This window comes from Anolis sagrei, chromosome 4 (assembly GCF_037176765.1).
Source record: "Anolis sagrei isolate rAnoSag1 chromosome 4, rAnoSag1.mat, whole genome shotgun sequence".
In the NCBI taxonomy this organism is placed as follows: domain Eukaryota; kingdom Metazoa; phylum Chordata; class Lepidosauria; order Squamata; family Dactyloidae; genus Anolis; species Anolis sagrei.
This window is the reverse complement of record NC_090024.1, coordinates 37648736-37718087: the sequence shown is the minus strand read 5'-3', so window position 1 is coordinate 37718087 and position 69352 is coordinate 37648736. Positions and strand designations below refer to the sequence as shown.

Here is a 69352-nt window from a genome sequence, read left to right as displayed (position 1 = left end):
AATTTTGCTGATGTAGCATACTTTTTGCAAAAATTTCTACAATGATGAGTGTTAAAATCTAGTCTGTTTCTTCAGTGCCTTCCTTCCATTACATTTCTAACCTGTCTACTCAGGTGTAGTCAGTTACTCTGACAAGCTACCTTATCACAAAGGGCTAAAATCGCAGCATATGCTGGCTTAGCCAGGCCACCCACATAGTCTGCTGGCTCCCATCAAACAATGCCAGGCAGGCTCCATGGGTGAAGTAGGGCAGAACCAGCATATGCTGCCACCATGGCCACACAGAAAGTTTCCCATGTTGCCATAGGAAACCATAAGGGGAAGCCACATGACTAATGCTTCCTGCCATGGGATTGCCCTTTACTGGAGCCGGGCAATGCAAGCCGTGGGGTACCAGGTTCCCCACACCCCCGATGATGCTGAGCGACTTTGACAGCCATGTGACAAGGTTGATAGCATACAAAAGGATTCAACCGAAGAATCTATTTCGTACCTTTGCCCTTGCTTCAGTCTCTTCTCCTTTGACATCCTAGGATCAGCCCATCAGACTGGCATAGATATAACTAGTCACACAATAAACTCCACATGTGTGCCAATCAAAATTAGCACAGCCACATGTTCATTAAAAGTATATAAGCTATATGCACCTTAGCACATTCAGCATAAATGCATTCGTGGAAGAAATGTATGTTCAAATATATGTTTTACTAGCCGTTCCCTGCCACGCGTTGCTGTGGCCCAGTCTGTGTATATGTGTTTTGTGTGTGCCTGTGTGTATATATGTGTGTGTTTATATATATATATATGTGTGTGTGTGTACATATTTGTGTTTATGTGTATATATGTGTGTTTGCGTATATATGTGGTTTTGCGCATGCATTGTAATGTATTTTTTATTGTGGGGCTTTTAAAGTTTCTTCTGCGGTGTTTTTCATTGTTTTTATGAGTGATGGTCACTCGTTGGTCTGATAGGTGTATTGCATTGAAATTTGGTGTCAATTTGTCCAGTGGTTTCTGAGTTATGTTAATCCCACAAACGAACATTACATTTTTATTTATATAGATACTAGCTATCCCTGGACACGCTTTACTGTGGCCTCAGTCTGATTGCTTCCTTCTCTACCTCTTTCCTTCCTTATCCCTCCTTTTTTCTGTTCCTTTCTTCTTTCTCTTCTTCCTTCCTTCTCTACTTCTTTCTTTCCTTCCTTTCTTCTCTCCTTCCTTCTCTCTTTCCCTCCCTCCTTCTGTCCATCCTTTCCTATGTCTCTTTCCTTCCTTCAGTCTTTCTCTCTTTCCTCTGTGTTTTTCAGTGTTTTTATGAGTGATGGTCACTCATTGGTCCGTTAGGCATCTTCTGGCCAAATTTCATGTCATTTCGTCCAGTGGTTTTTGAGTTATGTTAATCCCATAAACGAACATTACATATTTATTTATATAGATGGGAATATCAGTCATGTCATTGTGTTCTCTATAGTGAGACACATGTTTTTCCATGCAACATACTGCACACTCCTTGATGGACTGAGTGTTTGATCTCATTCAGACTGTTTAAAAAAAAAGGAAGCTTTACTTGACTTGTAGTGATTAATTCATATCAAGATCCTTGTAACACTGAGCCCTTAATTAATCTTGAAACCTATGCAAGATATTGTTTAAAAATAGCAAAATAACGCATTGATACTTATAATCAAAATAAGAAATCAGATAATTCTGAGGATATGATGGCTTGCAAAAGAGATACTGGTTGAATTTTTCAAATATTCAAGTTTTATGATTGTTTTTATGCAGCATGGCAAAGATGTTTTCCCTCCTGTGAATTTTTTGAGTAATATATATACATACACAAACACACACACATGCTGAGTACAAATAGATTAAAAAGTGATAAATCATGGTAAAAAAGAAAGACCTTTTTCAAGAAAATGTATTTGCAATTCAACTGATCATATAAAAGCATAAATTTTAAAAATGTTTATATAATTGTATGTGCTATAGTTTCACCATTCATTGCAATTACATTCCTGAATACTGTAAGAAAGTTCAGGATGCGTTGTTCTTGTGAAGGGAGCACAATGAATCTAATGTTTACACCGATGTCACTCTCATAACAACCTCTCCAGAGCTGTTGTCATCTGATGAGTCCTCCTGAGGTCTCATTCTACTGAAAAGATGTAACAAAACATAACCACATTGAAATCTTGGTGAGGTTAACTGCGTTGGATGAACTAAACTTCTGTTTCTAAATGCATTTAGGGGTAACCACAAAGCCCTCCTGTGAATTCTTGTACATCTTCGTTCTCTGCTGGATGTACAGTGTGATAATCCAGTTAGGCACACCAGAGAATTATTGGCATATCCATTAGAAAATGTGACACAACTATAAATCTAGTGTCCTTGAATAGTGATAAGTAATGAGAACTCAATGAACACCACAGTCCTCCTTTTGTACTTAAGCAACTTAGAATAAGCCAAAGAAATGTCAGTTCCATGTACTACACATCATAGCAATATGCAATACTTGCACACATACACATACAAACCTAGCTAATCAATTGCAGTTACAGAATGTAGTTGCAAGAATAATGTTTTCAGGTTAAATGCTAAAACTATATTGATGCTTCCTATTACAGTTTCCAGTTATGTCCTATGAGAAAAGAGAGGTTCTCCAGTGGACATACCGAAGTGTCACTTCTTGCAAACAATGAAGAAATTATATACTCTTTCATGAGACACAAGCCTTTTGTGTGGAATAGTACCTCTCCATTAAAAAAGATCTACACTAAAAAGAGAGCATTGTCATCATATCTTTTTTAGGGCAACAGAGATGTGTGGATGGTCTTCAGTCGCTAGAGCACCTCTAAATTTATGGCTAAACAAATGCTGCTGGTCCAGGCATCAAGGCATGAAAGTTGTTGACTTGTTGCCCAACAATTTGTGTAAGTTCTATAATTGAAACACTGAGTTCAGGCAGCTGTAGGAAAAGGTACATGGATGTAAGTTCAGACAGAATACTTTCCATGCTTGTGGTCTTAAAATATGGCTGCACAGATATTAAGCAATCCCTGGATCTGTCTAAGTCACAGTTTTGGGAAATAGAGGACAAAGAGAATGCTCATAAAATATTAGCTTGTACAGCTGGAGAAGATGGCCTATTGAGCAAGAAACATGCCAGAGGGTGATCAGTAAAGGATCAGGAGCATGGATTTAATGTGACTGCCTCCAAAATAAATGTTCTTCTGAACCTGGTGCCAATGGTAATGAATACATATTGCATAGTCACTACACCTACTTGTTCCATGTGTGCAGATAGGTATCTCTTTAAATGCACAATGGTGTTGGTGGGGAGTGGAATGAGCAAAACCTTGACCTCCAATTACCTATCACACCAAATTGTTTTTGTAAGGGAATTTAGTCCCTTACACTATTTACACTTACACATGTGTGTTAAATCCACTCCTAAGTTTAGATGCCTAGATGGTATCTGTGGCATGATGCACCTTTCACCAATTTAGGTTTATATGCCAAGTGCTACTCACCACAGCGTAGAAATTGCCTGTTCCATAATACGCCTTTCATACAGTGGTGTGGTGTGTATTTCTAGGTCCATGTTACTTAGGAGGACACAGGTTACGATATATCTCTATTTTCCCCCCTCTCTATGCTTGTGTTTTATGTGTCCTAGAAAAATGTAGGGGTTACTGTATCAGACATCAGCTGGACAGACCTGAGACTGCATAACAAAGCAATACAGACAGTCTCTAAAGATCGTAAGTCCACAGCTCAGCACTTCTTCCCATTGTTTCTTTCTTCAGGTGCAAAGCTTTTTCTGAGACCTATTCTTCGACATTTTCTCTGCTTTTCAGAATATGAACATTTTTGTAAAGCGAATGCATTTCAATTTCCATTCAGGATCAAACCAACCCAAATAAGTTGCATTGTAAATATAAGGGTGAACATACTTCAGTTTACTCTTGTTATTAAAAAGCATTTAATTTAATTTAATTGAAACCAGACATTGCTAACTGATGCTAAACTGTCGATGAAGGTCAGAACAGATATCTTCAATGCTCCAGTTCTACCGGCAATGTTATACGCATCTAAAACATGGGCAACAACAAAGTAAGAGGAGGAAAAGCTGGTGGTGACTCAAAGAGCAATGGAAAGAAGGATGTGTGATGTGACAATAAAGAGATAAAGTCAGCAACAAAGAGCTGTGTCAAAGAACTGGGGTATGCAATGTGGTCAATGAGATCTATGATGCAAAAAGAAGATGGACAGGGCATATAGCACGAACAAAAGACAACTGATGGTCATGGAGACTAACGAACTGGATACCAAGAATATCAGAGCTACGTGTTGAAGTGTTTTATAGCTTAGGATCTTTAAGTATTATCTAATCTCTGCAGGAAACTGCAAGTTAAAACCTTCAGAGTTTAATTTCTGCATATAAACTTTTGAAGAATTGTTGTTTGGTTTCTGACAGAAAAAAGCTTTTTAAAAATAGTACATCAACTGTTGAAAAATATTCTGTGCAATGTTTGCCTTGCATCTACACCATAGATGTGGAATTATCAAATAACTTGCACTTGCAGGAAATTCATTACTAGAAAAATAGAGATCTTGTTGAAAACTTGGTAAACTCAAGATAGACTAAACCTCTGATTTACCAGTCTAATAAATGTATCTAAAAGGGGCACATAGCTACTTTATCATCTTTGTTGGAATACATTTTTCTCTCGAAATCATTAATAAATATATCCATATCGATCTATATCGATCGATGCTTAAGCATATGGAGATTTTAAATAAAAAATTGGCAATGTGTAAATGGCCAACCTATCTCAGACAAATGGTAATTTTCAGTTCAAATAGAGCTACAAAGTGTTGCATGTATTCTTAGGAGAATGCCCTACATGATCCCTTTTGGGCATTTACTACAAACATTTATGTAACCATGTTCTAAGTAGTTCCTATTGCTGTTTCTAAAAAACAATAATGGATGCATAAAATCCCTGCTGGGAGAGAGGTGAAAATGCTTAGAGAACAAATCTAAGGATGTTGTCAATTTTTCAGCAGCAGGCAAGAGAAGTACATCATGTGGAATAAGATGAGAGCAAGTAGGTCTTGGGGGCAAACTAGTTGTTTCAAAACAGCATGTTCCTGGAAAGGTCACCAAGTGCCTCCAGGAGGACAAGTGAACCTCGGTTGGAGGTGAAAGTTATGTTCTCCTAAGGGATAATTTATCAAAAGGCCATGAGTTCCTAAGGGATAATTTTAAGAGGAGGGATTTCATGGGTAGCCTTTGTACTTCATATGGGAAGTTAAGAACAACTGTCCAAGAAGAGCACAATGTTTTAGATATTTGTGTGTGGGTGTGCAAGTATGAGGTAACTGTTTAATAAGGAATATGGATTAGGAGAGAAGACAATAAGAAACCAACTCTTGAAATTAATTGTAGGTGGTCACCACTGGTAGGAGGAGTTAATGCATGCACAGCTGATGACATATGATTAAATATTATAGAGTTGAATGGAAACCCAAAGTTCCAGCCTCTTGCTATGCAGGAGTCATTTCTCAAGGTGCTAACCCTGAGAAATGGCCATTCAGTGAAAACTACAGTGAAAGAGATATGCTACCATTTAAAATATTTCATTACATTGTTTTGTGGTTCAAAAACATAATTTTTGCAAGAGTTAGAATGCTACCAGGTGGGTCCTCTCTAGATTTTTTTTGGTTTCTTTTACTGACAGTTAGTGGGTAAATTTTCTTTTTATTAATGCCTTTAATAAATGCTTAGCAGAGCTTGGGATATTTTCTTTTTTGAATGGTAAGTCCCAGAATCTCTCAGCCAGAATGGCTAGTGATTTATTTCTCCATCAGCCTCTTTATCAATTGACCTCATTTCCTTCTTCTCTAATCTCACCTTTTTTGATTTGTGAGGTGGCAAATGTTCTAGATCATTCAAGATTCCCATCCAAATGTAGCTTTCAAGGTCAACATGAGACAAAAACTCTGTACCTTGGTAGAGAGGAGATGCCAGTCTTCTGGAATTTCAAAGCAGACACGTCCAGGGTTTATAAAAGCAAACAGATTAAGTCAGATTGTCATTCTTGGATTCTTCTGAGCCAGTCTTGCCAGCGCATATAAATGTAGATAGCTCATCTCAGATTTTCATTCAGTTCGAGATTTGGATTTCAACACACATGTCATGCATATGAATACCTATGACAAATCACCTACTTACAGAGATTAGTTACTTTCAGTGTGTCGAATCTGGAAGCTGTGCCTTAAATAGATGAAAGATTTGTGTTGCATAAACCGCAGATGTACGTATTAACCAATTGTGTGAGTACACAAGAGACAGATGGATGTTCTCTCTTATAATGATATATTTTTTAGCCTAAATAATCTTAGGGTGAAAAATGAATTCACTTTGCCTCCTCAAACATCTCATTTAAGTGGTCATCATCATAGTCACAGATAGATAATTTTACATATGGTGGGAGGAAAATGATTGTACTACATAAGTGACAAAGTAATGCATAAGCAACTGTGTACTATACTGATAGTCTACTTCTATATGTGTGAGATTGCATCAGATTTTTTTCTATTTATTTTCAAGCAAAAACATTCACCAGTTCCTACATTAGCTATAGGTTGAATTAGATGATTACAACTGTTTAACTGTGTGAAAAATGGCAGAATGGCAAATACATCTCCCTGTTTCTGGAAAGGACAGCAATAACCACCATCGTGTTTTGTTCATAGCTTTGGCAGCACTTCCAACATAGATCTGGCTCTTGTGGGGTTTTCCATCCATACCTATCGTGTTTTCCATATTGTGGCATGTCACACAGTGAAATGAAAGGGATATCAGATTCTGGCTTATTGGCTGCAACATGCCACCTAGATCTTGACATCCCTCAATCAAAGAAGAGTGTGACATGTTTTCAACTGTACTGAGAAGTGTGTTACATGTCAAAGGCCACCAAATGTTGGATTAATTCCATTCCCACCTCACACACACTTTGAGCAATCGACTTCTATTCATAAAAGTTTCATACCTTTTTTACAAATAAAAATCACAGGCACCTTCCTTCTTTTTGGACAGGTAGCTTACAATAATCCGCAGCCACCACATTCAGACAATAATTAATGCTGCAATCTTCAATAAATTGATCAGCACTCTTACTGCCTTTAACTTATGGTAACCATAAGAATGAGATCCTAACAATCTGCTCATGTCTTGCAGACTCAGGGCCATGGTTTCCTTGATTTAGTCTATCTATCTCAGTGGTTCCCAACCAGTGGTCCACAAGAACTAAAATATGGTCCACAAAACATTAAAAAATTTAAACCTTTATTCATTTTAATGAATCCATTGCTATGCGAGCAGCTCCAGCGAGTAGGATATTAGGCAAGCGTGGGTGGCCGAAGGGAGGGCAAGTGGTAGATGTCACATATCACATACTCATGCCACCCAGCATCAGTCAGTCGCACCCATTCTGTTGTGTTATTCAGCTATATCAGTGATTCTGTTTTGCTGTTTAGTGATTTGACAGCTGCAGTAGTTTTACTGACCATAGAATCATAGAATCAAAGAGTTGGAAGAGACCTCATGGGCCATCCAGTCCAACCCTCTGCCAAGAAGCAGGAATATTGCATTCAAATCACCCCTGACAGATGGCCATCCAGCCTCTGTTTAAAAGCTTCCAAAGAAGGAGCCTCCACCACACTCTGGGGCAGAGAGTTCCACTGCTGAACGGCTCTCACAGTCAGGAAGTTCTTCCTCATGTTCAGATGGAATCACCTCTCTTGTAGTTTGAAGCCATTGTTCCGCGTCCTAGTCTCCAGGGAAGCAGAAAACAAGCTTGCTCCCTCCTCCCTGTGGCTTCCTCTCACATATTTATACATGGCTATCATATTCCCTCTCAGCCTTCTCTTCTTCAGGCTAAACATGCCCAGCTCGTTAAGCCGCTCCTCATAGGGCTTGTTCTCCAGACCTTTTATCATTTTAGCCGCTCTCCTCTGGACACATTCCAGCTTGTCAATATCTCTCTTAATATTCATATTATTTTTGTCTTATTTAATGATTATTGAATTTTACATTAAAATTCAAGGAATCGCCTTGTGCTATCCTATGCTCTTCTCCACAACTAGTCTATGCGAACAAATAAGTATCTTCCTTGCCACGTCCTCTGCCTCTCCCACGTCCTCTCCTATGACTTCTTCCAGCAACTGCTTCCCTTTTCTTGGATTTGGCTTTTGGTTCAACACCCACCAAAAGGGTGTCCAGTGGCAAGCTGTCTGGAAGAATGAAATATTAATGTATTAGAGGCAATACTCTAATGATTAGAGTATTGCCTCTAATACTCAAAGTTTCCAACTGGATAGCTTCTTTGTTTTTCAGAGTCATTTTCACAGTTTTCAGATGAGTATTCATACTAGCATCCACTCCTGTGATGGTTCCATGAACCTGGGTCGCATTCTTTAGTTCAATAGTTACAGTTTAATTCCTTGCTCGCTTAAGCTTTTTTGGCCTATAGTTTTGCCACCATGAAGCTCGTGAGATTTCTTATGAAACTAAGTCATGAAACTGTGACTAGCTTTGCGGTTTCTGAGACAAAGGACTTCATCAGACAGAGCTGGGGAAAGTAGGGGAAATAGTATTTTTTGTGTGTAGAATTGTCTTCTTTGCATTGGATTCTGTCTTTAAAGAAGACAGAGAATTTATGTACTTACCCATATCACAGAAGATTGCCTCCACCCACTTCTAGCTCAACCATCCATAGAGGAAACCCAAGGCATCGCTCTTAAGACAGACACCACTTCTGTGAGTTCCTTTATCTTCTCTCTCAATCTCCTTCCTCTAGAGGAGACCCAAGGCACTGTTATAACTTCCTGTAGCTGGTATTTTAAAAAAGGAACAAAAAAGTTTTTAAATTATCAATTGCACAATTTTGAAAGCCTAGATTACTGTGAAGGAGAGAATGCAGCCAAAGCAATGTGGCAATATCTTACAATTGTGCTATTCCTTAGGATTGCATTAAAAAAACTATTCCAGGCTCATGCAGAAAGATTTTGTAAAAAAAGTGAAGCATAGGAGACTGCCTATAGGAATGCCCATTTATCCACATAACAGAAAAGATCCAACACAGGCAAATTTGACAGATCCTATCCCATGTGTTTTTAAGCACTTTCTCACATTTCCATGTGCATCAGGAGCTCAGAAGATGATTTTCTCTACTCTTCTGACACAGTCCACTAACAAAACACCACGGGTGACAGCCAGAGGTCTGTCTGCATCTTATCATGGGTACTTTGTATATGAACTGTTTTGGAAGAGTGCAGAAATGGGGAAAATTGTGATTAAGTCCAAAATCAGAGCTCATGTGTGGAAAAAAAACAGTTTACGTTTTGGTGGGTGAAGACTTTAGAGGTTCTCAAAGTGAGGTTATCTCACTTTTATTTTACACTCTGTCCATCCTCAGTTCATGGAGATAGAGAAGGATGGGATAGAAATGTTTTAAATAAATTTAAATAAATAATATAGTGCAATTCATTTTATCCCAGCTGCCACAATCTCTCTGAATTATTTTTAATGGGTATTTATTTCCTCCTAGATAAAAAGAAACATGTTATCCTAATTCATCCTAGGGGACTGGCCTAAGGCATTATTTCATTATGTCAGGGCCTTTTCTGCTTAATGTGTTTGCTTTGCCTGTCTCAAAGGCTCCATATGCAAGGTGTAAATTTAAGTGAGGTTAAATTGGCATCATTCTCTCTCATTCCATAATCAGATCCATCCAGAAGAGCCTTTCCCCAGCTTCAAATCCACCAGAAAGCATTCTTTATTATATGAAGTGATGATTAGAGCTGGCTCTTCTGCTTGCATCTCTCATTGAAATGACAGCTGTGCAGAATCCCCTTTTGGATGGATAATGGAGACTGCATTTAGATGTTCTACTGTAGTTTTGCCATTTAGTCTTGACAGACTGGTTCCTAGAGCTTGAAAGAACTCCTTCTTATTGAACTACAACTCCCAGAGTGCCCCAGCTAGCAGAGCCATAGGGATTTCTGAGAGTTGCAGTTCAATAAAAAGGAACTTTCCTAAGTTCTTCTAATTCCTTTACAAATTGTATTTAGGAAAGTCTAGGAATCTTTATAAGTTTATAAGATATTCTACAGACTGAGTTAACCAAAGGAGGTGTGCAAGATTCCGTAACAAATAGCCTTTACACAGTTACTGATCTCCATGGTGAAAAGTCCAAGAGGACCACAGAAATTCAGTGTTCAGGTGGAAACACACCCCAGCATGTTTAATAATATATAACTAGGATCCCCATTCTATATGAGACATCCCATACTTGGGGTAAAAATTCAGGTTCCATTTTTAGGGTCATAACGGGTCACCCCAAATACCACATGCTCCTTGAAACCAGCTGCATTCTCACCAGACCAACCTCTGAGCACCTGGTATGAATGCAGCAATCAAGCTTTACATACTAAAATGCCAGGAGGTTCATATGTTGAAACTGCAGCTGGCATAGTGCCACTGTTTCTCCCCTCAGTCTGGTCTGACACAGAGAAACACAGTAAAGTTTCCATATCACTGTTAAGTGATTTCAGCTTCCCTAAATTGTGGAGTTCAGAAGCTCAAGGTACTAAGCAGTCCAAAACACAGACAGGAGCAAAGGCAAAAGCAGAGATTTTAAATTCACAATGGCTAAAGAGGATATCAGCAGAGCTAGAGCTCAGAGTGCTGATATAAGACATTGGAAAATGAAGAGCATATTTATTTACTTTGACAGTTATTAGAATTCCCATGCCATCCTCTAATTGGTTGAAAACTGGTACAGCTAGTATCTGGGTTCCCATTAGCTGGGGATTCCCTTGTAAATTAATGAATGGAACAAAGTAGACTTCTGGAGGCCTGTGAAGTTTTCTTATGATAGACATGACTATCCTTGATCAATGGGGGTATTTAGTTATTTTTTCTTCAGCTGACTTTCTTGAGGGCAATGTGTTTAGTTGAGAAGATTATGTACATTTCCTTTTGTGTGAGGCTGGTCTGTATTCTAGGGTGGGTCAAATGAACAGAGGCAGGGTGAGATAGGGGGAACAGCCCCCTGGCCATTTGTAAGGCCGAAGCTCTGCCAGTTCATTACAGTTCCATATAATTTGGGGGGGGGGGGGATGATTTCTCAATAACATCACAATGGTTAGCCTGCCAGCACAGGATGGATGTTGGATTCCCATAAGATCTGAAATATTACCAAATCCCCACTGTTTCTTGAGAAGCTCATCCCATGCTATATAGACCTGCTTCATGGACCCTTTATTGCTATGCAGTAAATTTACAAGGACAGTCTTCATAAAACATGCAGAGCTTTAGGAGTTATACCAGGTGCATCTTCAAAGGAGGAGAGAACAGGTTGTGTATGTGGATGCAAGATTTAGTCATGTCTTGTAGACAAGTGAGGGCAATATGGATACTGAGTTCTGAAAGATGAGACTACATATATTCATTGGTTTCTGTGTTGGATGGGGGTGGGGTGGGTGGAAGCCTGGATCTATTCATTCACTTGTTCTAATCAGAATAAAACTGTGGAATTAGTAACGTACATCCCACTGATTCAATGGCTCTTCTGTTGGTATGAATACAAATTGGAATTAGGCCCAATTGTGATGCTTAGGCCAACCTCAGTTATTTCTACATGGAATTAAATAAGGTAGGATCCCAGCCAGCTGGTTGGAACTGAACTTGGCTGTCCATCTCCTATGGGATCCTGGGGTTTGCAGTTTGGTGTGACATTAGAACTCTCTGGCTGCAAATTCCAAATAGCTTTCTGTACACTACAAATCCCATAGGACACTACCAAGGTAATTAAAGTGCAACATGGTGCTATAAATATATAATGTTAAAAGTTTACTAATTTTAAATCAAGGCACCAAAACATTTTTAACCTGCATATGATGGGATTGTTCAGAAATCAGCCATATGTTTGAATGCCTATGCACATACCCCAACCATCCACTTTGCTCACTGAGATATAATGAAAACCCTCCTCTCAACCATCTTTTCCAACAACCTGATACAGGAAAAAAGCAATATGTATGAAGTCACCAGGAAATCAATCCTTGGGAGAGATTGGTGTCAGGGAAGCCCCTGATAAATGGTCCATCTAAGGCATCTAATGCCCTGGATCAACACTTAGGTCAGCATTTTAACCCTAGGCTGCTGCCTGTGTAGCTCTATTTTAAGTGAAATGCAATTACTGGATTGTCACATAAGCCATGATTTTGGTTATTGTATTGTATTGTATTGTTTGTTGTGTGAATCTATATGAGCACAATGTGTTTCTGTAAAATGCTGCATACGGCTAAATCAGCTGTAATTGGGGCTCTACTATTACATCTGCCCTACTATTGCATATTATGGGGATAGGGTATCCACTCTGAAATCTTTACACTCCAAATATGACCCATGTCCTGAAAAGACACAATGAATGATGTCCATTCTCACCTAAAATGGCAGCCATGATATCCTTCAACCATCCAGAGCTCTAGAAAAGCTAAAAATTAGGTGCTGCTGTCGTCTGAATTGTGAAATGTGCCAATCTTGTTTTCGATCATAACTTTATTTGTGGATATTCTCTGCAGCAATATACTTGTATCTCGCACAGTGCAATTTAACTATTTCCAGTTTCCTCACAAGGTCAGTGCTGGTTACTACTTGGATAGGAGACTATCAATGAATACCAAGTGCAATAGACGAAGGAACTGGCAAAACAATTTCTGGGTATTCTATGCCTGAGAAAACACTATGAAATTCAGGAGATCTCCATAAGGCAATGTTAACTTGAAGGTATGTGCACTGTTACATTTCCTCATACAAAAGAGAAGAAACATTTACTGAAGGGTTATTATATTACTTTAAATATTACTTTAATTTGCATGTACAGTATTTTTAATACACACAAAATACATTACTGATACTCATTTGATCCATGTTATTTATCTGAGGAAAGTGTTCAAGCAAAAAAATAGTGACTAGCCAAGAAGAAAAATGCTGTCTAACTGTAGTATGTTATTAATTGATTATTTTTTATGTATGTGAAAAGAAGACATTTATAAAAGGCATTATACATCGAGAATATATTTCTAACTGGCCAACCTCAGGTTACCTTTTAAGCCATGTCTTTGTTCCGCACACCTCTCTTTTTGGAACAATAATTAGTAATGTGAGAAGCATATCTAATGACAATATTTGATTTTAAGCACCATGTCCATCATATGAGACCAGCTTTGATGTCTTTGCCAATACCATTCTTTTCCTTGGCTCTTGGCACTGTTCATGAATAGGGATTTGTACAAAGTTGATGTAAGTTTCTTCAAGCAAACATCTTGTCTTTTAAACATCAGGGAAACTGAATATATCTTTACACCGTGGTAATTAAAATGAATAAGACTATATGATAACTTTTACTACGATGATTCAACCTTGTTTCATGGCTGAAATTGATTGAATAATAGATCATAGACTTGGAAGAGACCACAAGGACCAACCAGTCCAAATGGATGACATGTAGGAATAACAAGCAAAGCGCTCCCATCAGATGGCCACCCAGTCTCTGTTTAAAAATCTCCAGAAGGAGTTGAACAGCTCTTAATGCCAGAAAGTTCCTCCTAATATTCAGGTGGAATACCCTTTCTTGCAATTTGAATCCTTGATTTCATCTGGTAGGCACTGTGGACTTATTTTTAAGCTGGTGTTGTAAAATTATTTATTTTATGATTTAACTATAATTTGTATTTTATCTTTGGCTGCCTTGAACATTATCAAGGAAATGGGGGGGGGGGGGGTGAAATACATTTTTACTGCAGAAAATCTTTTGAAAAGACACACAACAACAAATCGGGAAAAAGCATGTTTCATGCTGTGTACAGCTCTGAAGTTCATTTTTGAGACCCATTAATCTCCATGTTAATATCCCAATGCCCCTTTGAAGTCCCTCAATTTTTTGTCCAATTTGCAAGAAAATGCAGTGATTTTGTTTTTCCACTGCAGAACTTCCCAGTCTTTCAAAAGGGGGACCAAAATTATTTTTAAATGGTGACCAGAAGTGATGACATTGCATCTGGTGTATCACTGATATAACAGGCAGCATGCAAGAGCAAAATCTGGCTCCCACCTGCTGCATAGTGACCTTTCGCTCCAAAATATTACTTTAAGCTTTACAAAAGTCAACAAGATTGTTTTAATTTTTCATGTAAAAAGTTTAAAATGCCCAAGAAACACCTTCAAAAGGATATGGGTTTATGAACACACAACATTTCCCCCTCCACCCAATAAACATTTAAAATAATAGAGTAGACCCACAGTGTACTGCTTTGAAGCATAACTACAGTACAACTTCCTTATCCACAGCTTCACTTATCCATACTCCAAAAAATACCTCCCACCCAGAAATGTTTGTGGCCCTCTCTAGCGACTTCATCACACAGGCAAAATTGTCCATCCTAGGACATTTCAACCTCACTCCGGGCACAGAGCCCAACCCACCAGATCCCATCACATGACATAGATCTACTTCAAGCAGGGCTCCATGCCTGAAGTGAGGTCAAACTGCCCTAGGCTTCCTGTGTTGCATAGAGAAGAACAAGGGAAAACTGAGTGGTGACACTGCTCCCCATAGGATGAGGGGGAGAGGCAATGCGGGTAATGTGGGGTGTGGGGCGATAAGCAATTGTGACCTCAATGTGAAGTCCTAGGTCTGTCAGTGCAATCCTATGCTTCCAACACAAGTATAGTCAAAATATAGGTTTACTGGGGCCTTGAATTGTATCTCCTATGGATATGGCAGTTGGACTGTATATACAAATTCCTTGATTCTCTAGCAAAGAAGACCAAGACCTAGAGTTCATATACATCTGGACCTTGTAGAACAATTTGGTCGCAGCTATTGATGTGTGGATAGTTCTTCACATCTGAGGCCTTCATCACACACAATAAAATCGACGTTTCTACACATTCAAGAATTGGCAACCCATGGAGCCCATCATATGATGCAAGCTTCAACTGTAGGTTCCAGGTATTTTGCCATTTCCAAATTGTGGATTTTTTCCTACAATTATTTAGTCGATTGGCAATGGATTTATTTTTCAATTTCCTGTGCAGAGACCATAAAAATGCCCAATTTAACATGTGATGGGAATCCCCCCTTGCCCGTTTGTAAATTAAACAATGACGTCGTCATGGAGGGAGGAGTCGAGATGGGCAGTACTGTTTCCTTTTTTCTGATACTACCAATTTGGGATCGAGGAGGAAGGAACAGTAATTAATCTCTTTTCAAATGTAAAATAAATAGATTTTGCTTTTTATTTGAGAGATATCTGTGCTTCTATAGTAAATGAAATATGGGGATTATAAAGTCATCTTCACCTGTCTTGCGTATGATGGCAAATCAAGCTGATGAATCTTAAAGAAAGAAGAGAAAATGATTAGGTATGATGTGGGTAGAAAAATCTTCCATTTCATTTCAAAACAAGGTGTTGTGAAGCTTAGGGGAAAAGCAATGATCTCAAATGTTTTACTTATCCCATGGGTTGAAGTCCTGAGTCTATGAATTGCATGCAGCAGGATAAATTCCTGGATCTAAATCAATATTCACTGTTAGTAAAGGAATGGGGGAGGGGGGCAAAGTCATAATGCTACCAGTTATTTTTGGTCTTTGAACAAAATTTGCCTTTTTCTCTGCAAAACAGCATTTTGAGGAGCCACCTAAGGCCCTCTAAAACAACCATTTATTTCTCTTGTGACCTGATCTGATCTCCATTCTCTGAAAATGTACCTTAACTTTAACAGTTCAAGGTCAGTCATGGTAGAAGGCTGTGTGACAACAGGAATGAGTTGCCAATCTTCTGGAACTTCAGGCAGACACGCCTGAAGTTTAAAAAAGCAAGTGGCTTAGGTCAGACTTTCAGTCCTGGATTATTTTGTGCCAGACTGTGCCAGAGTTCGTAAAAACAGATTGTTCCGCTCACATTTTCATTCCTGAAACAGATTTTAGACATATCTATGCACACCATGTAAATGAATGTTTACAAGAAAATGCATGCAATGGCTGAAATGATTGTGTGTCTGTGTGTACACTAATTTTATTGAATTCACAATGACTTGAATTGTAGAAATGTAGTTTAACATCATAGTAACAACTGTCTTGCATTCAAATCATTATTTGCTCTTGGCTGAGGTTTTGTATAGTATATTTTCAATTTTCATAAAAATATCAACACAACATTGACACCATGAGCATATATCACACAGGTATACTGTATGTATTTTGGCATAATACATCAGATTATTTGATGGCAACCCTGGTTTATTGCTATTGTGTAATGTGTGCTACAGCCTTGAGATGTCCTGGCAGAATCACACAAGACAAGGATTTTATGCAACAGCTGCTTTTTTGAATGTTATTGCCATTCACAATCCTGACAGTTTCAGAACTACTGTTGGAACCAGTAGGGATCATCATTGAGACTAGCACAGTTATGATATACTTGGTGGGTCCCAGATGGGTTGAATGAGCATACTTGATACACCAGGGGGCCCCAATCTGTGGGATGTTTTCATTCTGCAGACATTATCCTGTTGGTTAATTCTGCACACATTATGCTCCTCTATGAAAGCAGTTGGACATTTTTAAACATATTTTTATTGAGAATAAAGGTTGCTCCTCAAGAGTAGGAGCATAAAAGAAAGAACAGTTGAATGACTTGTTATTTTTGGTTAATTTACATAAAAAGAGTGAGAAGAATGCCTTTAGGAAAGTTGAAGAAAGGGGGGATGAGAGAAGCATGTATGGTAATGAAGGCGAGGATAACCAAAAAAAAAAAAAACCCCAAAAGACCAGTGGGTGAGAGGAAGGGGTGGGAGAAATAGACTTCCAGGTCTTCCCAGGTTGTGAGCTCTTCTCACTTCATTTGACATTGTTGTTTTTGTCTTCAGTTGCTTATTGATGATTCCTTTGAGCTTCATTTATAATTTACTAATATAGATTTCTTTATTTTCGTTTTTTATACAGTCCAATTTTTTGTGCAATTTTTTGAGTGAGTCTGTCCATATTCAAGATATCTAGGACTTTTAAAATCCATTGTTCGATTGTGGGTTTTTCTTTGGTCTTCCATACTCTGGCTAAAGTAATTCTTGTTGCAGTTGTTAAATGAAAAAAAAATCTTATCTGTGTTTTTATCTAGCTGGACATTTTTTCTCTCTGACATGCAACGTCCACTTTCAATTCAAGGTTGTAGAAGTTGAGTTTCACATGAGGTGCAACTGTGTATTGGCATTCTTTGATTATGTGCATCCATCTATCCATCTGCCCCTGCTGTAGTTGTTGAAAGTACTCCTTTGATTGTTTGTCATCTGCCTGCCTGCCTGCCTGCCTGCCTGCCTGCCTGCCTGCCTGCCTGCCTGCCTGCCTGCCTGCCTGCCTGCCTATCTATCTATCTATCTATCTATCTATCTATCTATCTATCTATTCATATCAGGAGCAATTTGAGAAACTGCAAGTCGTTTCTAGTGTGAGAGAATTGGTCATCTGCAAGGACATTGCCCAGGGGACATCCAGATGATTGATGTTTTACTATCCTTGTGGGAGGCTTCTTTCATGTCCTTGCATGGGGAGCTGGAGCTGACATCAACTCACTCTCATCGGATTCGAACTGGTGACCTATTGGTCAGTCATCCTGCCAGCACAAGGGTTTAACCCATTGTGCCACTGAGGGCTCCATCATTATATTGTGTGCTGATATACACGCAATTGCACATCTACTGGTAGTTGCATTGTATTGTGTATACATGTGCATATGGCCATGCAATATTGCTACATACAATGTATACTACATGTGGAAAGCAGTGGCATTATATTAGCATTGCCATGAGCTTAGGCTTCATCAACATATCACAATATATCATACATCACAACAGAGTGAGACCCCCGCCCCCCAACACGGGGGATATGTTCCTGGTTGGACCACAAGTAGATGGACCTAATGCCATTGATTTACTTCACTTGTGGTCCTAGCTTACTATAGAGTTGCATTGGAGGACCTAGAGATTCCTAGGAAGGTATCTTTTCTAGGAATTTACTAGGTTCTCTAAGGCAACCCTATGGTAACTTCTGGGAAATATAGGATAGAATCGACCAGCACAGGTAAATGAAATCACAGATATGGGTTCCATGGTATATCACATTTACATTACACAATGCTGGTGTAGGATTTCTACCAATGTGTATTTTTAATTGATTAACACATATACATCTAGAAATACTACATGCACACAATATTATACAGCTATTTATGGTAAGTGACTGATGTCAGGGATTCCCTGCAATATGCGTTTGCGATCGTACTGTTCCTTGTTCCACTTGTTCTGTTCTTTTGAACCTCTCCTACCAGTAAAGACAATACTCACTCACCTGAGAAGAACTGCCCTGAACAAAGGCAGATGTACTGCTGAGTAAATATAGGACAGAGCTGTTAATCGCATCTCCCTCCATGTAACAAGGCTTAACATGCTTGTCCTCCCACACTCCTTGCTCTCACATAAAGGCATTTCAGATGTCTGATGGTGCCATGTTTCAAGCTTCCCCCGCATTGTCCATCTGTCCCCTGCTACCACAAGACAAATGGAAAAGACAGCTGTCCCCAAGCCAGGGACAATGCCAGGAGCAGCACCATTCTCTACAAGGGAGCTGTTGACAAGCAGCTGCTGGTTTGTGGGAAGTGAAGTGGTCAAACAAGGGCAGGGGAGTGCGATGTGTCAGTATCTTCTTGTGGTATATTGGTGTGAGTCTAAGCACATGGCTATGCTAATAAAGATACTATTGCTTTGATCTGAGAGTAGAAATGAATGCTTCAGTGATGCATTAAAACTCAAATGAAAACAATCCTTTCATTATGATCTGAAACACTTACATATCACTTACCTATAAAAATGCATTTGCTTTAATACAGTAGGTTAAAGGAATGTGTTTCTCCCACAACCTTTCGTTTTTGAGCCATCTATGGTGAGAAGGCCTGAATACACTAAGCGCCCTTCCACACAGCCCTATATCCCAGAATATCAAGGCAGAAAATCCCAAATTACCTGTTTTGACCTGGCATATATGGCAGTGTGGACTCAGATAACCCAGTTCAAAGCAGATATTGTGGGATTTTTGTCTTGATATTCTGGGATATAGGGCTGTGTGGAAGGGCCCTAAATGAACCAGATGCTCTCTGATCTTAGGAACTGCCCGCACAGCCTTATTTCCCAGAATATCAAGGCAGAAAATCCCACAATATCTGCTTTGAACTGGGTTATCTGAGCCCACTCTCTGATAATGTGGAATTTTCTGCCTTGATATTCTGGGATATAGGGCTGTGTGGAAGGGCCCTTAGAAGCTAAGTAAGGTCAACAGTGCTGGATGTGATACCACCAATGAATCCCAGGGCCCTTCCACACAGCCCTATATCCCAGAATATCAAGGCAGAAATCCCACATTATCTGAGTGTGGACTTGGATATCCCAGTTCAAAGCAGACATTGTAGGATTTTTTTGCCTTGATATTCTGGGATATAGGGCTGTGTGGAAAGGCCCTGAGTCCACACTCAGATAATGTGGGATTTTCTGCCCTGATATTCTGGGATATAGGGTTGTGTGGAAGGGCCCCATGTGCCGTAAGCTATTTATTTTTCAGAGGAAGGAACTGGCAAAACCATCTCTGAGTACCCCTTGTCCAACAAAAACCCTATGAAATCAATAGAGTCACCTTAAGTTGAAGACACATGCAGTTGAGTGAACAGAAGGAAGAGGCCACCTCACATTTCCCCAATGCTTCCCTCCCATAACAGCAATTTTGTTTAAGTAATTTCCAACTTCTGGTGACCCTAAGCAGAATCCATAATAGGGTTTTCTTGGCAAGATTTGTTCAGAAGGGATTTGCGTTTGACCTCCTCTAAGGCTAAAAGAGCATGATTTGCCCAAGGCTACCCAGTGGATTTCCATTGTTGAATGGGGATTTGAACCCTGGTCTCCATAGGGGTACTTTTCCCCCTGGGTTGCTGTGAGTTTTCCAGGCTGTATGGGCATCTTCCAGAAGCATTCTCTCATGACGTTTCACCCACATCTATGGCAGGCATCCTCAGAAGTTGTGAGGTTTGCTGGAAACAAGACAAATGGGATTTATATATGTGGAATGTCCAGGGTGGAAGAAAGAACTTTTGTCTGTTTGAGGCAAGTGTGAATGTTGGAATTGGCCAGCATGATTAGCATTGAATGGCCTTTTAGCTTCAAAGCCTGGCTGCTTTATGCCTGGGGGAATCCTTTGGTGTTAACTGGCCCTGATTGTTTCATGTTTGGAATTCCCCTGTTTTCTGAGTGATGTTCTTTATTTACTGTCCTGATTTTAGATTTTTTTTTAAAAATACTGGTAGCCAGATTTTGTTCATTTTCATCGTTTTCTCCTTTCTGTTGAAATTGTCCACATGCTTGTGGATTTCAATGGCTTCTCCACGTAGTCAAACATGGTGGTTCTTAGAGTGGTCCAGCATTTCTGTGGACCACTCAGTGATTCCGGCCATGAAAGCCTTCGACAACACAGTTTTTCTCCCTTTCCCATTCTCATTCTTTTCTCAAGTCACAGACATTTACAGACTACTTCCCTCTCTGTCCTCTAAGTAGTAAATTATTCTCTAGTATTATTATTATTATTATTAACTTTATTTGTACCCCGCTAGCATCTCCCGCAGGACTCGATGCGGCTCACACAGGCCGAAGCCTCAAGACAAAATACAGTAAAACATAACACAATAATAAACAAGCAAATCAAAACAATTAAGCAAAAGGCAAATAAAAACAGTGAATACATCAAGACACAATTAAAACTGGTTCGGCCGGCGCAATGGGGTACAGGGTTAAAATGCTGAAATGGCAGGAGGAACATGGATTAAAAGGTGCAGTGTGCAGTAACATCGGTTGTGCTAAAGTGCTTCGAGGACTCGGGATGGGGGAATTCTTAATCTGAAAAAGCACATCGGAACAGCCAGGTTTTTAGGTTCCTTCTGAAAGCTGCTAAAGTGGGGGCCTGTCGGAGATCTTTTGGAAGGGCATTCCAAAGTCGGGGGGCCGCCACAGAAAAGGCCCTGTCCCGTGTCACCACCAAGCGCGCTTGCGACGTAGGTGGAATCACGAGCAGGGCCTCCCCAGATGATCAAAGTGAGCGTGTGGGTTCGTAGATGGAGATGCGGTCACGCAGGTAGGGTGGTCCCAAACCGTTCAGGGCTTTGTAGGTGAGCACCTGCACCTTGAATTGGGCTCGGAAAATAAATGGCAGCCAGTGGAGCTCCTTAAACAGAGGGGTAGACCTCTCTTGATAATGAGCCCCTGTTAACATCCTGGCTGCTGCCCGCTGGACCAATTGAAGTTTCCGAGCCGTCTTCAAGGGCAGCCCGACGTAGAGCGCATTGCAGTAATCCATTCTGGAGGTGACCAAGGCGTGGACCACCCCGGCCAGATCAGCCTTCACGAGGTACGGTCGCAGCTGGCGCACAAGTCTCAGTTGTGCAAAGGCCCTCCCGGATACCGCCGACACCTGAGCCTCAAGTGTAAGCGAAGAATCCAAGAGGACACCCAAACTGCGGACCTGTGGCTTCAGGGGGAGTGTAACCCCGTCCAACACAGGTTGCCACCCTATACCCCGATCCGGTTTACGATCGACCAGGAGGACCTCTGTCTTGTCTGGATTGATCTTCAGCTTGTTCTTCCTCATCCAGATCGACACAGCGGCCAGGCACTCGTCTAGCACCCGAGAAGCCTCCTTGGAATTAGGTGGAAAAGAGTAGTAGAGTTGTGTGTCATCCGCATAAAGATGGCACCCAACTCCAAAACTCCGGATGACCTCTCCCAGCGGTTTCATGTAGATGTTGAAAAGCATGGGTGACAAGATAGAGCCTTGCGGGACCCCACAGGTCAAAGGCCAGGGGTCAGAGCAGGCGTCACCCAGCTTCACCATCTGGGTTCGTCCCTCCAGGAAGGACCGGAGCCACGACAAAACCACGCCCCCAAGGCCCATCCCAGAGAGGCGACCCAGAAGGATACCATGATCGATGGTATCGAAAGCCGCTGAGATGTCCAAGAGAACCAGCAGAGTCACACTCCCCCTGTCCAGCTCTCTGCGGAGGTCATCCACCAAGGCGACCAAGGCTGTCTCGGTGCCATGACCAGGCCTGAAACCAGACTGTGACTGATCTAGGTAGTTGGTATCGTCTAAAAAGCTCTGGAGCTGGGAGGCGACCACCCGCTCCAGCACCTTGCCCAGAAAAGGGAGGTTGGAGATTGGCCTGTAATTGCTCAGCACCGTGGAGTCAAGGGAAGCTTTTTTGAGGAGTGGACGAACCACAGCCTGCTTCAGATTAGATGGAAAAATCCCTTGCTCCAATGATGCATTGATAATCAACAGAAACCAATCAACCAACCCCTCCCTGGCAGATTTAATGAGCCAAGATGGGCATGGGTCTAGAGGTGAGGTGGTCGCCCTCACAGCCCCAAGAACCTCCTCTACGGTTTCAGGAAGAACAAGCCTAAAAGAATCCCACAAAGATGGACAAGCAGGTGCCTCCGTCAACTCCTGTGGCACTGCGATAGAATTGGAGTCGAGCTCGAGGCGTATCTGAGCGACTTTATCTGCAAAATGGTGTGCGAAATCGCAACACCGAGCTGCTGGGTCATCAGTGACCTCCTCCACCACAGGTGGGTGGAGGAGTTCCCCCACGACCCGAAACAGCTCCGATGATCTGTTTGCTGCAGACGCTATACGGGTGGTCGTGAATGATTTCCTGGCCGCCCGTATAGCCACGGAGTATGCCTTAAGAGAGGCTTTAGCCCGTGCTCGATCAGAGGCGTCCTGAGATTTCCTCCATTTGCGCTCTAGCCCCCGTCTCGTATGCTTCATCACAGCCAGCTCCCCGGTGAACCAGGGAGATGGTCTGTCACGACGCAACGAGATGGGGCGTTCGGGTGCGATCATATCTAGCGCCCTGGACATCTCCCCATTATAGAGAGTTACCAAGGCGTCGATAGAATCGCCAGGCTCCAAGGCAGGAAGAACCCCAAGATTCCTCAGGAATCCATCCGGATCCATCAGTCTCCTAGGGCGGACCATTTTAATCTGTCCTCCACCCCTGCGGAGGTTAGGAGTCGCAGCAAGTCTAAAAGTGATCAGATAATGATCAGACCATGACACCGGAAGGATGTTTTGATCTTCCACTCTAATCATTTCGTTGTCCGCCATAAAAACAAGGTCAAGAGTATGTCCAGCTTGATGAGTGGGGCCAGATATTATCTGTGACAGGCCTATGGTCGTCATGGTGGCCATAAAGTCCTGAGCTGCGCCAGATAGGGTGGTCTCAGCGTGGATGTTAAAATCTCCCAGCACCACCAGACGCTGGGAGACCAAGGCCGAATTGGAGACCACCTCCGCTAGCTCAGCCAGGGAAGCTACTGGGTCGCGGGGTGGGCGGTACACCAGCAGGTACCCCACACTGTCACGGCTCCCCACCTTCAAGTGGACACACTCGAACCCAGAAGCCTGCGGAACAGCGCATCTGATCACGGCGATGGATTGCCGAAAGACTACTGCGACCCCTCCTCCCCGCCCCCCTTGTCTGGCCTGCTGATGCACTCCAAAACCTGGTGGGCACAGCTGAGAGAGATTTACTCCCCCCAGCTCGTCCAGCCAGGTCTCGGTGATGCATGCCAGATCCGCCCTCTCATCCAGGATCAGGTCCTGGATGGCCGCGGTCTTACCATTAACGGATCTGGCATTAATCAGCAGGACCTTAAGACCGGGGGTACTGCCAAGGAGCCTACCACTACCTACCTTCCCCAGGGTCGCAAAAGCTCTGTTGCGCTTCTCCCTGGGATATCGGTGACCCGCTATTCTCCTCCCCCACACGACTTGGATGGCACCCCCCTCCTCCGGAACCCTCCCCCCCCCCCACATGGCCGAGATCTGTAACTAGTCAGCTATCAGAGGAAGAAGTCGGGCTAGGGAATAATCTCCCTTGGGCATTGGGTAAGGATGTTTCTGATGATGAGGTAGATAGTGAAACATCCAGGGAGCTGAGTGGACTGAATAAGGGAAGTGTTCTCGAGCGAAGGAGTGTAGCTGGTTGAGTGGGGACGACCGGGGCAGATGGAGTCTCAAAATTATATGAACCAGGAGGGGGGCCCTAACCGGTGAGCTAGTTGTGGATGCACGGGGACCTGATGGAGTATAGCGAGAAGGAACCCCGGAGGCAAATAAGGGGCGTATCTGAGGGTCCACAACTACCCTCCTAATGGTAATGCCCCATTTCTTTAAGTCAGGGCGCTTTGCCATAAGCTCTCCGAGCCATGAATTGTCTTCTGGTGTTATTTGAAGACGGGAGGAACGGTCAGATGATTGGTAGTCCCTCCATAACCACACTATGGCTTCAAGTCTTATTTCCTGTGGTCTTTTACCCAGGATTTGGGCCAAGGAGTTACAAACTGCCCTCTTAGAGGTCCATCTGCCTCTGTTTAACATTTGGTCAGCAATGTCCACCGCGAACATATCAGTTTGTAGATGTTGATCCTGAGTGGAGGCTGCGGTTGGCTGAACCAAAAGATCTGTTGTTGTATTGTTGATCGTCCTCTAGTCTAGACCATGTTTGTGAAACTGTGGTCCTCCAGGTTTTTGGGACTCTCAGAAGCTCTAACCAGCTTATCCAATCATCAAGAATTCTGGAAGCTGAAGTCCAAAAGACCTGGAGAGTCACAGATTTTGCAGGCCTGCTCAAGACTACTACCTAATATTCTTACCCTAGCCAAGTAACCAAAATCTCACTTGATGTGAGGGTGGCATGAATTTGACTTTGCTTTGGTATATATAGTTAATAAACAATTTCCATATAGCCACAAACAAATTCTCTTTTATTTCTCCTCTCTGTAATCTCACTTTGTTGGTTAGTTTTTCAGATAGTGTTCCAAAGTCATAGTTCAGTGCTCAATCCACTACATCCTGATGACTCAAGATCACAGTAACAAGTAGCTCAATTTAGACATATGTCTTTAAAATAAATTGGTTTTGAGGAATGCAGAGATCTGTGAAAAGTATAATTAAAATCATACAGACCAAGTTTACTTATACCTGACATATATCTGTGCATTGACCACAACCAGTCTATTTTAGTCATTGACCCATATCTCATTGCCATTAACCACCTCATTTAACAAGGCACTCAGAGAAGAATCTCCAAATCTCTCGTGGTCATGAAGATCTCAGGTCTAATGACCAACAGCCGAAGCTTGCTTTATATTTAACCAATCCTACTTAAATGGTTTTCAAACTTATGGCATTCCTAAGGTTTACCGATCATAGGATTTTCTTGGTAAGATTTTTTTCTGAGGTAATTTATTTGCTCTTCTTCTAAGTTTAAGAATACATGACTTGCCCAATGTCATCCAGTGAGTTTCCATGGCCGAGTAAGGAATTCAGCCCTGGTCACCAGAGCCACTGTCCAACTCTCAAACCACTATAACCTCATTGGCTCTGGGAGCAAATATATTACTTTAATACTAAAACATTAGTATAAGTAGCCATTTAAGAAACTGAAATAAGTACTAGTTTAATTTAATGTGTGTGTGGTGCAGTCCTGAATAAACAAACTGGAGATAAGAATAAGTATTTCAGGTTTCAACACAACTTTTAAATGCGACGGATGTGAGGCAACTTGAATATATCTGGATGCCAGTTGCTGGGGAATACCAGAAGGAGGGTGTTATTCAACTCATGTCCTACTTTCACTTTCACATAGACATTGAATGGTGGACAATGTGAATGATTGACTACATTAATTGTCCAAACCAACTTTTTAAATGTACTATCATATGAAGTCTTCATAGGACTGAACTCCCAAGCTATACTGATTGCCGGAATGGAAAAAAATAAGCGAGGGTGTACAGAGCAGCATTTTCCCCCTTTTCATTTATTGCTGTAGTAACATAATAGAAACAAACATGTCTTTCTAAAAAACGAAGTTTGGCCTTAACTTGCAGCCACTTTGTAGGTCCATATTTTCACATGAGAGAGCTGCAATGGGTCTTGTCCATTACTGAGTGCTGAAGTAATATCTCTGCCTGTCTGCTTGCTTTTTGTACATGGAATTGATGAAAGTGCCATCTTGTCAGCTGCCTTATGCCACAAAATGACTTCAGGTAATTCCTGACAATTGTAAATTGTCAAATGTAAACTTCCAGCTGTCAGAACTAGTGTAAACAGTGTGTTACTGTGAGTTTTCCGGGCTGTATCGTCATGTTCCAGAAGCATTCTCTCCTGATGTTTTGCCCACATGTATGGCCAGAGAAGTCAGTCATAGAAGAGCACCTGATGAACCTACCTGGACACAGCATTTATTTATTTATTTATTTACATTATTTATATTTCGTCCTTTTCACCCTGCAGGGGACTCAGGGCAGATTACAATGTACATATACATGGCAAACATTCAATGCCATAGACACACAACATATATAGACAAACACAGAGGCAATTTAACTTTTCCATGAGGGTGTTCTGGCCACCAAGGGAGCTGTTGCTTCACCGTCCATTTGTGACACTGATGTACTTTCTCATTCTTTGCAGGCTTGCTTGAGATTTTTATGGCATCGTAAATTAGTTAAATTAGCTTCCCGGCGTAGGCAGTACCTAAATTTGCTATTTGATAGATGCAACTGTCTTTTGGGCTGCAAAGGTCGACAGCAAGCTACACAAATTGGTCGGACACTCACTCCGACCCGGGCTGGCTTCGAACTCATGATCTTCTGTCAGTAGTGATCTTAATGCAGCTGACCCCCAGCCATACTATTTGGAAACACAGAACTGCTGGACCACTCTAACAACCAAGACTTCTTTCTCCCACCCTGGGCATTCAATAGATTTATAAATGTTGTAAATAAATAAATACATTTCCCACAAACCTTACAACCACAAACCTCACAACCGTCTATGCCTGCCATAGATGTGGGTGAAACGTCAGGAGATAATCCTTCTGGAACGTGGCCATGCAGTCCAGAAAACTCACAGCAACCCAGTGATTCCAACAATGAAAGCCTTTAACAACACTGGTGTAAACACTTCTCTATAACTCCATGCAGATTTCTACAACTGAACTTGGCTCATGAGATTTGTTCTCAACTGACCAAACCTCCAGTTTCCATATGTTCATGAGCACCAAGTATTCACAGAACATGCTGGGCAACATTACCTGAAGAACCACAACTTCCACCATCTTCAGCAGTGGGGCCTTTGTCCAGGGATGCTGGGAGTCATAGTCCAGAGGGTAACATCTCTTGAACTTGGTTAAAAAAATGAAACGGGAATGAGAAGAAAGAATGGAGGAGGGAGGAAGTGTTTATTTCCAAAATCCTAACTATTTCTGAATCAAAATGGAAAAACATGAACTGGGGTGACCCTTAGGGCATTTCCACTCTACACAAAAATGCACTATGATTTCACGTTGAACTTTTGTAGGTCCATCCTATGGAATCATGGAATTCTAGTTTAGGAAGGGACACTCAGCGAAAGAGCGCTAGTACCTTTTGGAGCTGTTCTCCAGGGGTGCATTCACACAGTAGAAAGAATGTAGTTTAACACTACTTTTACCTGTGAGGGGTCATTGTAATGGAATCCTGGGAGTTGTAGTTTGGCAAGGCACCAGCAATCTTTGACAGAGAAGGCTAGAGATCCTGCAAAACTACAACTGCCATGATTACAAAGCATTTAGTAATGGTAAAGTGGTGACAAATTTCTATAGCATAGATGCAGTTTTAGGGAGGGGAACTTGGAATCCTCAGCCCAAAGTCTCTCTAGTGCGGTGTTTCTCAACTTTCCTAATACCATGACCTCTTAATCCCGTTCCCCATGTTGTGGTGACCCCCAATCATAACATTCTTTTTGTTGCTACTTCATAACTGTAATTTTACTACTGTTATGAATTCTAATGTAAATATCAGATATGCAGGATGTATTTTTACTCACTTGACCAAATTTGGCACAAATACCTGATGTGCCCACATTTGAACACTGATGGGGTTTGGGGGGGGGGGGGTTGATTTTGTCATTTGGGAGTTATAGTAGCTGGGATTTGTAGTTCACCTACAATCAAAGAGCATTCTGAAATCCACCAAGCGATGGAATTGAATCAAACTTGACACTCAGAACTCCCATGGCCAATCAAAAATACTGGAATGGTTTGATGGGCATTGACCTACCTCCAGAAAGCACTGTGGACTCAAACAAAGATGGATCTCAACTAAACTGGGCACAAATACAAAATACACTCAAATGTAAGCACTGGTGGGGTTTGGGGAAAAAATACCTTGGCATTTTGGAGTTGTAGATGTTGGGATTTATAGTTAACCTACAATCAAAGAGCACTCTGAATCTAGCCCACAATGGATCTGCACCAAACTTGGCACATTACCTACATGGCCAACAATGAATACTGGTGGGGTTGGGGGACGACGACTGTTTTTGAATTCTGGGAGTTGTAGTTCACCAACACCAAAAAGGAAGAGAAGGACAGGCAGAGAAGTCTTCTGCCTTCTCTGCCAAAAGGGTTCCTAAGACCATTAAAAATATGTTTTGTGATGGTCTTTGGCGACCCCTCTGAAACCCCCCTCGAGACCTCCCCCAGGGGTCCCCACTGAGCTAGTATTTCCTAGAACCACAAGCCCCAGTGGTTCAATTCCTCCGAAGAGTGGCAAACAAAGAGGAATTGTGCAGCGTGAGCAGTCATTTGAAGCCTTTGCCTTCTGCACAACTCAAAGGCTCTGATCGCTCATTGCAACCTGCGAAGAAACCTTGGAGGTTGGGCACTGGCAGTACCTTTCTGGTGGCTTCGGGGCCGTCGAGGGGCTCCGTCGCTTGGCTCCTCCCCCCCGAAACAGGACGACCCCCCTTTCCCCGACCACCTCTCCTCCCTTCCCCTCCCCTTTGTCTCCCGGCTCCTGCCCAAGGCATCTGGGGTGGGCGCCCATATAAATGGCCGGGGCAGCACAGGTTCGCGGCCAGCCTGGTGCCGACCCGGCGGCGAAAGGAGCCCGAGCCCAAAGGCCCCCGAGCTGAGACCATGACCCACGCGCCGTGGGGATACTCGAAGGATAAAGGTGAGTCGCAGGGACAGACCTGTGGGTGGGGAGAAAAGGAGGCAGCGCGCCCAAGCCCAATGTGCGCTTCCTCGGAAGGAACTCCCGAAAGGACCCCTTTCCCAAGGCCTCCCCGAGTGGAGAGAGAGAATTTGGGGTTGGCACGGGGAAACGAGCCAGGCAGATCTTTGGGGTTTGGATCTAGCCTTGTGCATCTTGGGTCTTCCCAGACCATTGTTTTCTATCTGCCTGTGCCACAAACAGGGCACCCTTCAGTCTGCCTTACCCGAAATGCACGGGACCAGGTGTGTTTTGGATTTAGTTGCGTATTGATTGGGTTGTTGCGAGTTTGCTGGACTATATGGCCATGTTCCAGAAGCATTCTTTCTTGACGTTTCACCTGCATCTATGGCAGGCATCCTCAGAGGTTGTGAGATCTGTTGGAAACAAGGAAAATGGGGTTGATATATCTGTGGAATGCCCAGGGTGGGAGACAAAACTCACATTGCAACATGCACACCTACCTCCAACAGACAGAGAGTTCTTTCTCCCACCCTGGACTTTCCACAGATATACAAACCCCATTTTCCTAGTTTCCAACAGATCTCACAACCTCTGAGGATGGCTGCCATAGATGCAGACAAAACATCAGGAGAAAATGCTTCTGGAACATGGCCATACAGCCCAGAAAACTCACCACAACCCAGTGATTCCGGCCATGAAAGCCTTCGACAATACATTGTTTGTTTATTTATTTACTTATGAAATACCTGTATTTTCATATATGTACACAATGGGGGTGTATATATGAAAATACAGGTATTCCATTATTTATGGAATACCTGTATTTGCATATATGCACGTAAAAGGTTTGAAACGTTGGTTTGAATCCGGGGAGCTGAGTACCAGCTTCTGCCAACCTAGCAGTTTGAAAACATGCAAGTGTGAGTAGATCAATAGGTACCACTTCTGCAGGAAGGTAATGGCACTCCATGCAGTCCTGCTGGCCACATGACCTTGGAGGCGTTTACGGACAACACCGGCACTTAGAAATGGAGATGAGCTCCACCCCCCAGAGTTGGACATGACTAGACTTAATGTCAGGGGAAACCTTTACTACATAATGGGATATTTTGCAGGTAGGACAGAAGTTTAAACACAAAATTCATTGGTCTTTCAGATACACCATGTTTAACTGTCTGAATGTCCTTGTTGCGTGTGTAGATGTAAATTGGGTTCACCATTTGACTTGTGTTATTTTGTATTATACGGTATTGAATATTTGCCTTTTTATTTGTTGTAATCCTCCTTGGGTCCCCTCTGGGGAGATAGGGTAGGATAGAAATAAAGTTTTCATTCATTTCATTCATTCATTCACCTTATAATAATTTTGTGCAGGAAATAAAATTTAGGTGCACCCAAACATCCAAACACAAAGGTGCCCCCATCTTGGTGTGTCCATGTTGGCCACCCCTTCGTGTCTTGGAATATTTTGTATTCTGGAATTCTGGATAAGGGATGCTCAACTTGTCCTTTGCAGTGCGCTCAAAGAGCCCTGCCATCTATGTGGCGGCAAAAAAAGCCAACGGGATTTTGGCCTGCATCAATAGGAGCATAGTGTCTAGATCTAGGGAAGTAATGCTACCCTTCTATTCTGCTCTGGTTAGACCACACCTGAAATATTGTGTCCAATTCTGGGCACCACAATTCAAGAGAGATATTGACAAGCTGGAATGTGTCCAGAGGAGAGCGACTAAAATGATCAAGGGTCTGGAGAACAAGCCCTATGAGGAGTGGTTTCAAGAGCTGGGCATGTTTAGCCTGAAGAAGAGAAGGCTGAGAGGAGATATGATAGCCATGTATAAATATGTGAGAGGAAGCCACAGGGAGGAGGGAGCAAGCTTGTTTTCTGCTTCCTTGGAGACTAGGACGCGAAACAATGGCTTCAAACTACAAGAAAGGAGATTCCATTTGAACATGAGGAAGAACTTCCTGACTGTGAGAGCCGTTCAGCAGTGGAACTCTCTGCCCTGGAGTGTGGTGGAGGCTCCTTCTTTGGAAGCTTTTAAACAGAGGCTGGATGGCCATTTGTCGGGTGATTTGAATGCAATTTTCCTGCTTCTTGGGAGGGGGTTGGACTGGATGGCCCATGAGGTCTCTTCCAACTCTTTGATTCTATTTCTTACCCTTTCCACTCAGTTTTTTTCCCTTTTCTTTACCCTATCTCCTCATTAGAAGAGGAAAATGCAAAATGGGTGCACAATGGCTTTTGAGTTGAACACTCTGAATTTTTCATCCAGTATGAAAGGTTAAGACAAGTGCAACCCTCCAGGCAGGATTAGATGGCAACTCCCAATGTCATCAACTTTGGTTGTGTGGGCTTGGAATGCTGGGAGTTGTAATACCACATTTCTGATGGGCCACATTTTGCCCACCTCTACTCTGGAATGGAAGCAGTTCTGCACTCTTTTGTACCTCAAAGGCTCCCATGTTGTTACTCAAATATCATATCTATAAAAAGAGGGTGAAATAAGCCAGGTCTGATAGTCTGGCCATTTCTGGCCTGCTATCCTTCCTCAATGGGGATCTTGTTTCCCTTCAAATGTTGATGAGCGACAACTACTACCATCCTTCACTATAGGCCAGGCTGGTTGGGGCTGATGGGAATTAGAGTCCAACATCACCAGGCCTATGGGCCCCCCAGCCCCATGTCAAGCAGCTCTTTGGTGTCTGGATTCCACTTGCTGGTTCCCTGAACAGAGATGAAGCTGGGATAGTCTGCTTGCAACTTAGGTGTTTTACTACTAGAGAGTTACAAAGCGTTTCTTGCCTTCATCTGTATTTTACCAATTTACAGCACAGATATTTTAATTACTGACAATCTTTCTTGAACAAGACTCAAAGTGGTGTATATAGAATTCCCAGCAGCAAAGCAATGCTTAATGTCACATTTCTTTGGCATGTACTATTGTCATGGAATTATAGAATTGGAAGAGGCCACAAGGACCACCCAGTTTAACACCCAACCATACAGGAATACACAACTAAAGCATGCACACACACACACACTTATATACAAACTTTGGGGAATTGTTTTACAACTCCTGGAATTTTCCTGAGATAAAGCTGATACAATTCTGGGAACGTCAATTCAAAAAAGGCAACATTTTCAAATTCTCTCTGTATGTGTAGATAGATAGATACCCACACATATACGTACATACACTCACACACAAAACATGTACATGCATAATGTTCAAATATATATATATGGGCACATTTTACTGCTGCTTTTTATACTATTCTTATAGTAGTATAATATGGTATTTTACAAATATTTCTGGAGCAAATATTAGGAGGAAAAATATCAAAATCTCTCATTTAGGTTTAGAATCTCTCTTTTGTGGATGGAAGTCTTCTCTGCTCTCATTTGGGTGGGGGTCCCTCTTTTGCATTATGTTAAGATCCCTTGTCCTTTTATGTGGTATTTTCAGGTGGGCTACTATTTGGAGTGGGAAGGCGAGGAAGAAAAGTCAGATGAAGTTTTATATAGGTTTTGTTGGATTGTACTTTTTAATTTTAATTTTTATTTGTATCAGTTTTTATGTAATCCCCGAAGGCCATTGAAATATATACATACACTGGCAGAAACACATTGGGCTTGTTCCAATATATATATACTGGTATATTAAAAAGCACAACAATTTAATGAGCACTTGAAAATGTGTGTATGCATGTGCCTTCAAGAACCTCTTTTGGAAGGTGAAATAAGGAATAGGGCTCATGTACTTTTAATGGTTGTGTAGAAGAGGGATTTTGAGAATGGTTTCATGACAGCAGTACTGCATAAATCCTCTCTACTACACAGTCAAATCCTGTACCCAATTTCACTTGATAACCTAAATGTAACACTAAGGAGTTCATGTGCTGAGTGCCGGTGTGGGGTGTTGGTGTTGGATTAGCCTTTGGGAGAACCAGGTTATAAATCTGCTCATTGAATCTGTCCTATAGGGTTATTGTGCCAGCAATGGTGCTACTTTATTTGCAACTTCCACGTGCATATTTGGCTAATTATGCAAGCTCGTTCATTTTTATTGGATTGTGTAAGTAAGACTCCAAGATCTCATTGTGTAGGTATTTGTGTAGGTTGTCTGCCAGCTTGTGCCAGTCCCAGAAGGATGTGTAGTCATAGGTCCACCTTGACTCTACTAGACTAGACACTTCAGTGTCTTGGGCAGTTAAAGCAGTCCATAATTGCATTGCACTGGTTGTGGATAAAATCTAAATCGAGCTGCTGTCACCCTAAACTAAGCTGCCCGGAACAACAAATGTAATATATAAAATTCTTCTCCACTGTATAAAAACAGATGGATTTTAGTTATCTAGGACTTGGGTTTTGGGGACTTGTGTGTGTGTGTTTTTTTTTCTTTTGGTATCAAAACAAATGATTTCAGCTTATTAACAACTGCAATCCTTTATAATACATAAATTCCTGTTCTATTAATGCAAATGTTCATATGCTTAGCAATTTACAAGAACATAGTGAAAGGAGTTGTGTAATCCGGCTTTGTGGATCTCCTCCTTCTCCTAGGTCCCGATCGCTGGCGTGAAGCTTATCCATTTGCTGGAGGAAGTAATCAGTCACCTGTAGCAATCCTCACCAAGAATGTCCACAGTGACCCTATCCTATTGCCTTGGTTTACTGGTTATGATCCAGGTGCATCTAAAACCATAAAGAACACAGGAAAAAGTTGCCGTATTGCCTTTGATGACACTTTTGATCGCTCAGGTAAGTTCCTGTTTTACCTATTACTGGCTCATGTACCCAGCATAGCCTGGGTATAGATTTTATAATGCCATTTATTAGAAATACTCATTGTTAGCTTTAGGATTTTATGAATGGTCAAAATATTGATGGGCAGGCCCTCTGAGAAGGACTCCTAAGGTGTCTATGTGCTGATGCTGGCGCCTTCAAATATCAATGGGTAGGCCCTATGAGAGGGACCTCTAAAATGTTTCCCTACTGATGCTCTAGCCTCAGTAGGGAAACATTCATTTTAAAGCTCCACCTCATCCTTCTCTCCAAGTAGGTTGATTTGGGGAGTCTGAAGGGTCAAGAACAACCTTTGTAGGACATGTACAACTCTACACTCTGCCCATCCCTGCTCTATGGAGAAATGGAAAAAGGAAATGCTACCAAAGTTTTCAACTCAGTTTACATCAGATGCTTAACATATAATTGTTTGGGGTGGCAATTATATATGTGTGCCCATGCATAAATACTCTAAAGCAGTAGTTCTCAACCTGTGGGTCCCCAGGTGTTTTGGCCTACAGCTCCCAGAAATCCCAGTTTTCCAGCAGTTGTGATTTCTGGGAGTTGAAGGCCAAAACATCTGAGGACCCATAGGTTGAAAACCACTGCTCTAAAGGCACCAGACCCTAGCTGATCTTAGGTGCTAAACACATTCAGCCCTTAGGTGGGAGACAGCCAATAAATGTGATATATTATAGGCTATATTTCATAGGGAGGAACTGGAAAACCCATTCTGAACCTAAGAAATTCATGGGATCACTATGTCAACAGGTGACCTGAAGGCACACGCAGACACACATCTGAGAGCAGCCATGACTGATCTGGATGTGACTTGGTCCCACTGCGTTGTCCAGTCCCTCCTTTTTACTTTATATATGTTATTCCATTAATGCAGTCCCCATTTTAAAGGCTGTGATGTTACTGTTTTGCATTTCTCTAATAAAATGAAAGACTGACAGCAAATGCAAAATATCTGCAAATTGGCTCATCAATTCTTAGAGGACTGAGAGAAACATTTGGCTCATGTTGTGTTATGAAGAAGCAAATAGCCTCCTTTGTTCCTTGTCTTTTGTGGAGCTATATTTTACTCATCTACTAGCTTCACATTTTATTTACATGCTCATATATTTTCTAATCAAGTCCCCACAATTATGGCCAAAATGTAAGTGATGATGGTAATGAAGAGTTGATGGCAAGGTGCTGATTTTGAAATATGTGCTTTGTGCCAAGTGTTAATACCTATCATTTGTCATAGGCTAGGGGAGATGTTGCTCTGTATTACGTTCATATATTTTTAACATTTGTGTATTTTAATACTTGTTTGCATTGCTTTTGTTTTTTCTTTTTCTTTGTTTTGTTTAAAAAGGTATCCAAGAAATGTTGTAAATAATAACGGTTCCCAGCAGGGTGCTTTCCAGACAAAGGTCTTTGTTATTCAAAGCTTGAATGTCACCAGATAGGCATGTGATGCTGATCTAATGTTAGTAGATCTCCCATTGGTCAGGTATATGGTTGTTGTTTTTATGAGATGAAGAACTATATAATTAGAGTGGTAATATTTTGCATGCTAAAACATAGAGATGAAGGCGGCCTTTTCACAGAAGACACAGTAGAAGATGATTCCCTTTGTTCCATGAGGCATATTCCTATAGCAATTTGTTGTTTAAGGCCACAATCCAACAGATGGATTTGTTGAAGTATTTTAGGCTTAAATCCTATGATACATTAACTTTCTTTAGTTTGTACTCATTGGGTAGATGAGGACCACTATGCATTGGTAGAAGAGGTTTCGATCTTCTTACCTTCTATTTTTGTAGCGGGATTTACCTACAGCACTTTGTGGAAGTTCGAGAAAGAAATGTAATATTCTAATTAATAAGCATGACAAAAGACATGCCAAGGTCACATCTTACGCATTATATTCGCAGCTGTATGTTTGCAGTCTAGCAACCCCACCAAATTATTTCCATCTCCTTGATTTTGCTAATATAATGCTGAGGACATATTTCTGAAAATGCACATTAAAGTCATTCTAACTGGTCAATGTAATTTTTCTTTAAGCTGATTTTTCTCCCTGGGAAGAAAAGATACTGAAGGGAATACCTAGTAACTTTTAGCCCATAAATAAGGATAATATTTCTGTATAGTAAAATAGAGTTAGATCAGATAAGATTGTTTTTCTTTTTTCGGAAGGCAACAAAATGCATTATGGCTGTAGAGACAGGAAGGGCTAGAATTTTGACAGAGTATGGAACATGACTTTTCAGAAGAATTAACTTAATGACAAGTTGATACTATCTGCAACTGGGAAGTAGTGAGTCAATGTTTTCTCATTACATTTTTCCCCTTCTCAAATTCACTCTCCAGGCTCTGAATTTTGAACAGATAAATTCTGGAATAGATTTTCAGTGAAACAACAACTTGCCAATATGTCTGGTTTCAGTCCTTTGGATCTCAGCCATAAATTAAGTGGGTTTTATGTTTGTTTGCTCATTTCAATTGCACTCTGAAGCTACAGTTCTCAAGGGAGCCTTGATGCAGCTGCTTCCAGATTTTCTTGAAACTGCTTCCAATATTTAGGGATTTGGACCTTGTATACAGATCCAAAATATTTGTAACAACATATCTCCTTGTGGTATTCCTTCTGAAGTTGTTGAAGTGCAGTGGCAACACTCATGTTTCTTGATGTTGTGCTACTGCAGGTTGATTCGCCCTTATCTGGAAATCTGAAATCCTCCAAAACCTGAAAGTTTTGCTGCCAGTTGCAATTTTCACCTTTGGGAAAGGGGGCTAGTCACACACTTAGTGTCTGCTAAAGGCGGGAGCCCTACAGGCAAAGTGGGAGCAAAACCATTGACCGCCTGTATCCAGCCCAGACAGAATTAAAAAGGTTTATTTGCGGTTTATTACCTACAGCACTTTGTGGAAGTTCGAGAAAGAAATGTAATATTCTAATTAATAAGCATGGCTACTTTTCTAAAAAGGAAGAATGAATGTTGAAAATTGAGAAAGGATCACAAACACCTGCTTTTTGTAGGAACTTTGTGTAAATCCTCTCCCTCTCTGCATTATGACTCCTTGGCTTAAACTCAGTGGAGGCTAGACGTGTGACTTTACCCATCACCCCTCATTCACTATATGCAAATTGAGATTTCCCAAAATGTGAAGAAGAAAAAAAACAGATTCCAAAAAACTTTGGATCCCAAGGATTTTGGGAAAGGGAGAGTCAACCTGTAATAGTGGTGGTGCCCTAGCTTGGCATATGTACTAAAAGACAAGCCACCAGAACATACTTATTGCGTTATAACACTTAGCCTAGTGGGAATTTTGCTTTTTATTCCAGCTCTGAGCTGCCAGGCCTCTCTTGCTTTTTGTTTTGCTCAGTGTTCATGTCCTTATTTGTCATGTGCATGAATGTATCCACTCTTCATATGGGACTTTGAGATCTTTACATAATTGTGATAGTGATTTATTTTTGTATGAGTGCATCTATACACCAACTGGAATGAGAAGAATCACACAGCCCAAAGGGAGAGAGTGCTTTGCGTGAGCAGGCATCTCTGTGCCAACAAAAGGAAAGTCGAAGCTAAGCCTTTCGCCCTGTGCTTAACACATCTTTTATCCTTGGGTGTTCCAGCACATAGGATATCAATCACTGACAGTAGACTTGACGTGCTACGGCAAAGAAGGATTAAGTTGTGTGGTAGCATTAACTTTGAAATTCCATGCTGTTGCTGGAGGACAAAGAACTTGAATGTTGTTCAAAGAAAAGGCCATCCGGGATTGCCACAGGACAATGGGTTATATCAGCTTTCCATCCCAGGAGACATGGGCTCCTTTACCTTTTTAGGCTGCAAATAAAAGACCAGTTTAGTATCTCAGGAGACCTAAGGTTAGGGCAGTGGAACCAGGGCATTGTAGGTCAGGAATGAGGTTCACTGGTAAAATGCTATGCCAGGACAGTTCTCAGTAGTTTCATCTTTGTCAAACCTGTTTGGTCAGCTCTCCGAATTCTTTGGCACTAAGAGCCTGATCAGTATTGCTAGTTGTTTGTGCTTAGAAAAAGTGGCATTGCTTTATTGTCCCAAAATGGACAAGCTAGCAACATTGATTAGGGAGAAATCATTGGCGACTTTTGTTATTGGACTTCTTCAATTAGATATGAATAATATGTTGACTTGTGGGTTGCGTATAATTGTTATAGGGAGGGTTGGAAGTTAAATGTCTATTTCTTTTTAATTTTATTAATATTCTTTATTTTTTCTTTATATTTTCTAGCTTTTATTGTTTTTCTTTTTCTTGCGTGTTATTTTTATAGTATTTGAAAATGCTTCATAAGGAGGAAAAGTGCCATTACTTTACACAAAATAATTCCTTCTTCGAAATGAAAGCCATATATATAATTACATGTTGCCAAGTGTGCACTGCTGACTTTATTAACCATAATGACAAACCTATTAATGCATTATTGTTGTCATAACTAACTGTGCTGTATTGTTACTTTACGTTTATCATAAAAGAACTCTGCAAAATAATCATTTGTATTTTGCGGAAGGCTGAACCATACTATCTTCCCTTGTAAATTGTCATAGTAAATCTTGTAAGAGGTGAGACTTTTCAGACTTTGACATCAATAAAACATGATCTCCCCACTACTAACTTCGCTATTGTGTGCCTTCAATTAATTTCTGATTTCTGATTATCATAAAGTGAACTTATGGAGTTTTCTGGGGCTGAAAGTATGTGACTCACCTAAGGTCACCCAGTGGGCTTCCACAACCGAGTGGGGAATCGAACCCTGGTTTGTGGAGTCAGTGCTTAAACCTCCACATTATATTGACTTTCTCCTCACATATGTGTGTATATTTTCCTTGGGATACACATTTCCCTGGGACACAGGTCAGTAAGAGTCATGCAAAAACTAAATTTAGGAGGAAAAAATATTAGCCTCAGATATATCAATTGTTTTTACAATTGTGCCTTCCTCAGCCAATCAGCGACTCAAGGCGGTTACCAACAAATCAGTACACATAAAATCATAATACAGATTAAAACATTAAAACAGTATAAAACACAACAAGAGCAATAAAAGCAACATCATTAGTGTCTCCTTATTATCAAGCATTGTCCAGTTCCATCGTCAAGTCATTTGATTTCCTATATTAGCTACTCTGCATTTGTAAACGCTTGCACAAACAACCATGTTTTAACTTGCCTCTGAAATGTTAAGAGGGAGGAAGCCGATCTGATCTCCCTAGGGAGGATGTTCCATAGCCAAGGGGCCACCACTGAGAAGGCCCTGTCTCTCGTCCCCGCCAATGTACTTGTGACGAATGTGGGACCAAGAGCAGGGCCTCCCCAGATTATCTTAAAGTCCTCAATGGTTCGGAAGGGGAGATGCGTTCAGACAGCTATGTTGGGCCAGAACTGTTTAGGGCTTTATAGGCCAAAGCCAGCACTTTGAATTGGGCCCAGTAGCAAATTGGCAGCCAGTGTCATAGTCTTTCTGTAGTAGTGACATGTACTCCATTTACACCGAAGTTGTAGCAGTTATTTCTAAATTTGTATAAGACATATATACAGATTTAAAGGAGATCAGAGCATTCTTTTCAGGTGATGCATAACAAGCTATACCTCCTTGAAGAATTGACCAAACTTTATTTAAAAAAAGGTAGTGTGTGATCTAATGGTGGATTCCCAGATGTCGTGTCTACCTGTACCTTTGGTGGAATTAGAGATCTAAAATGAGTGTTTTCTGTATCAGCCATTCCTCTGGACCTGTTGCACATCAAGAGGATGATAGGTCTGTTTTATGGAGGGGTGGTGGTGGAGGAATGTGTTTAGGAGGAACCTGGATCCCAAGGTCCCCTAAGGGAGACGAGGGGATCAGAGCTGTGGGCCACACGCATTGCCCTGCGGCTCCTAGACAAGTTTGCTATCTTCAGTAGAGTAGGTGAGACTCTCCTGAGATCGGCATTGATCCGGTGGCCAATGTGATTCAGTATAGAATGAAAGAAGGAAGCCCTGTGTCATGCATCACCTCTGGCTGGAGAATGCTTTGAAATGGCTCTGATTCATTTCTAGAGGCAACTGTTTTGCCCTCTTTGCATCTGATTTGTGAGAAGAACAGTAGTATGCAACTAAACTGTTGTGATGTTGACTTATGTTTTGTACTCATAGTCTTTCAAAAGGAAAACAAAGCAAAATGGCAAGGCCTTTTCTTGAGTTGTGAAATGTCTACTTGTATTTTACAAGTTCTTTCTTGTCATTATCTTTGATTCTTCATTAGGTTAGGAAGCAGACTCTATTAATAGATAAGTAGAGTGTGAAGATTGGGAAGGTGCCCAGTCTCACTTGATACCCACACAGTGACATATAATTTACTCATAGACGACAACCCTGCGCTATTATTGTTCTAAAGTACGATTGTTTCTCTTAATTGACATCTACAGTGCCACTGTTAGGTACTTCATGTGCCTTAACAAATAATGTTTTGCCCTATGACAGAAGAGTTCTGTGTTATTTTATGTCAATCACAATTTCTTTGTCTAACCTACCTCACAGCAGAGCTGATAAGATATAATTAGAAGTAAAAGTTTCCCTTGACATTAAGTCTAGTTGTGTCCACTTGTTGGCTTCTCCTGCACACACCCTCGCCTGCAACTTTCTTCAAAGTTTCAGACTAAGACCAGAAAGTGTAAAAATTCTGAGAGAAATTCTCCTTTGAGAGTGATTAAATGCTGTTGGATTGTTGCTTTCTCCCTCCTTTCCTAAATTGTTGCAGATGTATACAGTTTCCTTTGTTGGTGTGAAATGCTTGTAGGTTCTACCATTGTGTAGCTGCACCCCTGATCTTCTTCCCTTGTCGTTTTCACTACTTTTCATCCTATTTATTTGCATTCATCTTTTTCACCCTTCCTCTTTTTTGTTATCTTTTATCTTATTCCCTCACCCAAGTTCTCCTGGCTATATTCAACTTCTTTTTCCTATTGATCTACTCACATTTGCATGTTTTTGAACTGCTAGGTTGGCAGAAGCTGGGGCTAACAGCAGGAGTTCATCCTGCTCCTTGGATTTGAACTGCCAACCTTTCAGTCAGCAAGTTCAGCAGCTCAGCAGTTTAACCTGCTGCATCACTAGGGGTTCCTTAGAAGTATGCATGACACTTTATATCTAGGATCTATACCATCCTCTCTTTCTCCCACTCATCATCTTTATCCTTACATCTCTACATTTTCACTAACAACTGATTTACAAATGGATGGCAATATTTTATACTGATGCAAAATAACTCTTAAGATCTTTAGTTTATTTACTTTGGATATTTATTTACTTGGAGTCCACATTTGAAATGCTGCTCAGCAAAACATCCCCTGATGGACTACCTTGTCCATCAGCATGTCCTGGTAGGTTAATTTATTGACAGGGTTGTCATCGTATCAGTTTATTATTTATTTATTTATTTATTTGCTTCACTTTTATACCGCATATTTCAGCCCTTGACAGGCGACTCAATGTGGTTTACAGTGCAATTAAAAACACGGCAATACAACAACCGGGACGACAACGTCGCTCCACAACAATTAACATAGACAGACAAATCGACAAACAACATATATAGCGCCTCCGTTAAAGTCAGATCCATTCTCATAGTCATTGTGCCGTTCCTATGTTCAGTTATCGTCTTCCTTAGTTAGTTGCATTGCTTAGCCGAACGCTTGTTCGTAAAGCCAGGTCTTGACCATTCTCCGAAACGCCAGCAACGAAGGTGCCTGTCTGATGTCAGCTGGCAAGGTATTCCATAGCCGAGGGGCCACCACTGAGAAGGCCCTGTCTCTCGTCCCCGCCAAGCGTACCTGTGACGCAGGCGGGATCGAGAGCAGGGCCTCCCCAGATGATCTTAATGTTCTAGTCGGTTCGTAGGCGGAAATGCGTTCGGAGAGGTAAGCGGGGCCAGAACCGTTTAGGGCTTTATAGGCTAAGGCCAGCACCTTGAATTGAGCCCGGTAGCGGATTGGCAGCCAGTGGAGCTGGCTCAACAGAGGAGTGGTGTGCTCCCTGAGTGCCGCTCCAGTTAGCAACCTGGCTGCCGAGCGCTGGACCATCTGAAGCTTCCGGGCTGTCTTCAAGGGCAACCCCACGTAGAGCGCGTTGCAGTAATCAATCCGGGATGTGACCAGAGCGTGGACCACCGTGGCCAAGTCCGACTTCCCAAGGTACGGGCGCAGCTGGCGCACAAGTTTGAGTTGTGCAAATGCTCCCCTGGACACCGCCGAAACCTGGGGTTCCAAGCTTAGCGAGGAGTCCAGGATCACACCCAAGCTGCGAACCTGCGTCTTCAGGGGGAGTGTAACCCCGTCCAACACAGGCTGTAACCCTATACCCTGTTCGGCCTTCCGACTGACCAGGAGTGCCTCTGTCTTATCTGGATTCAATTTCAATTTGTTCGCCCTCATCCAGTCCGATACAGCGGCCAAGCAACGGTTCAGGACCAGAACAGCCTCCTTAGTAGTAGGTGGGAAGGAGTGACAGAGTTGGACGTCATCTGCGTACAGATTACACCGCACCCCGAAACTCCGGATGATCTCTCCCAACGGCTTCATGTAGATGTTAAATAACATGGGGGACAATATTGAGCCCTGCGGGACCCCACAAGTCAATGGTTGTGGGGTAGAGCAGTTGTCCCCCAGCAACACCTTCTGAGTACGATCCTCTAGGAAGGACCTGAGCCACTGCAGAGCAGTGCCACCAAGGCCCATTCCCGCGAGGCGTCTCAGAAGGATACCGTGGTCGACGGTATCGAAGGCCGCTGAGAGGTCCAGCAGAACTAACAGGGACACACTCCCCCTGTCTAGCTCCCTGCGCAGATCATCCACTAAGGCGACCAAGGCTGTCTCGGTACCATGTCCCGGCCTGAAACCAGACTGTGCCGGATCTAGATAATCAGTGTCTACCAAGAATGTCTGGAGTTGTGAGGCCACCACACGTTCCAGGACTTTGCCCAAGAAGGGAAGATTGGAAACAGGCCGAAAGTTGACGAATTGAGTGGGATCCAGTGATGGTTTCTTCAACAGCCGTTTTATCACAGCTTGTTTTAAGCTGGCTGGAATTTTGCCTTCCCGAAGGGAGGCATTAACCACCACCTCCACCCACTCGGCCAATCCCCCTCTGGCCTCCTTTAGAAGCCAGGATGGGCAGGGGTCTAGGATGCATGTGGTAGCCCTCATTCCTCCAAGCATCTTGTCCACATCCTCAGGTTTCACCAATTGAAATGAATCCAACGAAATCGGATAAGCAGATGCTCGTGTTACATCCTCTGAGACTGCCGTTAACATGGTGTCCAGGTCGGAACGGATCGAAGCGACTTTGTCCGCAAAGAACCGAGCAAAAGCTTCACAGCGGGCCGTCGAGTTGTCAGGGTTCCCATCCGACTTGGTGGGATTTAATAGACCTCTGACAACTCGAAACAGCTCAGCCGGACGGTTCTTTGCGGACGCAATATTGGCCGCAAAGAAAGATTTCTTTGCCGCCTTTATTGCCACGGCATATGCCCTGAGAAGGGCGACATACCGTGTTCGATTTGACTCGCTCGGGTCCGAACGCCACACGCGCTCTAGTCTCCTCTTCCTTCGCTTCATTGCTGCCAGCTCCTCGGTGAACCAAGGAGCTGGTTTAGCTCGGCTACTTGAGAGGGGACGTTCCGGAGCAATCGTGTCTATTGCCCTAGTCATCTCCCTATTCCAGTGAGACACCAGGGCATCAACAGGATCACCAACCAAGGAAGCGGGAAAATCCCCAAGAGCCGTCAGGAATCCATTCGGATCCATAAGCCTCCTGGGGCGGACCAACTTAATGGGTCCCCCACCTCTGCAGAGGTTGGGAGGTGCAGTAAGTCTAAAGCTGACCAGATAGTGGTCGGTCCATGGCAACGGAGAGATGGATAACTCCTCAACACCGCCACTCTGCTCCCATCCCTGACAGAAAACCAAGTCCAATGTGTGTCCAGCACTGTGAGTGGGGCCAGATATCTGTTGGGACAGCCCCATGGTTGCCATGGAAGACATGAAGTCCTGAGCCGCTCCTACTAGGGTAGTCTCAGCATGTACATTGAAGTCCCCCAGCACAAGGAGCCGTTGGGACTCCAATGCCAGGCCCGAGACCACCCCTGCTAGCTCAGGTAGGGAGACCGTAGTGCAGCGAGGTGGGCGGTACACTAACAGAATCCCTATTCTGTCCCGGTCACCCACCTTCAGGTAGACACATTCAAAATTAGTTGATTGCGGGATGGGGCCTCTGGTCAGGGGAATGGAATTCTTATAGACAACCGCAACTCCGCCTCCCCGCCCTCCAGGTCTCGACTGGTACTGTACGGAGAAGCCTGGTGGACAAAGCTGGGTCAAATTTACTCCTCCGGCTTCGTCCAACCAGGTCTCCGTAATGCACGCCAGATCTGCCCGCTCCTCCAGAATTATATCTTGGATGAAAGATGTTTTTCCGTTGACAGATTTCCGTTGACAGTTGAACCAGCATTTTGAATTTTTACAGTGTAGTATTGTAGAACATTGAAAAGATGACTAACCCCAGCCATCCAATCCTTCTTGGAGTTTCAGGCCTGGGAAGAGAAGAGATGAACTGGAGATCAAAGTATCATCTGAGCAGCCTACCAGGCAATGTTTTGAAAAACATAGTTCCTGCTGGCCTAGTAGTGGTCATGGAGGCAGGATTATACTAGGAGTTGTAAGGTATCCTGATTCTTTTGACCTGGCATCTATTAGAGAATGGCAGATACTGGTAGATAATTTCTTTTGGAAAGGCAGTGGATAACAGCTATATCTGCCCTTAAATAATAATTGCTCTTAAAAAAAGGTGTTCACTCTATGTGCAAGTGTGGTGAAGGGGTAGAGTGTTAACCTGGAACCTGGGAGATCTAGGTTCCTGTTTCTCTCTCAGCCCCATCTGCCTCACAAACTTGTTGTATGGATAAAAGTGGAGATGTGTAAATCCATATTGTTCACGTTGTTCTTGCGTGCCTTCAAGTCATTTACGACCAACGGTGATTCTAATGTGAACCTATTATGGTCACTCTACATGAACCTATTACAGGGTTTTCTGGGGCTGAGATTGTGTGACTTGCCAAATATCATCCAGTAGCTTTCCATGGCCAAATGGAGAATTATATCCAGGTCTTGAGTCATAGTCCAACACCGAAATCTTTACGCCATGCTGGCTTTCATAGAGCTCAGGGCAGGGATATAATGTAACCAATAAATAAAACAAGGAAGCACCTGGTTGTGCCTTTTGTTTTGACACACACAATCCTTTGGGATGTTTGGATTCTAATTTAAACTCTTTATTGCAGTGCTGAGAGGAGGACCACTTCCAAAAATTTATAGGCTGCGTCAGCTGCAAATACACTGGGGTTCTACAGATGACAAAGGCTCGGAGCATGTTGTGGATTTGCAAAGGCATGCGGGAGAGGTGAGTCCATTTAGGTACTTATTTACTTATGCACACACTCATTATATTGTGTTTCTCACAACTTAGAACATTATCGTGTGATGTTAGTAATGCATCATTTGCATTCCTGCCAAGTGACAGCATTTATATTTTCCTTGTTTCAGATTCAGTTGGTGCACTGGTGTTCTAAATATAGCAATTATCTCGATGCTTGTAGAAAAAATGATGGTGTGGCCATTTTGGCAATGTTTTTGAAGGTAAGCTGATTTGATTTGTATTCTTTTCTCTCAGAACCGAGATCCAAAGCAACTTACAAAATAATTAAAAAGCAAGCTAATTTACCAATATTAAAATACAATTAAACCAATTATAATGTTACACCGCAAATTAAGTTATTCAAAACATAACTACATCAACAACAGGAATGATTATTTTCAGTACAAGCAAATGTCTTTTATGTCTAGTTAATTGCCCAAGGCCTGCTGGAATAGAAAGGTGTATGCCGGATAGTGGATGGTTCGGCAAAAAGCCCAAACTTCCTCAGAAGCAGCCATTGAGAAAATCCTCTCTTGTTATCTTCACCAAATCCCTCAGAAGTTTGAGGAGACAAAGATGAGATAAAGAGAATATTCTCTTCACAGATCTTGAAGGCTCAGCACATTTGTATGAAAAACTCTTGTCTTTCAGATAACTCTGACTCAAAATTTCATATATGATATGAACATTTTTAGTTGTCTTTCTTTTTTTCTGCCCAGTTCTGGAGAGTAGGGTGTCCTCTGCTATTGGGCTAAATCCAGTTGTTAGTATCAACCAGAGTAGGCCCACTGAATCAAAAAATTATATATTAATCTCATTCATTCAGTAGGTAAACTAGTTCAGTGCTACTCAAAAGGGTGGTCTATGAATTGATGCTGGTCTTAGGAGAGTTTCCAGGGGGGAAAAAGAAAACACTGTAGGAAATGTGGTATCAGTCCGTGACACATGGAGGAAAAACTATGGATCCCCCACATCAGGTAGTTTAAAAAGCACTGCCCTATACGAACCACCAAGGATCTTATTGCAATTGTGTTTGGTGGGGATGAGAGACAGGGCCTTATCCGTGATGGTCCCTCAGCTGTGGAACTCCCTCCCTAATGAGATCAGATCTGACCCGTCACTCCTGACCTTCCGGAAGAAACTCAAAACCTGGATGTGGAATCAAGTGTTTGCAGAATAGACTGACTTGCAGGGGAAGACAATGCTTTTAATGGACTGCAATGGACAGAGGATAATGATCTAAACCGGCAGATTGTTTTAATGTATATTTATAATTGTTTTACTTGTGTTATTGTATTTTATGCTATTTTTTATTCTGTGCTGGTACTGAATAGTGCCGGTTGGTAGTCATCCTGAGTCCCTCTTTGGAGGCCGAGAAGGACGGGATACAAATGCCCCAAATAAATAGAGATTAACAATTTAGGCAATTGGTCTCCATATTACATTGTGTCTGAAGTGACTTACTAGTAAAACACAATCTGTATTCCTATATCTCCTTTTCTGAGTATGAAGTCCATTGGATACAATGGAACCTATTACGAATTGCATTTCTACAACACACAAAGGCATACAGATCTGCTATCTGTCAAACAAATCTAGAAATCCTACCCAGTGTGCTGTTGTTTCTAATTACAGTGTAAGAGTTCGAAGCACCACAGGTTTCTTCTAGTATGACATTACGAGTAGCAATTATATTGATTATAACTAAGCAGTGCTGCTAAGTGAAGTTACAACACCTCTCCAGCAGCATTAGGCAGGCTTAATTGGAAGCAACTCCTCCTGAAATCAATGAGACTTGCTCCCTAGTGAGTGAGTTTTAGGAGTGCAGTTCTAACTGTAATTGGTTTGATTATCATGTAACTGCATGTCTATTTGAGAGAAAGCCCCAGTAACCAGATCCAGTGGCATACATTGACTGTATCCCCATGCTTCTCTCAGGATTGGTGATGTCCTTTCCTTCTTGCATCTTCACAGACACCCTAAAACTCTGCCCTGGAGTAATGGGAAACTCTTTGGAGTAGGTATTTATTTACTCTTTGGAAGGCTCCATAGCAAAGATAGAGAAACAATAAGAGTTTAGGGTTTTGTTTTGGTTTTTTTTTGGTACAGAACTATCCCAATTGATTCTGGTTGCTGACTTGAGTGAGACTTACTTCCCCAATAAATTAGTTTTGGATTACAGTATGAAACTGCTTTGGAGATTAAAGGTACCACAGTTTAATGGGACCTTCCTACATTTTTAATACAAAGTTAGAGATTGCACCTATTATGAAAGAGTATTTCTAGTAGAGTTGAGCCTACCAGTTTGTTTTATTATTATTTGTTATTTATTTATTTTGGACATTTGTATCCCATCCTATCTCGACCTCCGCAGAGGGACTCAGGGTGGCTAACAACTGGCATGCCATGGTGCCCACAACCAAAAGCATAAATATACAATTTGAATAAAAACAGTATAAAAACATTCAGACAGTCAAACAGTCGCCAATTTAAGTCACTTGTGGGGAAGGAGGCACTAGTTGGCCAGTTGCTCTCCCACCGCTGAAGCACGTGCTGCTGAAAGTGCCTGCTGCAGATCCTTTGACCACAACTACCATTATTAAAGATGTGACTTGTAGTCCAGCATATCTGGAGAGTGTGAGACTGCAGAAGATTGTTTTGTGTTTATTTATTTATTTACTTCATTTATACACTGCTTTTCTCACCGTGGGGGGGGGGGGGGGGGCTCAAAGCAGTTTCCAAAATATTCACGGCAAAATTCAATGCCTAACATACATATGAAAAATCTAACATGAAACAACAATAACATAAAGCTATCAACTAAATCATAAAATGTAATAACATTTAGACATTAAAATGTGAGGTTAAAATATATTAATAGAAACATAAACATCACATTGTATGCAGGGATTTCTTATTACAATTTTCTTTTTTTTATCAAACAATTTTTAGTAAACATTTGCAACTAAAAGTAAAAAATAAATTCATACTGGGGAAGCGGGAGTGAAAAAGAGAAGGAAAAAGAGTAATTTGGCAATAGTAGATTTGTTATTGCTTGCATCTTTACAAATATCTAATATGTCGCAAGGAAAGAACAAAGAGGTGGAGGTTACTGGGGCACGAGGAGTTCTTTTACAGAATTATTGTTACAACTAAATCTTCTCTATTACTTTAACACACATTTAATAAAATATTGAAGACTCTAACAAATTTAATTTTAAGTCTGCTGATAGTATCTTCTTGTGTATTCTCACATATCTTCTTTTTCAGTTCTTCTTCATTGGAAATTAATCTTGATTATTCATGGCAGATCATTTCACTTAATTATTTTCTTTGTTTATTATTATCTATAGAGAAAATTCTACAGTTGGTTTAAACTGTTAGTAATAATAGCTTTAATAATAATAATTACAACTCTATTTTTGTATCCCACCACCATTTCCCCGACTTGGGGCGGCTTACAGGGGGACCAAACCCGGTCAGGCAGAGGTAAAATATAACACAAAAATTACATATACAACATCATAAAAACATAATTAAAAACATAATTCATCATACAATAACCAGTAGCCGAGCATAATGGACATAACTAAGGGGTGTGGGTAAGGCTTGTGCAATACAATTGTCAGGACAGGGCTGATGGCAAAGTGCGAGAGGCAGATGATAAATTAAGGCTGGAAGGGCCAAGTCAGATTTGTACAGTACAACTCCAGGGCACGGACAATAGCAAAGTGCAAGAGTTGAGAATGAAGTTATGGCTAGAAGGGCCAATTCTTTTAATGAATCGATTCATCAAAGGCACATTGGAACAACCATGTTTTTAGGTCTTTACGGAAGGTGGACAGGGTGGGGGTTAATCTAATCTTTTTAGGGAGAGAGTTCCAGAGCTTGGGGGGGGGGCACCACTGAAAAGGCCCTTTCCCTTGTTCCCATCAGCTTCACTTGTGACTGAGGTGGGAGTGAGAGAAGGGCCTCCCCATCTGGTCTTAAAGCTTGCGCAGGTTCGTAGATTAGTAGATTAATATTTATATAAAAAAGCCTCTCATACCTTCTCTCTTTTTGTATTACATCAGATTTATATAATGCTATATAACCGATCCATTTTATTTAGTCCATCCCAATCTTATTAGTTGATGCCATTTTCACAACATTTTGGGTGGATGATTAATACAAAATGCAAGTGTGTGTGTGTGTGTATGTATGTATATGTATATAATATTAATAACATTTTCCATCATGTCTCTTGGATTCTCACTTTCTTGGTCCTTATATATATTTATTAGATTAAAAGCAAATTTCAATGCCTCACATACTGCAGCACAATTTAATTTATTAAATTTGGCCATTTCAAAAAGCTCTTCAGATCAAACCAAAATCACTCAGTATTTTAATTTTATTGTCCATTTTTAAAGACTTTCCCAGATAGCTTCTGAAGACCAAGTCTCTCCAACTTCTCTTTCTAGAAGTTTTGTTCCCTCTTCTTAATCTATATTTCCTTCTGAATCTACATACACAGTCATCTTTTTATTTATCTTGTCCTTTTCTTGACAGAATTGATAGTCATATTTTTGTTATTTTTTCTATTGCTGGCAGTTGAAAAAGAGATTTCTCTGATTCCTCAGGGAGTGGTAACTCTTGTTAGACTAAGCAGCTTATTTTATGGTCGAATTCAAGACACCCTAATCCTTCTCTTTGAACTGGCAAATTATAAATCACAATGAGGCAAGATTCTTCTTAAATTATTTAATCAAACATTTGCATTATAATTCCATTTAGAGGTTATTTATATTGCAAGGGGAGCTTTTTCTTGCTCATTCTTTTATCTTCCCTTATTTACAGTTCAGATCAATCTTATTTGCTTTACTAATTGCTTTTACTGCGTGTCTTTTACTAGTTTGTTTCAAAGCCAGATATCCTTTAGAAAATCATTAAAACATTCTCTTTCATGATACTTGTGATTAATTGTGTTTCTGTTTTCATGTTATCTCCCCTTCTCCTTCTCTTCTTTTCTCCTCTCTCCACAATTAGGACCTAGAAGTTCTTGTTTTCTTTGCTTCTTTCCTTTGACTTGTAAAAATCTTCAGGGATGTTGGGGTGTTAAAAATGGGGGAAAAAAAGCTTGCTGACTCAGGACAGGGATAATAGCTGTGGTTTACAGCTGCAATCTGACTCTGACTCGTGTATGTTTCGATGCATTATTTTCTTCTCTCAGCCATTCTGCCTTGGGAAGGCTGTCACCATGGAATCCTTTTGGGGGATTCCGCTGGTCTGGCAGTCCTTTTTTAATAGCTATTATGCAATAAGTTTACACAGTTATCTGGATCTTTAATAAATCTAGCCTAGATAACCTTCCTGGCACATTGCAGGACACTTGGAAGCCACAAAATCGGTTGTTTGCCGGCAGTTATCTCATCACCATTGTCCAGCTTATTGCATTTTTTCTTATCACTTTTCAGTGGTCTCTTACTATCTTCTGTTTCAGCTGCATTATATATGTACTTACCTTTGGAATCCCTATATCCTCACTGATATCAGAACTATGTCTTCCTTTTCCATTGAGCAACAAGCCAAGTATAATAAGCAATCGGACAACTACATAATTCTAAATCCCCTGATGTTTTAAAACCCTACCAGTATAATTTGTGTTGGGTTTTTTCTGTGTAAGATGTTCTTGTAATTTTTCTGATGGACAGATGGGGTGCTTAAAGAACAGTTGTTATTATTTATTGCAAGTTGTTTTGATTCAGAGCTTAATGGTGGGAAAAAACTCTGGAACTCTCTCCCACTGGAGATCAGAACTGCCCCTTCTATCCTGACATTTAGGAAACAGGTGAAGACTTGGTTATGGAGACAGGCATTCGACGAGTGAGCCAACACCCTGAGATATGGATGGAGGATGATGAGCAACGATTTTAGTGTGACGACTGACCATTATAGTTATTGATTGTAATTGCTGTTTTAATGTTTTACTGTAATATGTATTATGATGTTTTATTGATTGTATGTGATATTATGGTTGAAAACCGGTCTGAGTCCCTCAAGAGAGGTGAGAAGGCCGGTATACAAAACGTTTAAGTAAATAAAATAAATAAATAAAAAATGGGCTTCTTCAGAAACTCACCATGATCTTGTTTCATGACAGGTAGGAAAAACCCCCAAACCAGAGATGAAAAGAATTATTGAAGAATTGGACGCCATTAAGACAAAAGTAAGTAGGAGAATTCAATAAAGTATTTGACAATGCGGTATATGACATGACCCCAAGAGAGGATGGGAAAGTTAATTTTTCAGATTATAGTACCCAGAATGCCCAGCCAGCATGACGAGTATGGCCATGATGCCTGGGTATTTGGAGAGGCAGTTCAAAAAAGGAACTCTATCAAACTCTTGTCCCAGTGAAGTAAGAGGGGTGAGTATTCTTTCCTTAAGTATGGAATTTATAACAACCAGCAAGCTGAACAACATCTGAGGACTCAGAGACAGCAAAAGAAACAAGAGAGGAGGATCAGGAGACTTCTCTCTTGTGTCTTCAGATTTCTACATAAGTACAGCTGCTACTCCTAAATGGTTTGGACCCAGACTATTTGAAAAACGACATCTCTGTATACAAACTGTGGTCTGCGGAGGAGGCCCTGCTCTTGGTCCCACCCCTGTCTCGAGTGTGGTTGGTGGGAAGGAGAGAGAACTTTAGCTTACCAAAACGCGGACTGGTATATATATCCCCTCGCCTAGATATATTGGATACCTAGTTCTGCCCACTGGATGTTGGAAACCGTCTTAGCTTTTAATGTTTTTTTAGTTTAACTTTTAAGAGTTTGTCATGTTGTAAATGCATGTGATTTACTATGTTATGTCTATTTATGCTTAATTTTTGGTTATTTTTGGTTGTTTTATAATTTTATATTAAGATTGTTTTATCCACTGTTTTGATTTGTTATTTGTTTGTTTTCAGAATTGAATGTTTGCCATTTTGTTACTTTTGCTAGAAACAGCCCTGAGTCCCCTTGGGGATATAGGGTGGATTATAAATAAAGTATTATTATTTATTATTACTTCTTGCTGAATTTAAATCTACTGAATCTGTTACGTTCATGTAAGAGTTTACCGAACAATTCAGCAATTAAATCTTGAATGTTCAAACCACAACATAACAGTATGGAAGAACAGCAAATTGTGGTCACCATAGAAGTTTCTAAATACACTGGAGTGGCAGTAGTAGCAATGTCTAGTGTAGCTTCCTCCTTCCCACTTTGTATACCTTTTAAAGGAGTTTAATCATAACAATCAAAGTAGAATCATAATGCTGCAATTGTGTAGTATGAAAAGACCTAGGAAAGCCCCACAGCCCAATAAAAGTAATGGAGAAAATCACATAAAATGGTCACATAAAAACTCACAGTTTGTGTCCATCTGTGTTTATGTGAAGAAAGGCCTCTATACAAGATCTCAACTGTATCTTCTCTTTTCATCTGAAGTATTTATTTCTTACTTATTTAAGGGGAAAGAAGTTCCTTTTCCAAACTTTGATCCATCTATTCTTTTCCCGCAAAATCGGAATTACTATACCTACCAAGGCTCCTTCACAACACCGCCCTGTGAAGAGTGTGTTACCTGGATTATTCTGAAAGAGCCTCTAATTGTCAGTGAGGATCAGGTAAACTTTAGAGATGAACACATATCTCTTTTTTCCCCTTTTATATTCATACTTTATACAAACCAAGACTGTATATGTAGTTTACTGAAACCCTTGCTCCATTAATCAGAAGTTTTCATTCAGTGTTCATTGTTCTTGTTGTATGCCTTCAAGTTGTTTCCAATGTATGATCACCCTATCATGGGAGTTTCTTTCTGCACGATTTGTTCAGTGGGGATGCCTTTGCCTTTTTCTATGGTCGAGACAGTATGATTTGATCAAGCTGGGTTTCCATGGCTAAGTGAGGATTTGAACCCTGGCTCCAGAGCTGTAGGCCAGCACTTAAATTACTGTACCACATGGGATCCTCAGTATTAATAAATCCTGAGAAAAGCTGGAACATTTCATCAAAATACTGTGATTTTCATTTTTTATTGAGATATACTTAGTTTTACTCGCCAAGTCAAACAATTATAATAAATCAAAATAAAATGCATACAACAGATAATAACATCAAATATAATGCAAACAATAACAAATAATACAATAGGGTAAACACAGGATGTGAGATAAAAAAGTAAAGAAGTTTAGCACAGTGGGCTGGGCCAAATGCAAGGGATAAAATTATAAAATTATACAATCCCGGGTGAGATGAATGAGTAGGGTAGTGTATCTAGGGGAGATGGGACAAATGATGGGGTTTAATTTCAATAAAGGATGAGATAAAGTACATCATGGACATTTTGTACTGAGACGGTCATGGTATGGGGGATTTGTTGTTCATTCCTCAAAAGCACACCAGAACAGCCAGGTCTTTAGGGTTATCCTAAATGCTGTTAGAATGGTACTTGCCTAATCTCTTCGGGTAATGAATTCCAGAGCTGAGGGACCACTACAAAGAAGGCCCCTTGGCTACGTATGTCATAATGAAAGGCCTTTGAATGCAAAATGCAGATGGGCTTCAGTATGGTTTTCTTGTTCAGCAGTTGTCATTTTTTCTGAAGCCTCTCACTCCAAGCTATTTACATCATACAAACAGCTATGGGAGTTGTAATGCAAAAAAGGAATTGCCATGCTCCAATTAGGTTATGTTAAATTTGACAGTCTGCTTCCAAGAAGACAGCAGCCTAAGGCTGCTTCTAACAGTCATTTAATCTGAGTCAGAACACAGTTTAAAGAGAACCGGTTCACTGTGGAGTACCTACACAGGCATCACATGAACCAGTTGTAAGCTGGGACAGTGGCCACTAAGATCCACTGATTGCAGATTGATCTGATCCAAATAATATTTTTTCTTCCTCATCTGACAAGATGTGCTGATAAGAAGCAGCCTGACTGATGGGAATCAACAATGGAAGGAAGGAAGGCAAAGCAAAAAAGTATTCCCATGGGAATGCTGTGGTTTCCTCTCGGGGGGGGGGGTGTTTCTTTACCTTCTGGCTGAACTGTATATTTAGTTTCTTTCTTGCTTCAGCACTAGCCCTGTCCTCATGAGCAGTGCACTCCAAAATTTTGGTCTTGGATTTCTGCTTTGCATAGTATATACACTGATTGGCTTCAGTGGATTTTATGACTTGAACTGGAATTGGGATATCCAGTGAGTTTTTAAAATTTGTTGTTTCTGGCTAGATGTGTGTTACAGCCTGCATTGGGGGTGTATGTTTTGTCGACACCCCACCTTTAGCCAGCTTCAAACAAGATTTTAGTGCCTGATTAGAAGGTTCCTCAATGTATGACCGTGTTCATATGCAAAGCTCTATCAGCACATGGCTTGTGATCTGATATGCAAAATCTATGTTGGGAAGTCTATTTGACATTTTCAGCTGGTACAACACTGTGCAGATATAGTTGTTTGTAGCGCTGTCATAATGGTATGTGGGATGCAATCCTTAATTTAGAACTCAGCTGAAATGTTAGTAGATGAAAGTGGAAATGCCTCAACCATCCAATTTTTTCCATTCCCCTTGCTGTTTGTTTATAACAGTGAAGAAAATAATTATATAGATGTGGCAGCTAAGTGCAGACTTGTCAATCAGCTGCAATTATAATAAATCTGCTAACGTACTGTCTCCATTAGTCCAAGCATCAATCGTTAGAAGATTTCAACAAGCTATTTATATCCTTTTCTAGTATTCAGAAGTAAAAGAAGGTACTGCATATACTTGAGTATAAGCCTAGTTTTTCAGCCCCTTTTTTAGGCTGAAAAAGCTCCCCTCGGCTTATCCTCGAGCCAAGGTAATTTATTATTTTACACTGTTATTAGTATTGTTTTTATTGGATTTATTATTTTATTCTATTTATTATTATTAAATTTACATTATTTAGAAGAAAAAGAAATTCAGAATTGGATAGAAGTAGGAAAATGGATCCAAAGTTGGACTATAAGGCAAAATATTTATAGACGGAGGGAAAGAATTAGGGACAGCCCATTTGAGAAGGTGATTAGGAAACATTTGAGAGAGGAGAAAAAAGTGGCAGGAAACTTGTACAAACAAATTATAACAGTAAAAGAAGACTGGGTTGTAGGTTTTTTCGGGCTATATGGCCATGTTCTAGAGGCATTCTCTCCTGACGTTTCGCCTGCATCTATGGGAAGCATCCTCAGAGGTAGTGATGTCTGGTGGAACTATGAAAATTGGGTTTATATATCATGGTCATTCCACAGATATATAAACCCAAATTTCCTAGAAATATTCGAAATGTGGAGAATTGATATAGAAATTTAGAGGGAATATATCCAAAGGGAAATAAGTAATATAGCAAATAAAAATATAATGTACTTAAGGAAGCAAGAAGGAAGATGTTACAAAAATGGTACAGGACTTTTTTTTTTTATCAGGAGCAATGGGTAGGTGTTGGCATGGTTGTAAACAAAGAGGTGTGTTTAATCCCATGATATGGGAATGTGACAGAGTACAGGAGTACTGGAGAACGACTGAAGGAGAAATTAATAGAATGTTAAATCTTCAAATCATAATAGTCAATAGAAATGTATTACATGCCAGGATATCAGGAGTGTGTAATGGGCAAAAGGAAAAAATGGTTGACAAACTAATAGTGTGTGCTCAAATTGTTTTAGTGAGAGGTTGGAAAGATAAAACAAAGTGGACTCTAACAAATTGGTATAACTATATAGTAAATATGCTAAATGTGGAAATTACAAATTGTAAATTGAACAATATCGGCAAATATAGTTAGGAATTATTTAGAGAACGTGGAATGGAATGGAAAAACTGGAATGGAAAAACTGAGACTAAGACTGATATTTCAAATGTCATTTCTGTAGTTTATTGTATAAATTGTTTGTCCAGGGTGGAGGGGTGGGAGTGGGGTAAACAATTAATAATAACAACAACAACAACAACAACAACAATAGAAGAATATACATCATCACCTAAAGAAGTCAGGTCATTTAATTCAGCCGAGAACCAGGAATTACAGGTCATGAATTAAGGAAAAGCCAGTGGCTGTAAAGAAGCACATTACAGGTAGGAAGACATCATTTAGACAAGGTTTCAATCCAAACAGGAAATCTTTTATAGCCACAACATAGTTACTGCCATAGCATATATAGCAGCCATGTTATGGTATGACACAGATTCCCCATACTAGCTCTAGAATCTCCTGGTATAGCATAACCAAGATTTCACTCAGTTGGGAAATTGAGAGAGAGCCTGTATTGGACTGCATTTCCCTCCATGGAGCAGCAGCTTTCTGTTTCTGAATCTGCTGTTTACATACACATTTCTTTTGTTCAGTTTTATCTGGATTGTTTTTAATTACATATCTGTTTTATTTCCCTTCAGATGGCAAAGTTTCGCACCCTTTCTTGCAATGCGGCAAATGAACCCTTTTCTCCCCTGGAGGACAACTGGAGACCTCTTCAGCCACTTAACCACAGAATGATTCGGACTACGTGCCAGTAGAATATTTGTTGAAGTTCACCATTTTGAGTTGTGAATATCTTATGATTTTACACTCATGCTGTTTACCAACTGTGCTGTTGAGTCAGAAAATCTGCACAATGAAACAGGACAAGTTACTAAATACATCTGACCTGTAGAACAGTACTACTCTCACCGATGGTCCCTGGATGATTGTAGGCCTCATGAGCCATTGGCTGTTGGTTTTTGGTGTTCTCCAGAAAAGAAAGGGAGGAAAACCCATAATCAGTGCACAGAAATCTGGTTAACAGTCCCTATAACATTTGCAGGTCCTAGACACCAAGTAGCTTGTGATGTACTCATTACTCTGGGAAAAATTACAATCTCAATATTAAGATATTGAATCTCAGTTTGTGATCTTTAGCAATAATAGAATTTTTGGGGAAAGTATAATTCTGAAAAGGAAATTATACTCTCCCAGATTCTTTAAGGGGTTCTTGAACTACATTCATTTCAAAAGAGATCATGTTCTGTTGTTCCAGGGCCCTTTCATACTGCAAAGTTATAATGCAATGATTCTGTTTTCATGACCATGATAGCAGCTTATGAAATTCTGAGATTTGCAGTTTAGAGAATAGTGCTTAGAATTTCCATTTAGAGAACAATAGTGTGTCATCAAACTATAAACTCCAGGATTCCAGAGAATGATGTCATGGCAGGTAAAGTGGAATCATAGTATTATAGTTAGGAAGCATGAGTTGATCCTTTATCTCCAAAACAGGTCTAGTATCCTGGATTGATCCTTCTGAATTTGGACTAATAAAAGCTAGAGTGGATTTACCATCCCCATGGACATAGAAACCACAGGTCCAGGGACTGCATGTTATCCCAATAAGAGATCTTGGAAGGCCAATCCTTTCCACTATGCCCCCACAGACATTCTTTTTACTCAAAACATCCTGCATCCTCTAGAATAGGCCTGCACAACCTGGCAATAGTAAAGGGCCAAAATTAAAATAGGCTAAACTTCTTTGGGCCACATGCCCATTACTGGAGCCATTGGGGCACCTTGCTCATAGAGCCTTCATGCATAGTTGCAAAATATTTATGAACTGAAGGGCCCCCAGACTCATTCCCATAATGTCCCTCTCTCTGTGGAACTGAAGGCAGTCCTATTAACCGAGGATATTAAAAGCTTGTGTGTGCGTGAAGGGATGATCACAAAATCAAACAATAAGCTCTCTAATAGTCCCTTGAAAGGCTGAGGGATGAAGTGCGCTACCTTGACTAAAGGAAGGTGCCTAACTTGTTAACAGAAAAAGGGCACTTTTTTTAAACACATTACATTGCAAAAGGGTGGCAGTGGGACCAAGGAGGGTGCTAATTGTGTAAAAGTGGCTCCAGTGCCCTTTGGTTCTCCATCTCCATTTGCACAGGGAAGTTCCCAGTACATTTCTGTCCTTGTCCTTGAGGCTCTCAAGACTCCCCTTCTGGAACCTTGGTGATGTGGAAGGAGCTTGAAAAATCAACACTCCTGCCACTTTTCCCACAAAGATTGGAGAGACTGTCTCCATGGACAATCATATTCTCATACTGGGAATATGAGGTGCAACTATCAAAGTGGCTCCCCTTCTACCTGTACATGAGGGACTCTTTGTTTTCTTTCTCCTCTTAATCCTCCTCCTCCTGGTTTCTTGCTCCCCTGCCCTATATCTCCCCCTCTCTTTGTGCATGAGAGACTCCTCATCCTTTTCCTCCTTGTTCACCTGGCTTTTTATTTCTCTTTGAGAGGAACTCTTCTTCCTCCTGTCTTGTTGTTTATTCTCTTTTTCTTTCTTTCAGGGAGTCTTCTTGTTTGTCCTTCTTCTCCTGGCTTCTTGCTCCCCTTTATCTCTCTTTCTGTGCATGGTTTCTTGTTTCCTTTTTCTCCCTCTCTCTTTCTCTCTGAGAGAAACTCTTCTTCCTCCTGTCTTCTTGCGCTCCCCCCCCCTCTCTCTCTGACTCTTCCTCCTCCTTCTCCAGGCTTCTTGTTTCCCTTTTTATCTCTCTCTATCTGTGCATGAGACTTTTCTCTCATCTTCTTGGCTTCCTGTCCTTCCTCTTCCTCCTCACCACTATCATCAGTTGTGAGGCATCCCCCCTCTCTCTTCTCTGCCTTTTTGTCTTTTGACCTCCTGTTTCCTCTTCCCTGCCTGGGGCTGAATTAGTTCCTCTCTCTGTATTATATCCTCTCCTTTTCTAAGACTTTCTCTGAAGCTTCCCCCAGCCACCCCTGTCTTCTCCACTTTCTTTTTTCTGACTGGTTAGGTATTGTTGGGTGTCTTTAGAAATTTAAACCTAGGAATCTCTTTCGTTTCCTGCCCCAGGATTGGAAGAAGAAGAGGATGGGGAGACTTTCCTGGAGAATAAAGGGAAGGAAGGAAGGAGGGGAAATGCAATATGAAAGAATCAGTGAGGGCTCCCAGAGAAGCAACAGACTGAGAGAGCAATGGGAGGGGAGAGGGTCTGTAACCCCTTTCTTCGAAGAGGAAGAACCAGCACGAGCAGCAGGCATTGTTGCTCAGGGTGCCCTCCACCTGGCAGCCATCAGGTCGAGTGGCCTGAAGTTAAATGTTGTGCAGGTCTTCTCTTAAAAGTGTATGGACACTTTCACTGTATTTTAGGCATGGACTACACTCTTTTAAACAAAGAAATGATTTATTAAAAAGCCCTAGGGCCTAAAGCTACTAAGGGAAGGGGGTATTGTGGTGCTAAACAGAAGACATGGGAAGCATTTTCTGAGTTCATTTTGATGGAAAGCCCTTGAGGATCTCAAAAATGGTCCCAAGTGCCACATATATTCTACTTTCCTCACCCCTTAATTACAGGTTTGCATCATCACTCTAGTGGAACTAAGGATATACTTACTTACTTAGGCGATCCCTCGTTCTCAGAGTATGATGGTCTACCAAGTGCAGTATCTTGGTGGTGGATACGTAGGTGACTGTGGAGCCCTATTCTTGATCCATGTGTTTTTCCACAGTGAGGGTATTGGTTTCCAGGTGGAAGGTGGTCCCAGTCAAGGTAACACATCCTAATCCTATATGAAGGTGCAATTCATGAAGCCCTTCTGAGGTAATTGATCTGCAAGGCTTAGCAGCCAGGATTGCTGTTGATGAGAAACAATGGATATTGCAGTCCAACAACACATAAAGGTCACATTCTTCTTCTATGCATACCCAGGATTCATCTTAATGGGATATAATTTTGACCAGACATGTATAAAGTTTTGCTTCTAAATAAGTGAAATGCGAATTAACAGAATATTTCCATAAAACACTGTGTCAGTTTTCCCATCCAGCATAAGTTTCATGTGAGAGAAGGGCGGGGTAGAAATGAAGGAAATAAATAATTAAATTCTGATATCAAAACAATTCATTTTGTTGTACAATTGTACATTTTTATGCTATGATTATTTTCAGGAATCAAATATCTAGATAATCTTGGTGATTACAAAGCAGATTATTGTTCTTGAGAGAAGTTACAACAGATGTTCTGGAGGGAAGATGTTACAATTTCACATTTTACTCTTTTTTTCGATGAGTCAAAAATAATTTTGGCTCTTATTGTATTATTTTGCAATTCATTTTGTGTCTGTGAAGCTGGTGTGCTTTTTATTCAGGGCTACTATGAGAAAGGGGATTAAATTTCCTAGCATGAAATTTGGGTGGAATTTCAGCTTTGAAATATACAGATGCATTTTGAAAAGGGAACTTTTTATATAAATCCACATGCTGAAAATGCCAATGTTAAGGTTTTTGACATAGACTTTTGTACTAGTCCAATGCAGATATTAGAATATTGATTGTGATTTCTTTTCAAATTTCCAAAAAAATAAAGAGCTACTTAAGAATGGCAGTCAATTTAGTTCAGAATAATATTGGTGTACTATGCTAGTGCAACTGTGCCAAAGGAGAAAAAAGACAGCAGGGGCAATGTTCATGGTGGAAGAATGACACTAGAGAATTAATTCATGGGGAACTGGCAGATTTTGTCTGCATTCCTTCACCACCCTATACTTTTTGGGAAAGTATCTGCTAGCACAGGCATGGGCAAACTTCGGCCCTCCAGGTGTTTTGGACTTCAACTCCCACAATTGTGAGAGTTGAAGTCCAAAACAGCTGGAGGGCCAAAGTTTGCCTATGCCCGTGCTAGCATATAGTGCACCAACAAAATTCCTGCTGATATTTTTAAACAAAAAAATTCAATGAAAATACACATTGGCTTTAAAAAAAACTCATAAATTGCAAATAAAGTACAGTATAACAGTATAACCTCTGTATCTACAGGAGCACTACTTGTGGTTTAGTTTCCTGTATCTGGCAAAATATGTCTCTGTGGGTGCATTCTTGGTCTGCCAGGTGATTCTATGGTATGTTTCCACCAGAAATTGACCACAGACTTATAATTGAGGACTTCGTGATGCCTAAAGCACCTCTATGCTTTGCTTCTGCTGGAATTCATTTGTTCAATAGGGTTTCCCATTGCCCATGTTTTACCTATTTGTGCAAAGCCCTGGAACATATCTCCTGTGAATACACAAGTTGTACGCTATTTGCTGGGGGCTGTTTTTCGTTCTTGCACTGGGTTCCTGCTTCTTAGTAAGATCAGTTCAAATAGTATTGTCTGATGATATATTTGCTTTTGTAAACCAACAAAAATAAATCTATTTATCTCTGGAGCAAAGTTTTCAGAATGTTTTCTCATACTTTTTTAAATGTGCATAAAACTGATTAAAGCTATTTCTATACTCTGAAGGGGATGTAGAAAGCATTTTTGCCATGTTTTTGAGTTGACTGGGCCCTTGTAAACCCAGGGGGAAAAATAGAAGAGGAAATGACTTCCATGTTATTTGGTGGGCTTAAAAAACATACTATTCCTGGACTTAAAAAGCGTTTCCTGAACTCCTTAATGAGTGTTCTTTGAGGGGTGGAGGAACATGGTGAAAATTCTTCCTTCTTCTGGTGCTTGGCTTCCTGTTCTTCCTCTTGAAGTTTTCAAGCAGTCTTTAAAAGTAAAGCTACATTGAACACATTACAATAATCATAAATGACATCTATCTAAGACCCAGTGTTTCTAGAACAAGCTCAGATGGCTTACAAGCCTCTACTGTGAAATTACACTTTTGGCGATTACAGAAACACTAGTTTCAAGGAACTGAGTTCAATCCGGAATAAATCTGAACTGTGAACATGTGTCTTCCATGGGAATGTAATCCCATTTAGAATGGGATGAATCCCCATTCACAACTGATGAAAGCCAATGGTAGAATTCCACTGATTGTAATTTGTAATGGGTCCAAGATTTATGTACACACCATGCTGATTTCTTATGAATTTACTTTCATATAGCTCTGGAGAGAGTTGCCAAATTTGTCCTCAAGGATTTAGTGTTGCTAATCGGAGCTTGGAATTTTTGCCAGTTTTTTTTTTACACCTACCCCTTGGCCATACCATTACCGCTGGCTGCATTCGGAACTATCCTCCATTGCGGCTCCCTCAACACCCACCATCTTTGATAACAACTTAGAAAGACTGGTCTATAGATCTGGGCTACTTCAGGAGTGGGAGGGTGCCTTCACCTTGCACTTATTTTTATATATTACCCATCTAATAACTCATAAGCCAATCTAATAACTTGTACAAATAATTTGTAAGCCGGGTTGTTGTAGGTTTTTTCGGGCTATACAGCCATGTTCTAGAGGCATTCTCTCCTGATGTTTCACCTGCATCTATAGCAAACATCCTCAGAGGTAGTGAGGATGCTTCTGAGGATGCTACCTCAGAGGATGCTTTCCATAGATGCAGGCGAAATATCAGGAGAGAATGCCTCTAGAACATGGTCATATAGCCCGAAAAACCTACAACAACCCAGTGATTCCGACCATGAAAGCCTTCGACAATAATTTGTAAGCCGCTCTGTGTCCCCTTCAGGGTGAGAAGGGCAACATTTAAATGTCATAAATAAATAAATAATACTTAGTTATGTATCACTAAGTAATATCCACTGGCCAGACTTCCCAAGCCCACCTTAAGGGCAGCTGTATCAAATGCTGGAGGTCTGTTCAGTTGCTGATCAGGGTGCAAGGAGGATAATGCTTCCAAACTCCTTTCACAAGCAGGGCTCCCACAAGGAATTGTGACTGGTTCTGATTATTGCAGCCTCACTCACTGGTGGGAGAGGGCTGGAAACATATTCAGCAACTGAACAGACCTTCAGCAGATTTGTACTGCCACACCACGCAGTTGTTCTGAATACAGAGCTTCTAGAGATCAGTAACTCTAGGTTACAGATCCAAAACTGCAATGCAGAGTGCCAGCATTATTTTAAAAGCACGATTAGAATAGTTGCTTATAAAAAATAACAATTTTCATTTTTGCAGAAAGTTACTAGTTACTTTGGAAATAACAATCCCAATGTGACAAGGTGCAAAGCTATGACACAAATCACCCTTCCCTCCCATCCACCTCATTACTAATCCAATGCTCACATCAGGTGTAGCATCAGTAGCACTTCAATCATGCAATTGTCATGCTCTATAGCAAGGGTTCCTATCTCATCAGCCAGAAGCAGGCCCCCAGTTCCCATTGAAATACTGTTTAGATTGATTAAAATGTTTTTCATTTTACATATTGTATTGTTATTTCCATTTTTTGCACTACAAATAAGATACATGCAGTGTGCATAGGAATTCATTCATAATGTTTTCAAACTACAGAATCAGAGACTCATAGAGTAATAGAGTTGGAGGAATCCACATCTAGTCCAACCCCCTGCCATGCAGGAAAAGCACAAAGTACTCCTGACAGATGGCCATCCAGCCTCTGTTTAAAAGCCTCCAAAGAAGGAACTTCCACCACGCTCCAAGGCAGAGAGTTCCACTATTGAACAGCTCTCATGTCAGGAAGTTCTTCCTAATGTTCAGGTGGAATCTCCTTTCCTGTAATTTGAACCCATTGCTCTGGCCTCCCAGCAGTCAAGGGACTGTGGACTGGTCCTCTGCTTTAAAAGTTTGAGGACCCCTGTTCTATGATTTAGTGAGGCTGCATCCCATAATTATAAAAGTAACTAAAGTTACATTCCATCAAAAAGGAAGTGAAATTATTCCTATAAAGTTTGAGTGTAGTTATAACTAAGTTACTGGAAAAGGAACCAGTTACATATTTATAATCAGATACTCCCAAGATCTACTGTTAATATATAACCTTGACATTCCTAGAAAGGAGAAAGAATAGATGACTGCACTCTACCCCACTGTTTGTTTATAAAGGATTGTTGCATGCAAAACATCCAAAAAGCCAATTTTCTTTGACGCTTGGGAACAAGCCCATTTACATTTGTTTAGAAATAATTTAGTGTTTACATGGTAATGTAAATTTGTTATCCCCGCTGGCTACAGTTCATCTTGGAATGAGTTGTCAAAATCCCTGGAGTACTACTTCAATTATACAAATGTCAATATTATTGTAGTGCTCTCTTACAAAGGGAAAAAAACAGTCCCACTTACTGTGACATTTCTGTATTATAAATGTCTGTGAAGAGCCACACTGAGGCACCAAATACCTTCTGGATTTGGTCAGTTATCTTAGTAGATCTGATGAGCAGCCCAGAACAAGGGTTGCATTTGTTGAATGCCCTCGGGGAGAAGGAAAAAGCTGGGATAATCACATCTGGTAAAACAAGCATGCTCTTTGCCAAAGTTTCTTTACAAAAACTGAAACAATCTGAGAGCTGTACAGTGAATTCAAAGCCAGAATTCGGGTCACAAAGATTGGCATATCATGCAATTTCACGCTAACACAGAATGGACAGAAAATTTAAAAAGATCTCATTCTCAGATATAATAGGTATCGGTTGGTCCCTATTACATATTTTTGCTCTTCTTCTGAAAGAATGCAGTTTGAAACTGCATTATATCATCAGTGTAGACTCATATAAAGCAGTTTAACTGCATTGAACTGCATTATATGAGTCTACATTTACCATATAATGAGATGAAGAACAACCCTGCCTTCAGATTGCTCTCTCAACTGACTTCTGAAAACTGCTAACGGCAAGGGATCGCTGCCATCAGAAAATACTTCTACTAAATACTTGTCATCTAAAACAAGTAGATTTTGTGCCAGCTACAAAACATTTACCTAATCTGAGAAAAGGCTTAAAGAATAGTGTGGCATACACTGGTAATATGTGAAGCATCAAATATTTCTGGCTGTTACTTAACTCAGCTGTTCATTACAGACATGAACATGGATACATGGTTAAATATACAAATAATATGGGGAGGCTTCAAAATCTGAGGCCTTTGGATTTTGGCAACGGGGTCCAGATATTTGTGCCACAAATGCTATAACATCATAAAGGCTTGTTGTTGATTATGCATTCAGTCACTTCCAACTCTTGTGTCCTCATGGACCAGCCCACGCCAGAGCTCCCTGTTGGCCATTGTGACCCCCGGTTCCTTCAAAGTTAAGCCAGTAACTTCAAGGATAACATCCCTCCATTTCACCCTTGGACGTTCCCTCTTCCTTTCCCCCCAGCATCATTCTCTTCTCCTAGCTTTCCTGTCTTTTCATTATGTGGCCAAAGTGCTTCATCTTTGCCTCTAATATCCTTCCCTCCAGTGAACAGTCAGGCTTTATTTCCTAGAATATGGACTGGTTTGATCTTCTTGTGGTTCAAGGCACTCTCAGAATTTTCCTCCAGCACCACAGTTCAAAAGAGTCTATCTTCCTTTACTCAGCCTTCCAACGCTTGCACCCATAGGTTACTACTGGGAATACCATTGCTGTAACTATGCAGATCTTCATTACCAGTATGATGTCTCTCTTAACTATTTTATCAAGATTGGTCATCGTTCTCCTCCCAAGAAGAAAATATCTTCTGATTTTCTGGCGACAGTCTGCTTCTGCAGTATTTTTCATGCCTAGAAATACAACGTCTGTCATTGCCTCCATGTCCCCCCCCCCCCTATTTACCAGTTATCAATCAATCTGGTTGCCATAATCTTGGTTTCTTTGATGTTTAATTGCAATCCAGCTTTTGCACTTTCTTCTTTCACCTTGGTTATAAGGCTCCTCAGCTGGCCTCCTTGCTTTTGGCCATCAAAGTGGTATCATCTGCATATCTAAGGTTGTTAATGTTTCTTCCAGCAATTTTAACTCTAGCCTTGGATTCATCAAGCCCCGCATGCCGCATGATGTGTTCTGCATACAAGTTGAGTAGGTAGAGTATATAGCCCTGCCGTACTCCTTTCCCAATCTTGAACCAGTCTGTTGTTCCGGGGTTTGTTCTTACTGTTGTTAGTTGGTCGTTATACAGATTCCTCAGGAAAAAGACAAGGTGACTTGGTATCCCCATAAAGGCCACATTGGAAAAATTTGAGAAATTAACCTTTTGGCTCTCCTGCACTTTGCCCTATGGCCATTAGGTGGCAGTACAATCAAAGGCACCTGAATCATAATCTTGAAATTGTAGGAACAGCAGTGGCTCCATTCAATATCAACAATTGTCAATATTATTAAAACACGTTGTCTAAAAGATTAAAATCCAATAAAAGACATAGTCCTTTCAAATTAACGTTTTGTTCAACTTTATAAAACTGTATTAATGCGAATATAAACAGCTGGTATAGTGTATTGGTTAGAGTAATGGATGGATGTTAACATGTTCAGTTCCCACTTGGCCATTTAACCTTGATCCAATCAGCCTAACCTACTTCACTGTACAAAAATGGGGATGAGTTATAGCCATTCAGCTCCTTGAAGGAAAAAAAAGATACAAATGTAACAAACGTGCATTTATTTGCTACATTTTAATCAATTCCATCATCTTTAGATCCAAGAGGACAGATGGGCCAGACTTATCTTGGTGACCTATGCAGGCATAAACTGTTTTACACATGAAAAATGACATTTTTGGGCAATGTGGAATGGATGTATCCAGCTGATGAAGGCAGGAGCAGTGTTCCACACCATTGCAGATGCACAATAATGCACATATATCAGTGTTTCAATGTGCATTGAGCATTGCACACTGTATGCATTGCACATGGTGCAATGAAGTGATATCTATTTTTGTATAGGGATTGTGTAGTATCAACATAGTGTAATTCCACCATAGGAGTTTACAATAAGCTGAGATGACGTAGATTTTGGTCCTAGAGTGCCAAAGTGTCCCAAGATAGCTTGACACTGATTTTGATTAATGAATTTGCCTTGGTGTACATCTTACAGAAAGCAATTTAGTGCTCTCGGTTAATTGCTATCGTAACCTCATACATCTGTCTGTCCTTTCCAAAGTGCATCCCAAACACACAATTCTGTAAAGTCTATCAGTGATAAAAAGACAATAAACCTAACATAAAATAAGAATGAACCACAGGAAGGGTGATCATTACACAATGGGATCAATGCAGAATGGTACTGATGCATAATGGGATACACATTGTATTGATCCTGATGTATACTGCATTGGTCCTGACAAATACCAAGTATTAATGAACATTAGGCACTCTTAGTGGCATGCTGTTATGCATCTTCGCAAATCAATAATTGGGTTTCTTAGCCTCTCTGCTACACAGCTAAGTATCTGTACAATTACACAACATACATGGTGATCTAAGACTCCAGCAATTCCTAGAATGAACTGCAAACATAATGCTTCCTATCTACTATACATCCACCTACTTGGGTGGAGACTGTAGGGAAATGCTAGGTATAGTTGCAATGTATCTTTCAAAGGAGAGGAATGATAAGAGTTTCAGTGGCAGAACAGAAGGATATAAAGCTACACTTGCATTGACTTACTTCTCCTTGCTCAGTTTGTATATTTAAAAAGCAAGCACTGTCATAAATTTTCCTAACACTGTCATAAATCTCTATAATAGTAGGCTTGGACCTTTCAACACTTTGGCAGTAAAACAGTATCTTCTGTAAGAATACTTCTAAGGCAATGGAGGAGGGAAGGGAAGGAAATAATTGTTTGAACATGGTTATAACTGCTAAATCAACTGGTAAACCAAGACGTGGGGGAGGCAAATCAGAGAGAGTACATTAGCTTTACTCAGTACAGTAGTTTGTTTATGAACTGCAACAGCCTTAGCAGTATTCAAAACAACCGGAAATGGAAGAAGAAATATTGCCTAAAGAGCTGCTTTGTAAAGATCACTATGATCCATCAGTTAGGATCAGATCACAGTCTCATGCTGATTTGGCCAAATGTTTGTTTTGTTTTTGAGATTGCCCCTATTTAGGCTGGATTTATGAAAGGATTAAGAGTAAATGATCCCCTCCCTTCCTGTGTTTGCCTCTTGATCTGGCACTGCTTGCCCATCTTAACTGGAATACTGAAAACATATGCTGGTTGCGAAAAAGTTATGGTGTTTATTGGTTGAAGCTTAGCTGCGTTACTCTGTTGAAGCAAAAAGACAACAGTAGAGTTTTATAGCACTTTCAAGACTAATGGGTTTATTATGGTAAAAGCTTTTCTGGAATTGAGGCTGATTTTTTCAATGGAAATAGTGTTACCTCATTTGGCAAGCATATATATCTAAACTCGTGCGTTGTGTGTGTATCTCCAAGAAAGTACTTTTTCCATCTTTGAAACCGATTTTCTCTAAACTCATGATTGTGTGTGTGTGTATCCCTCGAAAAACTACTTTTTCAGGCGTGTAGGCACTCTGGTGGTGCAATGGGTTAAACCGCTGAGCTGCTGAACTTGCTGACCAAAAAGGTTGGTGGTTCGAATCTAGGGAGCGGGGTGAGTTCCTGGTGTTCGGTTCAGCTTCTGCCACACTAGCAGTTCGAAAACATGCAAATGTGAGAACAATAGGTTCTGCTCTTGCGGGAAGGTATATGGCGCTCCATGCAGTCATGCTGGACACATGACCTTGGAGGTGTCTATGAACATTGCTAGCACTTTGGCTTAGAAATGAAGGTGAGCACCAACCCCCAGAGTCAGACACAACTAGACTTAATGTCAGGGAAACCTTTACATTTACCTTTTAGGACTCCAACCAAAGAATTTTGAAGACACTGTAGATTGGGGTACTGGCTGGCTGGAAAAAAAAATTCCTGTGTTATTCAGCACCTTGAAGTCCTGCCAGAATTTGCTCTCTGAACATTCCCTGCAATCAGGGGGCTGCTGCAACCATACATTTCCAGTGATCTGCAGTACAACAGAAACTTTTCTGCTGCAGTGTTGTCTGGCTGAAAATGTAGCTTTTGGGGCTCAAATTCAGTAGTTAACGTGAACCCCAAAAACTAACACAT

General features: G+C 41.0%; 1 protein-coding gene across 1 annotated transcript; it reads left to right on the top strand.

Moving 5' to 3' along the window:
- Positions 1-29048: 29048 nt before the first annotated feature.
- Positions 29049-61766, top strand: LOC132774958 (carbonic anhydrase 3-like). Its single transcript, XM_060775556.2, has 7 exons — positions 29049-29239; positions 33810-34007; positions 45391-45509; positions 45653-45745; positions 51667-51732; positions 53023-53178; positions 56964-61766. Exons 1-7 carry the CDS (start codon positions 29203-29205, stop codon positions 57081-57083), a joined length of 789 nt encoding a protein of 262 aa, XP_060631539.1. The 5' UTR covers positions 29049-29202; the 3' UTR covers positions 57084-61766.
- Positions 61767-69352: the final 7586 nt, after the last annotated feature.

Coding starts and splice junctions, on each gene's coding strand:
- LOC132774958 (XM_060775556.2), top strand. CDS start 29,203: ATGACCCACGCGCCGTGGGGATACTCGAAGGATAAAG. Junction 29,240..33,809: donor GGGATACTCGAAGGATAAAG/GTGAGTCGCAGG, acceptor TCCTTCTCCTAG/GTCCCGATCGCTGGCGTGAA. Junction 53,179..56,963: donor TAATTGTCAGTGAGGATCAG/GTAAACTTTAGA, acceptor ATTTCCCTTCAG/ATGGCAAAGTTTCGCACCCT.